The sequence below is a fragment of the Neltuma alba genome, unplaced genomic scaffold (genome assembly GCF_004799145.2).
Source record: "Neltuma alba isolate B1F8T4 unplaced genomic scaffold, ASM479914v2 tig00011485_pilon, whole genome shotgun sequence".
Taxonomy (NCBI): Eukaryota; Viridiplantae; Streptophyta; class Magnoliopsida; order Fabales; family Fabaceae; genus Neltuma; species Neltuma alba.
In genome coordinates, this window is record NW_021636154.1 from 7,713 (window position 1) to 78,689 (window position 70,977).

Sequence of the window (70,977 nt, forward strand, 5' to 3'; positions counted from 1 at the left end):
ATTCATGTAGTAACTTCATAAAAATGATGTGGACAATTTACTCTTGCATATTTGTATATTTAGATCATTCCTTTCTTGAATATATTCCGCAGGCAATTGGTGTGTGGCCAAAATATTTTTTTGCGAGTAAGATGTGCTATTATTCTGTTAAAACATGTTATATAAGAAACACAATGAGTAAATTATGGTTTGAGAAGTAGAGGAGCATATGACAGAAACTATTACTCTGTACACTTTCCCATGGCAAATTGTAGGATTTATGCCACCCTTGAAAATAAAGAAGAAGAAAAAAGATTCTAAAGAGGATAAAATTTCTAAAGGGTATCTTGATGCCCTTTATACATGTGCGATTGGTTGTTGCAAGCTCTTATTTGTGATGTTTCACCCCGATTAGTATTTATAAATCAAGACAGGATTAGTATGTTATGATTTTAACATTTTCTCCTACTTTCTGTTAGTAACTTTGAGCCATTGGTGGACCTCGTGAAGGCTGGCTCCAAGAATATGCTGCAGCAAAGTCTACCACAAAATCATGGTATCCAGTCACAAGTGCAGCCACAGCAGCAGAGTGCTCTTCGAATACCTCAGCAAGTACTTGCATCTACATCTACATTCAATTTTTTGTCCTTAATGTACTTGTTTTGAAGTATGGACAGAAATGTGGACACATCCAAGAAAAGCACATGCTGATATAGGGTGCTTTAACGAGTGCCCTTTTCAAAAATAACTACCCTTGCCAACATGTTTTTGTTTTTCTCCCTTATTATAAATTGTTTTCCAGGATTATTAGCATCCTTTCGAAAAATGATTTGCCTTAAGTTGCAGGTGTCAATAATTTATCGAGCAAGCAGTATCCCCTAGTGTCTATGAGGGAGATATCACATAATAACCTTCCTGAGTTTTTAAATTTTGGTATATCCTATTAAGAAATATGCTATCTCAAGTCTATAATATAACAGTTAGTTTGACATTCAATTTGGTCCTAAATATAAGAATCCAATCTACTTTGTCTCTCATATTTATCTTTTTTTTTTTTTAGTAGTCCTTACAATAGTTGCACATGTTAAAAATTTCATCAAATGGTAATTCTAACTAATACATATGATTAGCAAAGATAATTTAGGAAACAAAAGTTATTACAAATAACTAACGTAATTAATTTTCTTAATCTACTCAAATTAGTTAACTAGTTAAATTCAAAATCTGCATTTATTGCATCCTTTGAAGGAGAATTTGTACTGATTTAAAATGGGTTTCTGGATCCTTTCTGGACCTGAGTTTTTACTTAATTGTGCACTCAACACACATTGCATTATACATTACCATATATTTCTATATACTTATCAAGATATTCTTCTCTGCAAACATGATCTGACATGTATAATAACTTATCGGTTGTTGTTCATGTACAGATGCCAAGACTGATGCATCCGCAGATGCAGCAGATTATTCATTCAAATAATGTGGCTTTCCAACAACAGCAACAACAACAGCAGCTAGAGAGAATGCGAAGGCGCCAAGCACCTACCCCCCGCCCTGTTGTGGATATGGATAAGGACAGGCCACTGGTTCAAGTTAAGCTTGAGGCCCCATCGGACTTACCGATGGATACCAACACCTACAATGCCATTAATGCCAGACATCCTCAAATGCAGTTCAGGCAGCAGCAATTGGCTGCACTGTCAAGTTTCCATTCCCAAGCTAACAATCAGTTCAGACAAATGGGTTCCCCGCAGATTCCCTCAATGCAGTCACCGTAAGAAAACTCGTGCAGTTGTGCTGAAGGATTTCTGTCATTTGGTTAATATTTAAGTGATCTTATGTTTAAGAGTTGTGTTATTTTACCGTTTGCCTGTAGGAACATGACCATGGTTAGAGCGCCACCAGTGAAGGTGGAAGCCTTCCAGGAGTTAATGGGTGGGGATTCATCTTCAAAGCACGAGTCAGAGGAAAGCAGACTGACTTCACCCAGTGGTAAATAGCTTGCGTTATAGTAAGTTGATCTGGGCGCACAAATCCATGGAGGCCCTCAACTTGGGCTCTCTTTCATACTTCGTTTTTGGCCCTTACTGTACAACAGCTTTTGCACCAGTTCATTTTTTGTATATCATCCCACAATGCTTCAGTCAAGTATCTCGAGGATTTGTTCCTCGAAGTATTTCTCCTGTAACATGCACAAATTCTCTACAAGGTTGCTCTGTAATTATTTCAAGTTTTCAACATCAGTGCAATGGTAGTGGCACAATTTTGATGCATTTGCTTGCACTGTTCACGTGGTTCTGTACAAGTTTAAGTGGTGCATGTAGCACCGCCTCCTTCAATGTTGATTTCATGTTTTAAGATTCAAGGTAACGACATGAAAGTTATCCTTGCTAGGCGAGGCTATACTACCAGTCGTCATTAGAAGTTGCTGTATTGTGCACATCTACTATGGCATTTGATGCCAGTTTTAAGAGACGAAGTTGTCTCGCACATGTGCTGAGTTCTCTTGAGAATGAGATCATAAGCCATGCTTGCATCATCTGTCAAGCCCAGTGGCGTTTCTTTCCTAAATGATCGTCTTCACTGATGACACCGGACGAAGTGGTCTCGCACCTGCGCCTGCTGAATGATTCGCAGTGTTATTGAAAGCACTACTCGTGTTTCAGTAAACTGCATTTAAAGGAAATAGATAATCCAGCCCTTCTTTGTCTACTTGACAGAAAATCCATTTAGGTGGGCTCGCTTACATCATTTTCTCAATTCTTGTCCTTGTGTCTGTAATACTCATATTTACAATTCTTCCTTGTTATTAAAGAGGTGCTGGCGATGGTGCTTGAGCCCCTGGCTATTCTACTAAACGGAATAATCATCTTTTCCGTTGGGGAAAAAAAATAAAAATTTTAAAGCAATAAAAAAAAAACGAGCAGACTGGAAGAGATAAGAGGATCGTTGGGCACCACTACTTAGGCTTGGGAGCTTAGCGGGGTTCATGGTTGTGGGCCCCTCATCCTTGCAAGCGTCTTTCGGAGTTCCTATACCGACTTTGATGCCTCGTTTGACCAAAAAATTGGGAAAAAAAAACTAAAATACACATTTAGTCTTTTTATTTCACATTAAGTTTCAATTTGATCCTTTAACTTTAAATTTAAAAACGATATATTTGGTTCTTTAATCCTAAAACTGTTAAGTTTAAATGATGATTTTTTGTAGATCGTTTTGAAAATTAAATTTTATATATTAGTATTTGAGAATGTTTTGTCAAAATTTAATATCACAATATCATCATTTTTGTTAACAATTTAAGAGTTAAAAGGTTAAAAGTATACTTTTTAAAGTTAAGAGACTAAATTAAAATTTTTTATAAAGTTAAAGGACTAAATATATATTTTAACAAAAAAAAAATCTACGCCTCGCGGAACTACCCAACCAGTCGGACCCCCTTTTCGTGCGCTTCTGATAACTTATATGTTAAATTATGATTTAGTTACTCAAGTTTGTAGTCTATCAAATTTTAAATTATAATTTTTGATCCATTAAAAAGATAAAATAATTTAATTTTTATTAAACTAATATTTAAAAAAAACTTGAAGAATTAAAACCTATGATTTCAAACTAAAATGAGTAAAATATACTAATTTAATAGACCAAATATTGTATTTATCCTGAATTTATTCATAATTTCATATAGCATGTTCAAGTTGATTTTGTTCCGGACAATTTAGGACGTTATGTCAATATCATCCAACTTTCCAAAAAAAAGAAAAAAACCATAACATCAATGTTTCGGACATTTGAACATTTTATTTATCAACTACTACCATCCGATTTTAATTATAAAATCTTATTTAAAGATTATAAAAAGATTTTATAATTAGAACAGAAAATGATATAATTTTTAAAGTAATCTTAATTAATATTTTTTAATTCTAAATATAAGATTTATTTTGTAATTTAATTATAAATTTTAATTTAAAACCGGAGCACTAATAAAATCGTACGAATCTGGGCGGGAAGAAAGCGTGAGCCATCAGCCATCAAAATAAAAACAAAGCTTTCATCCTCGAACGGAGAGAACAGAGCTCTCCCCCATATTTTCCTCTGTGCATGTACGACAAAATAAAGGACACCCAAGAAGTAAATCAACTCATTCATCAATTTCAGTCTCATAAGTCAATCCAACTCATTTATCGGCTTTAACCGCTCTTATTCTCACCTTACATAAATGATTAATAATCAAAGATAATATATAATGATACAGCTTAATCATCTCTGTAAATAAGATTCAGGGTAAATAATAACAAGAATAAGACGAAGAAACCATAACAAACAACTCGTGATAAGCAATCCTAGGGCGTAAGGTGAATAACACTCCCATAAACTCACTAAACGCAGTTTAATATCTCCTACAACCTCCATCTTCAAGCTTAGCATTTCTGTAGTTTCTGAGGTGCTTTATTAAATCATCCACATACTCTTCCTGTCTTTCTCTATTCACAAACGAGTCCTTCATCTCTCTTATCTTTTCCCGGTAGATCCTTCCTTCTTCTTTCACCATAACCAGCCTCAGCGACTCAGCCACCGACTCACTCTTGAAAGACCCGTCTCGCTCATCTCTTGGTATCGAGTATCCCATCTTCTTCTCCTCCAACACCCTCGCGTTCAGTCCCTGGTCTGTCAAAAACGTCAGAAGCACAAGCGGCTTCTCATTCTGGATCGCCTCCACCACCGACGTCCAACCAGAATGAGTTAAGAACCCACCGACGGACTCGTGGCCCAATATCTTCAGCTGCGGCGCCCAACCTGTGCACACCACGCCGCGACCATGCGTCCGTTCCTCGAAACCTTCCGGCAGCCGCAAAATCTCCGGGTCGTACGGCCCACGTTGAGTCCTCAGCACCCAGAAAAATGGTAGCTCCGACTTCTCTACACCTAGAGCTATCTCCCTCACTTCTTCTTGGCTGGGCTTCGCTTCGCTTCCGAATGCCACGTAGACCACTGTGCCTCTGTTTTGCTTGTCCAGCCAATCTTTCATCCACCGCCATGCGTCGTTTTCGTTCCCACCGTCATAGGCCGTGCTGGGAAGTTGGCCAACGGCTAGAACTGGTTTCTGATAAAGGTTTTTGAGGACCTGAATCCATTTGGGTTCAAATTCGTAGCAACTTCTTACTATTACTATGTCGGAGTTTTGGACAGACGCGCCGATACGGTATGCATCTGAAACATCCCGGTTCCCGACGGAGAAACTGTCTGCGAATATCCTCATGATCTCAAAGTAACGAAACGCTACGGTGGTGGGGAATGGGATCCACGGTGGCGGAACTGTGAAGCTCTCGGGTTTTTTCCTCATAGGGTCGGAACTCATCAAATCCGAAGGAGGTCCCAGGAAAGCCATAACCGGCGACGGAAATATGGGGAAGAAGGCAGACATGATGCCCAGTTTGGAAGCAATGGATCCGACCCAGTAGGGAGCGAAGTCGTGAAAGATCCAATCGGGTTTGGAAGATTCAAGAAACAGGGCCATGGGTTGTTGGAGTTCATCGTAGGCTTTCTTGAGAAACGTCACCATGTTGTACGGAATATCGGTGGTGGCCTCAGCCTTATTAGGAAGGTCGTGGACTTTGGGTAGGGGAAGCTTGACGAGTTTGATGAGAGGAGCCAAGTGAGGAGGTAGTTTTGGAAGGCGATCGATGTTCCTTGGGGTAGAAACGAAGCTGACAAGGTGACCCTTCTCAGCTATGAGCTTGGCGAGCTCAAGGTTGGGAATGATGTGGCCAAAGGCCAACCATGGGAAAATGACTATGTGAAGCGTCTTGTCTTCCGCCATGGTTGCGGCTTAGCTTGGGTTGCATATGTTCGAGGAATTCACGTATAGGACAGCGGAGGGATACCTCAAATAAATATGAACCAGTTCCACTTATACTACCTCCATAACTAATTTGAGAAAATTAAACAAGTAAGTTGAGTTAGTTATTTGTCTTAAATAAGTGTTGTCTTTTCTAAAATATCCTTACTAATCAAGTGTATTAACTAGAATTATAATTATTAGAAGGACTATCTTGGAAAAAACTAAGTAAACATGAGAAATAAAATAGATTGGGGTATTATATTTAGGACCAAAATAAAAGTCAAATAGGGTCTTATATTAAGGATCAGAGGTAGTATCTTATTTGAATATTTGAGTAGTTTAGATTTAAAATTTTTAATTAATTATTTTCTAAAAAAATAATAGTTAAAAAATTATCACTGTTTTAGATTCTATAAATATTAAATTAATTGTTTTGAACAAATAAAAAAAAAAAAAATCTTTCAAATGAGATATAGATGATTAAGATTTAATGAGTTTAAGTGCTCATTAAAATGATAACTATTGAAACTCATTTTCTTTCATCTTTTATCTTATTACGAATATTTCTTACTCTTATTTACTATATATATGGTCAAATATTATGCTACCTCAAAAAGTTAATTTATTTTTAAAAATTATATATATTAATTAAAATTACTATTATTTGGTAAAACTCTTTCTAGACTCGTGAAGAGACGGGACTCTTTTGGCTTTCCCCAAAGAAAAGACCAAGCAAATCGAAAAAAACGTGTTTTTTGAGACAAAAGAAGCTTAGTCAAGAGGGTCCCGGCAAAGTCCTTATCCTTACTTAACCTCCTCTGTCCTTCCTTGATGAAATGGATGCCGTAGGAAAGGTTGGGAAAGAGGGCATTAAGTCAAATTAGGAATCTTGAACGGATAGAGGAGGGTGATCCCCCCATCAGAATAGGCATTGGAGTCTGCTTTAACCAACAGGGGAGTGTATTTCACACTTTCCAGATAAGATAGAGCGGCAATAGACAGGTTTTTAGAGTACTAAATGTATACTATAACTTAAATTTAACTAAGACCTTACATTTTACATCAAAACTAACCCCCTAGTTAGCTTTTGCATTTAAGACAGAAAAAGTATTATTTACTGTATATCCAGGTGGGGCAAATACCCTAATATTTATAAGCATATAGTATTAAAGTTTCATAATATGTCCATAAATCATGACTTTATTGGACTCAATATTTAACCAAACTAAGTCTACAAATAATTAAGAATGTACCGAAATCATACTATTTCATGTATATATATATATATTTGTTATACATAGGTATCATCCTATTAGATACAATTATATTTGAGATATTATTAGACACTAAATATAAATATATCTTTAAACAAAAATTTAAATCTTAGTTCAAATGAGGGACTAGTCTCTTCTACTATACCAAATCCCATTAGTTATTTCACAAACACGTATATTTTGAAACAGGACATGGACGCACAGAATTATTGAAAGAGTGACCCGCCACGTGTAAAAGTTCCTCAATTTATTGCATTTTCCTTCTCCTCTCCCTCGTATAGGGCTGAGCAATGGGCGGGCTGGGTTAGCTCAAGGGTTAGCCCATAACCCGCCCATTTATGAATAAACGGGTATGGGCTAGCCCATAACCCGGTAGTAGCCCGTTTTAGCCCGTATTAAATGGGTTGCGGGGCAGCCCGTTTGGGCTGACCAGGTTATGGGTAACCCATTTATTTTTCTACTCTTTTTTTTTTTTTCAATTTTTTCAGCAAAGTATAATCTTATGAAGCAGTTAATAAATTTTGCATACCAAATAGCAAATCAAATATAAAATAACATCACATAATACCAACTACATTCAATTACACAACTTCATTTAGAGTCACAAACAATCAAAGCCTAATAAAATAAAAAAAGTAGCCACCACCAATCATAATAAGTCATAAACAGAATAATAAATCCCAACATTTAAAGCGGAAGTCCAAAATGAAAGAACAATAGAAGTCAAAAACAAAGTTTAACCGAAGCTACCGAGAAGCTGCCGTGAAGGAGAACTGGAGAAGTTGAAGCCGAAGTCACAGTTTTAGTGAGCTACCAGGCACCAGTGACAGAGACCTTTCACCTTTGCTTCAATCTTCAACAGATCGAAGGACGCCACCAGCGACAGCGGCCTTTGTCTCAAACTCGAAGACAGCAAGACTCAGTACAAACAGAGCTGGGCAAAGCGACAAAGCTGAAATCTCAAAGCGAAAATCAGAGCCTCACTCTCTCACTCTCTCGCAGACGAATTGATTAAAGTCCATATATAGATCGCTGGAGCTCGAAGCAAGCTGGGCAATTGGCTCGAAGTTGATTGGCAGAGACGCAGTCACACAGAGTCGCAGAGTGACAGAGCGAAGGCGGTGGAGCCGTGGAGCTATGGAGCGGCAGTCGGCAGAGCAAGTGAGTGACACTGAGAGAGTCGTTCAGTCGAGCAATTGAGAAATGCCGTCGCTCGCGACCTCGCGTCGCGTCTCGCCGTCGCCGAAATGGAAACTGGAAATCTGGAATGAACTATGATTGAAATGGATAATGAGAGATTGAATGAAAGGCTCAAACTCAACGCAGCTACTAGGTCTATTGTAAGGAATAAAAATATTTTTTTTTAAAAATAAAACTTAAATGGGCGGGTATGGGCAGCCCGAAGCCTTACCCATAGCCCGTCCCGTTTAATGAGCTGCCCCGCCTATTTAAGTTAGCCCGTTTATTATCTTCTATTTGGACTAATTGGGCGGGCTTTAATGGGCAAAAAATTATTGGGTTATGGGCGGGCTAGCGGGTTATGGGCTATTTGCTCACCCCTACTCTCGTATGCGTATGTGATCCTCTTCTCCAAAGGTTCCGTCTTTCTGATTTGTCTCCTACGCGTACTCGACTGTCCCATTGTGACTTAACCAGACGACATGGCATGGTATGGCAACTATAAATGTAGTAAATGAAATTAGGCATAAACAAGGCAAGAGCCTTTTATTTTTAGTGGATCACTTGCCACTGGTCCGGTCTCAGCAAAACGAGGACCTCCTCTCCAGATTCGCTTCCTTTGTTTGGACCTTATTCTGTCACTTTCTATGCCCTTTCTGCCATATTTCACCGTTGCTCCCATTTCCTTGTGTTTATGAGCACTGTGACTGCATAATATTATAATTGCCCATTTGAATCTAATACCTGAGTATATGTATATTTTATTATTATCATATTTCCTAAATCTGCCCTTGAATGTTGCACTTGGTGCTTTTGTTGAAAGATTCAAATGGCAGAGAATACGATATTGAAAAAGCTGCAAAACAATTTGGTCGAGTCCGCAGAACAATTCAAGGGAAACAGTTTCGAACTCATAACTTCCCTGTCAAAAGGGTTACAGGCCATGGCACTTGGCCCACTGGCTATTCCACTGAGCGGAATAGTCAGAATAAAAAAATCGATATGGGGCTTAGTGGCGGGCTTTTAATTGTGGCCCCCACATCCATGCAGGCCTCTCTCTGAATTCCTTCATCTTATCCCTGCCAAAGGCAAATTTGTAAGGAGTCGTCGCTTTGGCAAACCACGCCTTCACTAATAAATAGGAGAACTTGGGTTCTACCCTTTAAGCGGGTAATGCGGTGGCTGTGTGTCTCCAGGCGGATCCCATGCCCTCATCCTCGAATGGAGAGAAGATAAAGACGAAGTATTAAAAATAAAATATAAGAATTAGGATTGTAATTAAAAAAATTATTAAAAAAAATCTTTAATATGGTTAATTATTTGTTACATGGGATTTGGCAAACCTATAGAAGTAGGATTGAAGAATATCACTTTTTCCTATGGTATTCTCTAATCCCACATATATGTGTTTGTTTAATTACATATAATAAGCAATCTCTGATACTGAATATTATGTTCTTAATATCAATCACAATTCTTATTCTTCATACCAAACAGTACCAAAGTTCTCCCATCTTTTTACTCTCTCCATACATCTCAAGATCCATCAAAACCAGTTTGAGTGGTTATTAGGCTGATGAGTTAACTATTTAAATTTAATATGAATGGTTAATATTTAAATTTTTCAATTTTTATTTTTTCAAATTTTTTTAATAGGTATATAATTCAAAGTAAATATAATCTCTTAGCTTTGAGTTTTTTTTTTTAAATTATTTAGAAATTATTAGTTGAAAATTTTAAATCTATACTATTAAAACTGTATTCGAATAATATATATAAATTTCATCATAGTGACAAGTATTATGATGCTAATTATTACAATAAACACCAAAACTAGTTTCATATCCATATGTTTGATTTTCTGCCCAAATTAAATATCCAAATAACTAATGAGCTTGTAGGGGGAAAAACACCCAAAGGTTAAATATTAAACAAGTCACTACATCGCATTTATCCGTTTTAACTACTGCACTTATTCTCGGTCTACCTAAACGATTAATCAATGTTAATGTATAATGGTACATTAGCTTATTAATCCCCTACTACATTTGATCTTTACTATAAAAGCTAATTTGACTAATTTAAATAGATTAAAAAAATTAGTTAAGTTAGTTATTTGTGACAAATATGTGCTATTTTTATTAAAATACCCTTGCTAATCATATTTATCAGGTAGAATTATCATTTAATGAGACTTTTAACATGATCAATTACTCAGTAAAAAAAAAAAGGTGTAATTAGGTAACTTGAAATTTTATATTTATGACTAAACTAAATATCAAATTAGCTCTTATATTAAAGATTGGAGGTAATATATTATTAAGATTGAGCATGAATAAATAACAGAAATAAAATTAAAAAAGTCATATGCATTAATAAGAGCAATAAACTCATACAACAACAGCTTAAAATAAATCCTCACAAGATCTTAACACTAATCATTGATAATAGACTATTGATAATCACTAACCAATTCTTATATGATCTTAATTAACCAACTATAATGTCAGGTTAATATCTCAAACAACCTGCATCTTCGCGCTCAGGATTTCTATGGTCTCTGAGATACTTCAGTAAGCCATCAACATACTCTTCCTGTCTTTCTCTATTTACAAACAAGTCCTTCATCTCTTTTATCTTTTCCCGGTAGATCCTTCCCTCTTCTTTCACCATAACCAGCCTCAGCGACTCAGCCACTGATTCACTCTTAAAGGACCCGTCTCGCTCATTCCTCGGTATGGAATATCCCATCTTCTTCTCCTCCAACACCCTTGCGTTAAGTCCCTGGTCCGCCAAAAACGTCAGAAGCACAAGGGGCTTCTCATTCTGGATCGCCTCTACCACCGATGTCCAACCAGAATGAGTTAAGAACCCACCGACGGACTCGTGGCCCAATATCTTCAGCTGCGGCGCCCAACCGGTGCACACCACGCCGCGACCATGCGTCCGTTCCTCGAAACCTTCCGGCAGCCGCAAAATCTCCGGGTCGTACGGCCCACGTTGAGTCCTCAGCACCCAGAAAAATGGTAGCTCCGACTTCTCTAAACCTAGAGCTATCTCCCTCGCTTCATCTTGGCTGGGCTTCGCTTCGCTCCCGAATGCCACGTAGACCACTGTGCCTCTGTTTTGCTTGTCCAGCCAATCTTTCATCCACTGCCACGTCTCGTTCTCCTTTCCATCCTCATAGGCCGTGCTGGGAAGTTGGCCCACAGGCAGCACTGGTTTCTTGTAAAGGTTTTCGAGGAGTTGAATCCATTCGCCTTCAAATTCAAAGCAGCTTCTGATCAATACTATGTCGCAGTTTTGGAGACACATACCGGCCCGAAATGTATCAGAAACGCCGGAGTCGTTGTCGGAGAAACTGTCTGCGATCCTCATGATCTCAAAGTGACGAAATGCTACGGTGGTTGGAAACGGAACCCACGGTGGCGGAACCAAATAGTCTTCAAGTGTTGTGCGGCTGTTGTCAATACCCATCAAAGTTGAAGCTGATCCCATGAAACCCAAAAACGGGGCATTGAATATACTGAAGAAGGCACTCTTGATCCCCAGTTTGGAAGCAATGGATCCGATCCAATAAGGAGCAAAGTCGTAGAGGATCCAGTCTGGCTTGGAAGATTCAAGAAACCGAGTCATGGGCTGTTGGAGTTCATCGTAGGCTTTCTTAAGGAACTGCACGACGTTGTAGGGAACATCGGTTGTGGCCTCTGCGTCTTGAGGAAGGTTCTGGACCTTGCTTAAGGGAAGCTTGACGAGTTTGATAAGAGGAGACAAGTGAGGAGGTAGTTTTGGAAGACGATGGATGTTTCTTGGGCTAGACACGAAGTTGACAAGGTGACCCTTCTCAGCTATGAGCTTGGCGAGCTCAAGGTTGGGGATGATGTGGCCAAAGGCCAGCCATGGGAACATGACTATGTGAAGCTTCTTGTCTTCTACCATGGCGCCTTGATCAAGATCAGAACACAATTCCATATTATACAAATATATATAGGAGTATATATACACACAGTCACCGACCTTATGAATAGTAATAAAAATTAAAATAAAAATCCTGTCCCCACTATCATCAATCAAAGTATGCCCACTCCGTTGTGTTTGCTGTCTTCCATTCCTCTCGAGTCTCCGTCTCCATCCATGTCAGTGCCTGCAAACGGATGACTTAAATATATCAACCTATCGTTAGGCAGTGCGCTAATATTTATAAGCATGTGGTACTAGTTCCGATCCTTAATATAAAAACTCATTTGACTTTTATTTTAGTCATAAATATAAGACTCTACATTTTATCTCTCATATTTACTCATTTTCTTCGAAGCAGTTCTTATAATAATAGTAGTTATAGTCAATATACTTAATTAGCAAGAATATTTTAGAAAAGACAACACTTACTTATTACAAGTAATGAACTTAACCAATTGTCTTAATTTACTCAAATTAGTCAACTAATTCTTATATTAAGGATTGGAAAGTATTGAAGTTTCATAATATGTCCATAAAGAATGAATTTATCCAACTCCATCCATTTCTTTTTTCATATTGTTGGCATATATGTTTCAATTTTAACCATACTAACTCCACAAATACTTAAGAATGTAACGAATCATATACTATTTCATATACTTTGAAGCAGTGCTTCTCCTGTCCGTTGCAATTTGCAAGTAAGTCGTCTTTCAAGCAGTCCAGTTAATGACTTCTCAGAGCATCCTCCATGTTGCGAGGTCTTTGGCTTGTTATTCTTATTTATATTAAGATTTTTATGATTACATAATAATAATTTCAAGTATCAAATAAGGCATAATTAACTAATCACTCCACCGCACGTATGGACGATACAATGTCGTGTTTAGCACATAATTGGACGTTTCAGTTTCACTAGCTCTCATTAATTTATTCTTCTTCCCCCCGTCTTAATTATTCCAGGAACATGGACAAAATATATTTTTACGTTCGGATTTTTACTAAGTCCGAGTATGTGTATATATTTATGTATGAATATATAATATAAAATTTTCACTCATTATTTATAAATTATGAAGAGTGTGAATAATGTTTTAAAACTTATACAAGTCATCATAACATTATATATTATGATTTCTGGTGAAAAAATTATAACAACAAACAAAAAAGTACCCCAAGCAAGACGCCAATATATAGATACACTTCTTCTCCGCTTCTTATCTTAATTGTTAAAATAAATAACACTAGTTAACATTTAATATTTTATAAAATTATTATTTGAAATTTAAATGCTAAAAATTAAACGAATAAGTCCGAAAAATGAACAATAGAGAATATGCACGCATATTTCAAAATGTTTATTTTAGATAAGATGCTAGTCTTGGCCACACATACGCGAGCTTGAAAATGACACATGTGAGTATGACTTTTATGATGAAGTGCTCGTTTGTGGTTTGGGTTGGATTATTTAAGTATCTATAACTTTGATTTATAAGTGGAAACAAAACTTTTCTCATATATTTATTTTATATTTTATAAATTATGATTAAAAAGTTACTTATAAGTTATATATTAAATAAGCTCGAAACTGATACAGTTGACGTGATTATAATTCATTTGTTTTTATATAACCGTGATATTTAATATTTTTTAAAATAACAAATCTACTGTCAGAAGGTAAACTAAATAAATATCCCTACATTTTATTGGTGGGTCATTGAGAATCACAGCATCAAAATTATTGCAATGAGCTCAGTGGAGGAATCAGTCCGCAAAGTGATTTGCCCAATGCGATGATCTAATCCCATAACTAAACAAAAGTAATCAACAAATTCCGATGATGAATAAGTCAATAAGGTTGTTATGAAAAGTGACAACAATTTGAGAAGAACTAGAGACCATGGTTTAATATTGGATCCCCCTATTGTGAGCTTACCCCAAATTGTGAAAGCTAGGTGATTTATTATTTTGGGATTTCTCATAAAACTGGAAATGCGGGTCAACCCCTCATGGCATAGGTTCAAAAAACTCGTCCAGAAAATCATCACGCCATCACACACATATTATCTTGAAAATTTGAAGAGGAATATATTATATACTACTTTTAATATTTAAGGGGTGTTTGGGTAGTACCAGAAGTGTTTCTGAAAATTACTTTTTCATAAATCAAGATAAACTCCTCTACATATTTACTTCGTATACTGTAAAAATACTTTTAAAATCATAGTTTTGATTTTATCCAAACACTCCTTAATATAAGATCTAGTTTATACTTTAGTTTAACTACAACTATTAAAGATAGCGGGCAGAATATGATATTTGATTTAGAGATCTAGGTATTGGAACAAGTCTCTATATTTACACACACCCCAACGAAGCAGATCTAGATTCTAGATATGGCCAGAGGGTAAACGGTATGGAGGAAAAGGAAATTAAATAAACTACACCTAGCTTCCCTTGACCCATCAACCACAGTTTATATATAATAATGTTAATGTATTATATATTTCCAAACAAGCTGTCCAATAATACTCGTGCTATCCTTAAGCAGGTGAAGGAATTAATACAAAACTTCAGAGTAAACCATAAGCAGTAGCAGTTGTATGCAATGATGAATTTCGATATGTTTGGTCGTAAAATCCATATGAAGTTAACTATAATAATCTACAAAATTGGCTGCAATACTTTTTTGGAAAGAAATTTTGTGAATATTTCATAAAATTTTTTGCAAAACTTATACCACAAAATACATATATGGAAAATCAATTTGTAACCATTTTTTATCTTTCAATTTCATCGCAAAAACCGTGATGGTCGAGTAGAGTGAACAGAGGTATTAAAGGATATGCAAAGAAAAACGGTAGGGAAGTTGGAGCTGGCATCGCAAATTTGACTCCTGAGCCCCCTGGAGATCCACCGGAAAGCCTTGGCTCAGCCGAAGTCAAACTTACGGATGATATTAACTTGACCGTCTTCCTTGGATTTTTCTTCTGAAACAGCGGTCTATCTTCACGGCAACGCTCAAGAACGTCGATGATGGCAGGTGACGTTGACCGGACAGACACAGCGCAGCAATGGTGACGGGTCGTGGCGGCTGAACTTTGACGGTTTCCAGTTATATTAAGACGACACAACCAGACATACGTCCATTATTTCTCCTCCTTATATAACCGGAAACTGCCAAAGTTCAACCGCCAGAGCCGGGCGACGCCGTTGGTCAATCTCCCACCGACTCCATCGCCTTCTGGGGCGACATCGTCTAACAAGGTTGTACGGCACATGGGTGATGAGGGAGAGTTTATGGACTTGGGGTAATCCTCGAGGGAAGCTTGAGATGATCGGTTTGGATGTTTGATGGATTGTTGAAGGCGATCCATACTATTGGGGCAGACACCGAACTCATAATCACAAGTTGACTCTTTTGAGCTCAAGTTTTGTGGAATTGTCATCTCCTGACCTCAAACCTTGACCAATAAAACCCAGCTTGTCAATATGTTCTTAAGTTAAATAATTGTAAAGATGAGCGTGCGAAAGACAGGGATAAATTTGACTATGAGTTGAGTTAATAATTTTGGGAATAGAACAGGGGAGAAACAACCAATGCTCTCATCTCCTATTGGGCCTAAAGTGACAGATATGAAGGGAGTTAAGCGGTTAATTAAGGGGCCCAATACGAGCCCAAGCACACTCACATCATATCTCTCACTTTAGGCCACCGACTCATCGTCAGGTTGAGGCTAACTAAGGGTATATTTGGATTGGAGTTGGACAAAATTGACTTCTAACTCAACTGACTTTTGTAACTGAAGTTAGAGTAAAAGTTAGTTAGGATATGTTTAGATAGGTACTTTTAAAAAGTCAGTTGAAAAAGTTAAAAGTTGTTTGGATGATTAATAAAAAAGTTAGTTTAGTTGTAAAATGACTAAAAAAGGCATGGACTTTATTAAATAATGGTTTTTGAAATTTTATGTTTTTAATATGATAATAGTTTAAAAAAATATATAAAATTATTATGATAAAATATAAACATGTTTATTTGTGAAATTATAAAATAAAAATATTTGTTACGGAGAAAAATTTAAAAACACATTGTAGGTAATTAATTAAATATAGATAATGGACAAATATGAATATAAATTAAAATTCATTTAGTCTCTAATTAAAGTAAATGAAATCACATAACTAATTAGATAGTAATCTTTGCACAATTCGGTCCCTAATTAAGCCACAAACACGATTCCTTTGTGCGGTAGATGTTAAACTTGACGAAGATGCCTTACCAGCTGCATGATTATTGTCTTCATCTATTACACTTCCATGTTCAGCTTCTATAAAGCGGTCATCAGTTGGAGAATTTTGCCTGATAAAATTATAGGAAGCCATTGTGGCACAAACTATGCAGACCTATGTTTGAAACTTGAATCTGGACATGTTTCTTAAGATTACAAACCTATTCTTCCACACTCCAATAGTGGATCTCAAACTTGAATGATAATAATTGAAGGCCTCATTGTGATTTGTAAATCCTGGGTGACGATTAAAGTCTAAAAGGTGATAGCGCTCACGTCTGTACGAGCCAAGGTTGAGGTGAAATATTTTCCTAAAAAATCATGACTCAATTATGTTGAGGTGAAAATAATACAAGTGAAGTTGAATTTAAAATAATTAATTTGGAAATTAAAGAAATATACCTTTAGGTGGATGAGGAAAATTCATGGATGGAGTTGATATAGTAGAATGAAAGACACAAGCATCATATGCACTACCTTCCTAGCCCGCCAACACGCCAACATGAACGTAAAGCACATATTCCAGTCACATACGACCATGACATTTTGACTAGGAAATCCCTTCCTATTGATATATTTGTCTTGCCTAGCTTGACTAACCTTACAGTTTATGTGAGTACTATCAATTGTTCCAATTGCATCCCTAAAAAATGGGAAGTATCATGGATCATTTGCTATTTTTGGGTGATAATAGGAAAATATAGGATTAGTTTGCCTGATATTTTCTCGAGATAAATTGAGGCAAGCAGCCAACACTCTATGAAAATACCGACTAACAGTTTCTCCTGAATGCTGAAACCTTTCCTGAATCATCCTATTACACTAGCCATGCGCAATTGTATTCAAGAACATGTCAACAGATTCATAGACACCTATGTACTTAGTATTTTATAGCCAATGTTCAACTAATTTAGAACATAACCGATGGAATGTCTCTGTTTGAATTCAAAACATATCCTTAGACCATCCTTCATGCCCGTCTAAAAGTTCTTGAACCCACAAATAACCAGTTTGTTCACTAGTTCTACATGGCTATTTGCACAGAAAAGGTGTCACATATTGATTCATTAACACACTTAGCTTTGATAATTGTGTTGTGTGTTCATGTAAAGCGGGAAGTAATTGAGACCATTCGTCTCCCCCATCATCCTCTCAACCCTCGCCCCAACCCTCCTTTGAATCAAACATAATAAATGTGTGTTACCTGTGAATCGATAAATACTAAATGTAAGTAAAATTTTCACAAAAAAGAAAAGAAAAGAAAAGATAATACACAAATTGTCATTAAACTTTAACATAATAATTAAACATAGTCATAAAACACACAACATTAAACTTAGTCATTAAACATAGTCACGAAACACACAACATTAAACCTTGTCATTAAATACATCATCATAACACATAACACATAATAGTACATTAAGGTAGAAAAACAGAAGTCATAACAAGTCCCCTGGCACAACTCAAGGATTCCTGGGTGTAGCATATGGCGGTGGATTTTTAGCATTCTGCTTCAACCAAGCCACTAATACCTCCCGATTTTCTCTCAGACCAGCATATATGTCCCTGAAAGTCTTGTTTGCCAGCAGATTACAACACGATACAAAGATGAGTGTCACTAACAATTTCCTCCATACTCAGCAGATAAGTGGTCAGCTCAGTAGTGTTATCACTATTGGAGATTTTGTTTACTGTCGCTGCTGTACTAATTGAAGCCTTCTTAATCAAGCTTACTGCATCTGCTATTCTTTTTGTCGCTGGCATTTTTTGCTTCTTGTGCTTATCCAACCCTCCACCTCTCTTCCTCTTCCCTTGACTCTCTGAACCACTAGGTATACTAGGTGCAGTGTTTCATGTGTTTGCAGTTAAATTGATGCTGTCCAAATCGTTTGAAACTCCTGCACGGCGTCCAGTGGTAACACCTAAAAGCCCGTCTTCACTGTCCCCTGAACCTTCTTCCCAAACCACTGTGTTCCTTTCAGGGTCCCACCTTATACCAGTCTCCTTACCAATTCGCTGCTCAAATGCCTTCCACTCTTTCCTCAAGTTATCCGACCTATTTTTCAGCTATCTTTTCTCATCTCCTTTCCCTGTGTTTTCATTGAATGTTTTGTGAATGTTGTCCTAGCCTTGCTTTGTAAATGAGGATCTTTGACGATGTTTGTTATAAATTTGGTCCATGCATATTTTGAGAAAAACACCAGTAGTGCTTACATCCCAATGCGCTTTGCCTTTATCGTTACTTATTGTTCTTGATGAAATTACATATGTATCAAATCCACAATAAGTTTAGAATCAAGCAGTAACACACAAGAACAAACCCACAATTAACAGTGTCTACTTAAACCTTTTTTTTTAGAAGCAATCAATCAATGCATTTTTAAACTAATAATGTTCATATATCTTATCCACTTTATACGCCATAGGGTAGCCCAACCACATCCCTCTTCACTGAGAGCACAAAATTCTAAATGAATTCCTTGAATAATAAGTCCCACGTATTCTAGGAATGATATATTGAAAATAACAGAGTTTACAACATGCTAAAACAAATAAGAAAAAAAAACTATTTTATATTCTGAAAAAGGAAAACAAATTCGAAGTTAAACCCCTCTGGCACAAGTCTGACATTCAAGATTGATTATATTCCTAGAATGGCTCCTAGCAGCATTTCAAGTGAAGTAGAAGTCAAACAACACAAGTCAAACGCAGAGAAGCAGTAGCACCGAGTGGAAGGAGAGTGAAGCAAATTCATCACAAACAACATGCAAGATCAAAAATAGCAAATTCATCACAAACAACATGCAAGATCAAAAAGCAAATTCATCACAAACAACATGCAAGATCAAAAATAGCAAATTCATCACAAACAACAGAACACAAAAATTAGCAAATTCATCAAATACTACAAGAGAATTAAAACCAAAAACCACTTTCAGAGGAGCAGAGGAGTTTGAAGGAGAGTGAAGCTAAATAGATAGAAGCAGTAGCAATCGAGAGGCACAAAACTTGCCCTCTGCTTTCACAATGTATCTAAAAGAAAAAGAGAATAACAATTAGAACTCAAACATGGCAAGAGTTTCTGTACCAAATCTCAGTCCATCTCAAATATATATGTATATATATATGCATCACACATAGGTGACCTTACCTGCTAGTTGAAGCTGCAAGTTGAAGACTTTCAAACAGCCCCAAGCAGAAGAGAGTGACGGAGGGAGAAGTGCCGACTTCAATGGACACGGTAAATTGAGTAAAGCAGAAGAGAGTTGAAGACTTGTGTCTAAGTTGAGGCAGCCTCTGTAAATCGAGTGAAGCAAAAATCAAATGGAGCAGAGATGGCCGGATCTACGGGAAGCATAGCTACACATCGATGAAGGATGGTGAAGCTCAATAGATCCGGTGAAACCAACTCACTGAGGATGAAATGAAGATCTGAGAGAAGACCACACCAATCTGCAACAAATCAACTCCAGCTGATCTCTGGCACATCCAACGATGAATGAAATTGCGAGCTCTGTCGAACAACCGGAGGACCACCTGAAATGGAAGAAGAAAATGGGAGCATAAGGGAGAAGAGTAGGGGAGAACACGCGGCCATGTGGGAGAAAATGGAGAGAGTGAAGGAGGGAGAAGCATCGGTGACAGTCACAGACGGAGAAGCACCGGCGAGAGCAGCCGGTGACGGTGAAGATGGAATACCTAGCGACTATAGTGAGCTCTACAGAGGGAGTGACCTAAAAGTGAAGGTGGATTCAGGGGAGGGGAAATGTAGGGAGGATTAAAACTGGCAGGTCATATTTTTATGATTCAATTAATGCTCCATAACGATAGATCTTAGTTCCAAATGCCCCAAAAGTAGCTCCGCTCAGTGTTTCCAATGTTTACCGTTTGCCTCAGAAGTTGGTTGGGTCGATTGTCCCAACCAAACAACCATTTATCTTCAGTTTAGTTGCAAACCTTGGTTTCATAATTTCTTAGGGCCCTTTAGCGTTTGTAACGGCAATCCAAACGAAGCCTAAATAATCAACGTACATCCTAACCCAACAAATAACCTGGCCACCAGCGACGACTCTGGCGGCTACTAATAAGTAAGGGGTATTTTAGTTATTTCAAATGCAAACTTATTTTCAGTTTCGTCCTTAAGCCTGCAGAATAATTTTAGAATGTTTTGCAGGTTCTTGAATGATATCCTCCCAATAAGAAACATGACCAAACAGATAAACGAAAATTTAACACACACACACACACAGACAAATCTATGAATGATGAGACCAATTGTTTGTCTAAAATCTTAAAAACAAATGCTTCGATAACAAATAGCAATTAGTGAAGCGCTAACTCCACCTGGAGAAGCAAGTTTCTGCGAAAACTTGGCCACTGAATCTTTTTTTCAGGAATTCCGGGCCCCAATATGAAACCGTGCAAGGAAAAAACAAATTAAGATAGATCAGTAACCAAAATATGCGTGCACCCGGCCACCAAGTCCTTGCAAAAAAGGTGCAGGATTTCCTAGGTTAAGTATTTACCTCACTAATTAGTGTGGTTTTCATTTGAATAAATTTACAAAGAATATGCATGTACATTTAACAAATGCTAAATGCATCAAAGCTTCTGCCATCCCGAAACACATATAAAGCGCCTCTCTGGTATTCCAATCTTCAGCCTCAGTCATGCACTAAACCAAATAACCTGAACTGCATCACTATCGCCTTTGGACCAGTCCCACTCCCCCCCCCCCCCAAATCATATGCCATGATTTATGAATACTGATTCAAGTTCAGCCTTTGTAGGATCCAAAAGACTTCACCATGGGATCCTGTAGTTTCGTTGCCAACAGTTGATGTTTCCCAGTCCTGAAAAACGATATTTCATATTAGCAACTTCAGGAGCCCGCAGTTGTCTTGCGATCAAGATGTCACAGTCCCAACTATGCAAAATATTACCATTCTTTCACATTCTTCAGAGGAAAAGATTATTGTATTACATATCCATCATCAAACAAGAAAAGTGCAAAAGCTACAAGTTACCTGAAATAATATGCTCAGGAGGAGTAAGGAAAAGTGTATAATGACCTGAAGAGCTTCCAAAATATATTGCTAAAATAGTGCCAACAGGCTCAGTGTAATGAAAATAACGAAAAACTGAAATTTTTTTAAATATGACTCTCACAGTGGGGAAAAAAATTCCAGTGTATTTCCTCTACTGCAGCATTACCCAACACACTGTCACGCAACAAAAGTTTCAGGCAAAGTGTGGTTTGCCCCACCAAAGTCCAAACAACCTCGTTTGACAACGAACGAAATAACAATGATGAGAGCGACATCAAAGCACAAATATCTACACTGTATTGATATGAAAATCGTTTGCTCTGAAGAGACAAAGGTAGATTCAAGTTCTCTCCAGTAACTACGATTTAAAATGGATTCTGCTAGTACATATTGAACTTTCACTAAAGCTAATTCTTGATCCTGCAATCATAGTCTAGGATTCAGAAAACCTCAACAAGCAAAAAGTAAGGTTTACATATGTCGATCCCAAGTTGCAATCGAAATAAAAGATCTTCACCAAGGGGAAAATTATTGTTGCTTTGGGGGGGGGGGGTGTGGTTAGAATTGGATAATTATGGGCTGCAAAGACCAAGTGCAAGTCAACAACAAGAGGTAGCCTGACCTTACTAAGCCAGGTTTGCTCCATGGATCAAATGCTACTATTGTGCTTTATTAACAACTCACTTTTTAGATGTATCATTCATCATGAGATTCCATTTGATAACTTCCTTGAGTATCGTTCTTGGAGCCCCTCCACATCTTTTCATAGGGATAAAGGTTATCTGCTCAACTCTTCTACACTTCTAGTAGCCTTTATTTTGTAAATATCCAAACCACCTTAATTAATTTTCTACCATCTTCCTTTAGTAGACGCCATACCAACTTTTCCTCGTATACAATCATTGCAGATATTGTTTTTAATTTTATGCCCACACATTCATCTTAAACACTCAACATTTACTGCCTATAGCATTGCTAGTCTCAATTTTTTATATTGAGCAGAAATGAAAAATCTTCACAATGCAGCTAAGTCAGTCAAACTCCACCTTTGAGCAAAGGCATTTGTTTATCCATTCTTCTTCCAAAGTCGACAAGCAGATGCTTCACTTTGGTAGGCCAATCACCCACCTTATGTGTTGAAAACAGTTTACATCCACCCTTTGGTCCAAAACAGTTGAATGTGAATGATGTGCTATTGACTAGGGTTTATTGTACATAATTAGGGAGATACGGTTTTGGATTTATTCTTCAATTATTCTATAAGCGTTAGGCATTATTATGTTCTCCTAGGTTCTTACTATGAAAGAAAGGTTCACAAAAGCCTGAACTCACTGGCTAATTCCTTTTTCTTCCATTCTCTCTAGCTACTGTTCTCATTCTCTATCTCTTTCTAAAATATCTCCCTTATATTCCACATCAAATTTCTTTTCCTCATATTCTATATCAAATTAAAACCCTGAACCTCACTAGCAATTACGTATATCCCGGGGGGGGGGGACTTTTCAGTCTGTTTATGACAAATTCATCGTCTTTTTTTTTTTTTTTTTAACCAGAAGACAAATTCATCCTGTTTACATCAAAGAAGGATCAATGTTCTGAGCATGTGCACTCACCCACTAAACGAAAGAGTCAGTAGCATTTCATATTAAATAGAAATTTATCATACACATACGTCAGTTCTAGCACAGAGCAAGGAAAAGGTGGAACAGCACATAAGAGAATGAGTGAATGAAATTTGAGAATTCAAATAGTCACTTGCCTCTTGATCCTTTGCAGATTCATCAAGCTGAGTGGCTGCTGCAGTAACAGTTGACTGCGAACAAGCACATAATATTGTCACTGCGTTTCAAGAATATTAGCTGCTCACTTGCTGATACAAAGTACAGCAATTTTCCATCTATACAAAATAATATGCATTACAAAAATTCAGGTGTTGCGTTCATCCGTATAACTTTAGCCAAATCACCAAGAAAGATCATAGGAAAGCCTCCTTTCCTTTATTCCATTATGGTGCAAAAATGAACAAATAATCACTACATCAAATCCTGTATAATCCCTGAGTTAGTTAACATAGAGTATGTCTCAGGATGTAACCGGCAACCATTCTTCATCATGAGGCTTAGCAGCTTTGGGCATTGATCAATATAACCCTTCTTAAGCAACCCATCAATTAGAACTTTCCAAACGACTTCATCATAGTTATACTGAAGGTGGATCAAACTACAAAACACTGCCTCGGCCTTGTCCTTGTTTCCTTGTTCAAATAGCCAACAGATAAGAAGCTTATAAGACTCCAGATGTGCTAAATGGCCACACTCAATCATAGAATCTAACAAGTTCACTGCTTCCCCATACATTTCCATCCTGCAACAACCACTTAGAAGAGTATTGTGAATAATTTCAGTTGGAGAAATCCCACTTTCTCTCATATGATTCCATAACCTGAGGGCCACAGCCAAAGACTCCACTTTGCAAAGTCCTTGAATAAGCTTGCTGTAAGTGTTGTAATTAGGCACACAGCCACACCAAATCATTTTCTCAAAAAGCACAGATGTGATTTCAAAATCAATTGCTTTCCATAAATCATCAATCTCAACTAAGAAAGCATTAAAGCTTGAAGCAAATGCCACAGTCCTGCTACCTTCCTTGTTATCCTTCTCATTTATTAGAAGCTTCAAAAGATAAAAATATGTTTGACGAGAAGGCTCACAACCAGCGTCAAACATGCACTTGAGAACACCAAATGCACTATCCAGTAGTCCCATGCATCCATATGCACCAATTAATAAATTGTAAATAAAATGGTCAGGCACTATGCTCTCTTTTTTCATCTTAACCACCATATCTTCAGCCTCTTTCATTCTTCTCTGGCAGCAATATGCCTTAATAAATGCTGTATACGTGAACAGATTGGGCTGACATCCTGATGAAATCATTTGGTTAAAAATTCTATCAGCATTGTCAAAGTCACCTTCCTTCAACACTTCTTCAATCAGCATTGTATAGGTATAAACAGTGGGCTGCAGATCAAACTTTACCATGTTAGATGCCAGACACGATGCTTCTTCCAAAGTTTTGTATTTGCGCAAACCATCTATCAGCACATTGTAAGTGATTGAATTTGGCTGACATTGCTCAGCAAGCATCCTTTCAAACAACAGATGAGCATCATCAATGTTTCCAACCTTGCAGTAACCATCAATCAAAGCAGTATAAATTACTTGATTTGCTTTGTCATCTTCATTGAGGGACTCAAAGATTTGATAAGCCTCTTCAACTCTGCCTATTTTGCACAGACTATCGATAAGAGAACCAAATGTCCACTGATCAGGCTTGAAGCCATCTTTTATCATCAATTTATACAACCGAGAAGCACTATCTACAACACCTGCCTTACATAGCCCATGAATCAATGAGTTATATGTAATAGCATCTGGGGACAACTTCCTCTCAAACATCTTGTTAAGCAGTGCCATTCCTCTATCCATACTTTTGTTCCTACTAAACCCACAAATCAGCTCATTATATGTACGTGCATCTGGACTACAGTTATTTGATACCATCCGACTCAAGATACCCATTGCATCCTCCATCATTCCCTGTTTGCAATACCCATCAATCAAAGCATTAAATGTGACAATACTGGGGGTTAAACCTTTTTCCAGCATCTTGTTCAAGAAATTCATGGCCTCTTCAAGCTTACCTTTTTTACAGAAATTATTGATTAACACAGTGTAAGTATAAACATTAGGTTTGCAACCTCTTTCTGCCATATCTTCAAAAAGCTTTAAAGCTTCCATTTCTTTACCTAATCCACACAAAGCATCGATGACAACTGTGTATGTTTGAACTGCAGGAGTACAGCCGTCCTCCTTCATCTGTGAGAAAAGCTTGAGGGCCTCATCAATTTGATCGGCTTCACAAAAGCCGTGAATAAGATTACTGTACGTAACTTCATTCCGTTTACATTCCATTTGAGGCATAAGCTGAAAAATTCTATAAGCTTCACCTGCTGCTTTGTTTCTACAATGGCCCAATATCAAGGAAGTGTAGGTGAATGTATCCGGACAGAAACCAGCACACAGCAACTTAGTTAGATACAGTTTCGCCGCCATGATATTTCCCAACTTGCAATATGCATTTAGCATTGTATTTAACGTAATTGCATTCGGATAAATTTTATCTTCAAACATCTCTTTATACAAAATTTTCATTTCATCAATCATAACAAACTGTGATAAGCATATTAGAAGCCTATTATAAGAAGTAAGCGAAAGCTTATATGACAGTTCTCCGCCGTCATTCGTATTCATTCTTCGTAACAAATCCAAAACTAGCCTTGCATCATCGATGGAATCACATGATTTAATCATCGAATTCCGAATATTCTCCGCAGCACGAAGTAACCCATGGCGGATCAGAGTTACAAGCAAAGACGAATAAGAATGAACATTGTGCTTGTACCCAGGTTTCTTCTCGATCCATCTGAAGAAGACCAGCGCGACATGTGGATTGAGGTTGAGGTTAATGACGGAAGAAACATGGGATGGGGTTATAAACGGGACTAACTTTTGAAGAGAGGAATCTTTTTCCCAATTCGGATGAGAAAGGAAGTTGAAGAGCTGGGAGGAAAGGTCAGGTGATTCGGGCTCCGCGGTAATCGGCTTGGGAAGAGAAGCAATGGAAGAAAAGGGTATGCGAAGACGACAATGAAAAAGGGACTTACCAAGACTGGTAAAGGACGTTCCTTTGCTCATCTGGTATCCATGAAATAATATGAGCTAAGCCTTCCAATGCATCGGTGAGGGTGAGGACCAAGCGTGCTGAAGGCTATGTAGTGGAGAAGTCTCAGAGAGGCCGTAGGCAGGTAAGGAGGAAGGCGGCCATGGTGGACCACTGAGATCGGCGCCTAGTCGCTTGCGATTGAAGTTGGGCCGTTCGGCCGATTGGGTGGATACTCGAGACCGGATGATCGAACCGACATTTAGTTTCGTGGTCCTGTCTCTTCCACGAGGGTGGAGGATTATTCCATTAATGTTTTGGGCCAATTTGGGCTATCGCCTGAAAAGACAGGTAAGAGGTTTTCGCGTGGGCTCTGTGGGATTAGTGTGAGCTTTTCTTTATTTAATTTTTTATTTCATAAAAATCTAAGAAACAATATCAATATATTGCATGTCATTAAAACTATTTGATATTATTTATTGGGAAAATAGTTTTAAAAAAAACCACCGAAATAAAAAAATTACACACAGGGACCGGTTTATAAAAATTATTGGCAAAGCCTATTATATTATTATCAAAACCCATACTAATGGTGTCATGGGTTCTTATTTGTAATTTTTCTATTTCGGTGAATTTTTTTTGGTTATTTTTCCTTATATATTTACTTTTTACTTACTATTATCAAAAAAAATTGTTTACTTATCATTGATGGATGCCACATGGACATAAGATCGATTCATATGTCCCTATAATTTATGAGTGTTTAGTGTAGTATTAATATAGTGAACAAAGAAAGATTAATATATCTTCAATCCCTAAAATTTGATTTCATTTTGGTTTTAATCCTCATTTTAAAGACAAAAAATCTTAAAGCAGACCAAAATGAAGTGAAGAAAACAAATTAGAGGCGTGAACGTAACCTAAGAAATGAGTGATGACTATATGTGTGATGCGGGTGTTGATTCACATGTTCAAGATTCAAGCATACATTGAAAATCATTGTGCATTTCCTGGGCACTACATCACAACTTCAAACTCCGCAAGAACTCGACGTTTGACAAAAAGACTGAAGAGAGTACTGTTGTGGTTGCAGACAAACCTTGAATCAAACCAAAGGATGATGCAAATTTTGGGTTCATTAACTATGATAAACAAATTAAAGAATGATGGTGTTGCATGAAATTAACGTGAAATTAAGATGGTAAGATTTTGAAATACTCCTCCCGTTCTTATTATAAGAGCTAATTGTTAAGTTAATTTTGATCTTAAATATAAGACATATTTTTCATATTTATCAATTTTTTTCTGAATTACCCTTATGAATACTCCCCCAACCATAATCAAATAAGTGAAGGAAGAAAGATATTAAGAAAGATGATTATGGTGTTTTATGAAAAACATGTCATATTTTTTATAATTAACTAACTTACCTAACTTTTTAAATATAATTAAATTAGTTAAATAGGTCTTATATTAAGGACTAGAGGAGTATGTTGAATGTATTTAATGATGTAATTATTTAAAAAAGCGGATTTCTTTGGACTGAATTGTGTGTGTGAACCAACTTTTTAGGATTGGTACAGTTATTTTATGAGTTTTTCCTTTTTTGGCTAATATTTGATTGACGGGTTTAATCAACCTTGCTTGAAGACAAGATCTCTAAGAATTTAGCCTCATATATACTATATTAATTCCTTAATATAAGAGAGTCAGATAACTAGTTTCATACTGCAGGAAGTTCCCTTTTTTTTATTAATGGGAGTTCTCGGTATCGGTTTATATGTTTTGAATGAACCAACATTAAAGTTTGAAATATCAGCTAATCAGTCATATCCTGTGGCACTGGGAATAATATTAAAAAAATAATTGGTTAAATTGACCCTTAATTATCTTCTTTAACCACATGCTGCATGAATGATTGGATTTATTCTTTGGTAAGAATTTCTTACAATCAATAGGGATATTTGGGGTTGGAGAGATGAGAGATAAAATGAATTAGTATCTTATATTTAGGATCAAATCTGACCTCAACTAATTTTTATATTAAAGACAGGGGATAGCACTATGTTTCTATACAATGCAAATCAATTAAGTCAAAAGCTTTTAGTCCACGTATATAATGTGAATTTCTTTTAATCATGCATGGATCACAAACTAATTTAGTTACTTGCATGAAGAAATCTTCAGTGAACTTTCAGGCCAAATGAGGAAATTTAAAACGTGCGTGTTTATTTGTTCAGAGTTTCTACTTCTAAGGTGCCTTAGCTTGAGAAATATCTAGGGAAGGTTTCTGCTATCTGGGTATCCCGAAGAAAATTAAAACCTAGCGCATGGCATGGCGAGACAAGAACAGATCACAAACCTCATGTTTTGACGAGCTAAAAGGAGTAAATAATTAATAAGATTCATTTATCTGAAACTTGCCATGAGTACTGAACTACTATTCCCAACACTGAAACGTGGTTTTGAGTGATGATGGTGAATCAACGCGTGCGTAGCGAAGAGTGGGTAATAGCAACAAATTGTAGGGTTTTGAATTCTGTGATTTTACGTGGTGGTCAGACTTGCATGATGATGTGAAGGGGAAGGAGCTAACGTCATACGTTGGACAAATGCATGCAAACAAAACTCACCCTTTTGGGGGCTTCCTTACCCACTCAAGTATGACAACTTGATATTTAGGAGCCTCTTGGGGATGTGGATATGAAGAAGATCAGCTAATGCTTAGAGTAATACTCCTCCGGTCCTTAATATAAGACCCATTTAACTAATTTGATTAGATTAAGGAAGTTAGGTAAGTTAATTAATTTTAAGAAATGTGACACGTTTTTCCTAAAATACCATAATCATCTTTTTTAATACCTCATTTTCTTATTCTACTTGATTATGGTTGAAAGAGTATCTATAGGGGTAATTTAGAGAAAATTGATAAATATGAGAAATGGGTCTTATTAGGATAAAAACCAACTCACCAATTGGGTCCTATATTAAGGACCGGAGGAGTAATATCTTTTAACCTCTTTCTGACAGTTTGTTGTTACCCACATTTTCAACTGTTATTTTCATCAATGTTTATGTTTGATCTAGCAGTAGCGGTGTAAGGCCTCTTTTAGATTCCTTTAGGTCCTAAGTCTGAGTCTTACAGCGAAAATTTTTGTGGGAAGGAAAAGTCATGAACCCCATCAATTGCTTAGATACCTGGTAATAGGATCTAAGAAAAGTATTTGATATCGGATGATACTATAAAAGTATGCTTGTTTTGTAATTTCTATGTTTCTTATTGTTCAACGTCGTATAATTTATTTTTTATTTAAAAAAAAGTAACCTTAACCATAAAACAAAATATAATCATATTACTTCTGGTTCTAATTATAAGATCTTGTTTATAGTTTATAAACAAGATCTTATAATTAGAACCGAAGATAGTATGTTTAAGTAATAAACATCGACACAACACAACATACATATTGCATCTCATCTTCCATCAAATGCTTCCTCTCACACCCTTCCATGCACTCTGTCTATATGCCTGCCTCTCTCGGATGGAATGGTACATGATCCCTAACCTGCTTAATTTGGGGCCTATCGTTATCATATTATCCGAATTGGGATTCTCATTTTAATTAATATGTATAATTAGTTTAAGTGTCTATGCATCTAATATATATATATATATATATATATATGAAATTCAGTAGAGCTAATTGTTTGAGGAACACCACACGGCATAGCTTCATAACTTGCATCAGCTTTCTGTAATTGAAACGAAACCTCAAGACAAAATAAGGCAGACAAGTTTGTTCTTTGATGGGATTAAACCTACATTTTTCTGTAATCGTTTGAGGAACATCACATGGCACAGTTTCATAACTTGCATTAGCTTTCTGTAATTGAAACGAAACCTCAAAACAAAATAAGGCAGACGAGTTTGTTTTAGATGAAATTAAACCTACATTTTTCCAATACATATTTTAAACCACCTACAATAAATATTCGTGTCGTCCTGATGTTTAATTATTTTTTTGGCCGTTAAAGTCAAGATACGCCATGAGAGAGACAGAGAGCTTTTTGAAGATGAAGATAAATAACAAGCATTGATCCTTATCTGATCTGCAATACAATTCTAAATAATGATATATTAATAAAAACACATAATTCCACTTTGTGTGCCAGAAGAAAGGGGAAAACATAAATGAACCTTGTAAATGGGTATCTTTTCAAGTCATTTTCACAACGCAAAGTGCCTTGTTTTCTTCGCCACCAGAATATATAATTAAGAAATTTCAACAAAAGTGATGCGTGCGAATTTGCGTTTATCGATAGATCCATGTATTCTGTTAAAAAGGCAATTCAGTTTTAAAAGCTCCTCATTGGAATTATACATAAATATTAGTATGTAAGTTCGGAAGAAAAGGACGTCACTGTGAATGCAGATAATAATTACAGGGTATATCCCATTTTGATAACAAAAAGATACCGTGACAACAACCGATGGATGAAGAATTTTGGATAGGACCGATGATTCAGACACCTTGGCTTAGTTTCAATTTTTCAGCTTTGAAAAATAATAATGTTTTTGGCTAATTTTAGGAAGAGGACGAGGAAGAAGAAATTAATAACTTTGCTCACACAGGCAGAATCTCAGCATGTGAACCGGCTTGTTGATGCTTCTCCCATGAGACAAACTTCGAAGGTTGCCGTCCATATATGGATGTGATTCTTTTATAATTATATTTTATATATGTTTATTTAAAATTTTTTTTATTTTTCTTGTTTCTGTCCTAGCTGTGAGGTATTAAGTCTTACTTAGCCTTAGCCATTTTATTTAATTATCTAAATTCAAATTTATCATTTTTATCTCACCGTTTTCTTTTTGGATCTTTAATGGAGATTTTTTTGGTGTAATTTAAAGCATCTTCAAATCACTTTGGATTTGAGATTAATTTTTGTCGAGCCAAGAGCATTAAGATTAAAACCCTTCCAATAAATGTGTTTTTTGATATTCGAACTTATATTCTCTTCCCTACTGAAATGAAATTGCTTACCATATCAACTAACACTTTATTGGTTAATAGAGATTTTGTTGCATTCTTTAGATTCCAAGCCAATAGTCTACCGGAACCCCAGCTTTTATAAAAAGTTAAAAAAATCTTTATTGGGAGGAAAAGTCATGAGCCCCATCAATTACTTAGATACCTAGTAATAGGATCCATGCGAACCCCAGTTCACCTTTTAAGCAAAAGTACTAAATTTTAATATAAAACATCGAGCCATTTAAGATTTGAAATGGCTGAGATGCGATATGAACGATGGGGGAAGAATATGCACGATGCACATAGCTATATGAATCCATCTTTTTGTCAATATTCCTCTTTCTTCAATCTCTTCCATATATAAGGTCCAAAAAAAAAAAACCCTTCCACATGCAATCCCCGCATTTATGAGTTTCATGTGCATGATGTCATTTCTGTGAAATAAAAGATCGGAGGATAACATGAAATATAAAATTCATAACAAAGTTATTAATATTACAATTTAAATTCCTCTTTTCTGCCATCACAACTTAAATTCCTTGTTTTAATATACGAAAAAACATGTTTAGTTATAAATTAAAAAAAAAAATCTTGCTCGCCCTTTTCATTTAAGGAGAATGACAAAAAAAAATTGAAAATTGCAAAGTTCTAAATCAAGATTTGTGACAACAATTGAATTGTAAATAACAATACATTTTTGTAAAAATACCTTATTTGAAATTTTGCAATTTTTGAGATTTTTTTTGGTCATTCTGCCTTTCATTTATTAAAATTAGTTTTGGATCTATATATTGCAGTAATTGCACGTAGTATGAGAAATGAGTCACGGCTTGTTAAAATTTAATATTCATAGAACTAAAACCTTTTCTATCTTTATGAATGGTGAAAATCTTTCTAAACTCAGATTCAATGCTCAAACGGCGGGGAAAAAGGATTCAATGCTCAAAGTCAAAACCGTATGCTGATTGTTTTAAGGGAAAATAGATTTGTCAATCCTTATAGTTTCATTGGATTTTGAATTAGGTCCCTCCAGTTTTATTTCTTTTTATTGAACCCTTATACTTTGTTCCGTTAAAGCCATAGATCCTTCCGTTAATAAATTATCAAAACACCGTTTGGTTTCTCTCCCCTGGTCAAAAGCAGGTGGCTCTCTATCATCAGCCATGACCAATTCGATGATGACGCCGAGAAGGAGAGCTCTTTCTTCAACTGGTTCTGCTTCTCTATCAATATTGGCGTGTCGCTTCTATGTGTTTTGGATGTTGATGCTAATCGATGAAGGTTATGTGCAATCCTGCACATTTGCACACGACTCTGACTTGACTATAAGAAAGCCCAGTAGCTCCCATTAGACTCTTCTATCTAATTGTAATTTATTATTTAATATCTTGTTTTGTTACTACCTTAGCACACTATTTTATGAAGGCCTTTTTCCTTAACGATGCCGAAGGAGTTTGGTAGTTTCTTTCAAACTTTTGTTCTGAGACCCTTGCATTATTCCATGAAAGAGCATTGATTTTTTAGTTTCAAATGCTCATGACCTTCGGCAATATTAATTTATGATTTTAGATTGATCAACGCCAAAAAAGTAATAATAGTTATTAAAGTTTTAGGGATGAGGCTGTTTGGAGTGGCTAGAGGCTAAGCATGATGACCACCTAGTTCGCAACACCCAGAGGCCCCGCCATTTGCCTCATTCCTCAGAGACCCTGCCTTCACGAGTTGGAACCTTCTAGCAAGAACCCACATGTACAAGCCCCACCTCCTCCTTTCTTAGCAGAAGGCTCACTGCTGCAGAAGTAGCATAGAAGCGGCATGCCGATATTGATGGAGAAGAACCAGCTAAAGAAGCAGCTCTTCTTCTCCTTCTTGGTGTCATCATCAAACTGGTCATGGCTGATAAGAGAGAGAGCCACCGGTTTTTAATGGGGGAGAGAGAGCGACTAACGGTGTTTTGAGAATTTATTAACGGAAGGACGTATGGCTTTAATCGAACAAAGTATAAGGATTCAATAAAAAGAAATAAAACTAGAGGGATCTAATTCAAAATCCAATGAAACTATAAGGACCGACAAATCTATTTTCCCTTGTTTTAATGCCTTCTTAATTAATATTCTGGACCATTCTAAAGTTGATAAACTGAATCCAACGAATGAATATAAATACATTAGAACAGGCTAGAGTGATGAACTCGTTAAACTCGTTTCCTTTTCTTTTTCTTTTTTTTGTTTACTTTCTACTTCTTTGCTTCCCTTTTGAAGTTCCTTTTTAAGAGAGATACGATCACGTGCTTCTTTCTACAATTTCCCTCTTTTTTATAAAATTTTCCCCAACATGGATTAAAGAGAGGATAAATAAAAACAAATAACCTTGAGTCTTCGTGATAAATCTTGAAGACAATATCCAATCAAAGATTATGATTTATTTAAAAAAACTGTTCGCCTAGAACACTCACAAAACACATATATAAAAAAGATTCGCTAAACTTAATGTAATTAAGGCGCACTTTTGAACATATGCATTATTTCAGAATTCTAATCTTATTTAAAATAGTTTCGTATTAGAATTAATCCTTGAATTTATTTTCTTATGCAATATCTTCATTAATAATATTTAAGATGTTGCCTCAATTTTTGGAGTCTTCAATAAAAATTTGGAGGAGCCCATTATTTAGGAACTTTATTAAGATTTTTTGGGTTAAAATATGGCGGCCGAGGAGTGTTGAAGACAAAGAAAACAAAATTAAGGCGAGAGAAATATTTTTTGAAAGAGATTTTTCCATATATATAACATTCAGATTAATTTGTTTCTTAAAAAAATAAAAAAACCAAGAACAACTGTCCAAAAGAAATGTGTACCAGATTCAGCGTACTGCCCGGCACCAGCCTTCTTTTCTAATTTATGAAAATTAAGGAGGTTCTTTATTTCTAAATCTTCCCCTCTTTTCGAGTTTATCTTTATTTAAATGTACCATTAGTTAATCATTCTATTAAGGAGTGGAAAGAAATTGTTGATTAGGGATATACTTGAAAAGAGCTTATAATACTACCTCCGGTCCTAATTATAAGAGCCAGTTGACTAATTTGAGGAGATTAAGGAAGTAAATTGAGTTAGTTATTTGTCCTAAATAAGTGTTGTCTTTCCTAAAATATCTTTGTTAATCAAGTGTATTAACTAGAACTATAATTATTAAAAGGATTATTTTGAAAAAAATTGATTAAATATGAGAGACAAAGTAGATTGGAATCTTATATTTAGAATCGAAATAAAAGTCAAACAGAATCTTATATTAAGGACCGGAGGTAGTACTTTTTATCCCAAAATTGCAAAAAAGACACTATAAAAAGATTAAAAGACAAGAAAATCACGTATTATAAAATGAGACGGAGAGAATAATATTTTTATGAGAACCACCGGTACAAAATACTCAAGAATATTTGTCAATAATGTATTTATTTTGTTTTATATTTAAATACATATTATAAAAATTTGCAAAAAATGAAGAAATGAGAAAGAATCCCATAAAACCCTATAAAATGTACAAGGATGGAAAGGAAAAAAAGGCATAGCTTGAGAAGAATGAAGCTTATTTTTTTAATTTTTTTACTTGAAAAAATTATACTATTAATAGCTTATAAATATTATGATACGACTGCTAGTAGTATTGAATTATATTATATATTGAATATTAATATATGACCATAAATGAATAGTAATTGACCATGGAGTATAATAAACAAAATCAAGACTTTTATGTAAAATGCATTAAATTGTGGGGAATGTGATTGCGTTTGCCCATGCATTGATTTTTCAGATCTCCTCAGCCTTGCTATTTAAATATTCAATTGACGTGGGTAGCGCTCTGTTCTGTGCTCCACATCATATAAACACCGGCAATTGTCTCGTCTCTTCCAACTTACATTCATCTTCCCCATTTCTCTCACACCTTGGAAAAGGGAATGACTTTTTCTGCAACTTCCCTTAAGCCTAACCGGTACTGTCTCTCTCCATGGTACAAAGCTCCAACTTCAAACCATGCTTGCAGAAAACAGGTAATCATATCACCATCTCCATCTTCCTTCTTTCTCGTTCTCTGTTTTACTTCTAATCATGGGTTTCACTTTTTGATTCCTGCCTTGATGTTTCATTGATGGATGGTGCGCAATGACGGTTGATGTTGATTGTATGTGATTCTGCACGACAGTTAGGAGTAAAAGCTTCAACTAGTGGTTCAGATGATGGAGAAAGGACGGTTATAAGGAAGACAAATGATGGGTGGAAGATCAATTATTCTGGCGAGAAGCCAGCAACGCCATTGCTGGATACAGTCAACTACCCTCTCCATATGAAGAATCTATCCACACAGGTGAACCATTTTTTATATTTAGAACTGTGAATCTCAGGCACAATGATGTTCAGTTTTTGCTGATCTGTCTTCTGTGTATGATGTGTGTCAGGATCTCGAACAACTTGCAGCAGAGCTAAGAGCAGATATTGTTTACACTATAGCAGATACTGGTGGGCACCTTAGCTCAAGCTTAGGAGTGGTCGAGTTAGCAGTGGCCCTGCATCATGTTTTCAAGACCCCAGAAGATAAGATCATATGGGATGTTGGTCACCAGGTCAGTCTTCTTTTTTCTTGTTTTCGAATAGAAATTGAACTTCAATGATGTAGAGAAATTTGCTCTCGTGGAAAGAAAAGAAGGATCCACTCTTCTCCTCTAGGGTCTAACAGAAAGAAATTGCAGGCATATCCACACAAGATTCTCACAGGTCGAAGGTCCAGGATGCACACCATCAGGAAAACTTGCGGGCTAGCGGGGTTCCCTAAAAGGGATGAAAGTGTTCATGATGCTTTTGGGGCAGGGCACAGTTCTACAAGCATATCAGCGGGCCTTGGTGAGATTCTCTAATAATAAAATCAAAGCATTTCATAGGACCAAAAGACTACAGATTGAGCCATTCTCAGTGCTCACTCTCTCTTTGGCTACAAAAATTTGCAGGCATGGCTGTTGGGAGGGATCTACTGGGAAAGAAGAATAGTGTCATCTCAGTGATCGGAGATGGAGCAATGACTGCTGGTCAAGCTTATGAGGCCATGAACAACGCAGGATTTCTTGAGGCTAACATGATAGTCATACTGAATGATAACAAGCAAGTCTCTTTACCAACTGCCACACTTGATGGCCCTGCAACCCCAGTTGGAGCACTAAGCGGTGCTTTAAGCAAAATTCAAGCAAGCACCCAATTCCGAAAACTCAGAGAAGCCGCAAAAGTATATCTTCTAAACTCTCCTCTGTAGACAATTTCACAATTTCGGCGCTTATGTCAATTTCAATGTCATGTGGCACCACACTCTTATTTGTTATAGAGCATCACAAAGCAAATAGGGGGGCAAACACATGAAGTTGCAGCGAAGGTAGATGAGTATGCAAGAGGAATGATCAGTGCGTCCGGATCTACACTTTTCGAGGAACTCGGTTTATATTACATTGGTCCTGTGGATGGTCACAACATTGGAGACCTAGTCAGCATTTTCCAGAAAGTGAAAGCGACGCCTGCCCCAGGTCCTGTTTTGATTCACGTTGTGACAGAGAAAGGGAAAGGATACCCCCCAGCAGAGGCAGCAGCTGATAAAATGCATGGTGAGATTGGAATTTGTTCGTCAGAGAGTTGTGAATTGTGATTGACAGTTATTAATGTTCCTATTTCTCATTCATTCAGGTGTTGTCAAGTTTGACCCAAAAACTGGCCAACAGTTTAAGCCGAAGTCTCCAACACTTTCATATACCCAATACTTTGCTGAATCCTTGATAAAGGAAGCTGAAATGGACAATAAGATAATAGCTATTCATGCAGCCATGGGTGGAGGAACGGGTCTAAATTATTTCCAAAAAAGGTTTCCCGAACGCTGCTTTGATGTGGGGATAGCTGAACAACACGCTATTACATTTGCAGCAGGGTTAGCCACAGAAGGTCTCAAGCCATTCTGCGCTATCTATTCATCATTCCTGCAACGTGGCTATGATCAGGTGAGACAATAACAGTAGAAATGAACACGCCAAACTAAAATGTATCTTTCTTATGTGCTGGTTCATTGCTTGTAAACTATCATCAAATAATCTCACAGCTGTGATTTATAATCGAAATGAAGGTGGTGCATGATGTAGATCTTCAGAAACTACCTGTCCGCTTTGCTATGGATAGAGCTGGTTTGGTTGGTGCAGATGGACCAACCCACTGCGGAGCATTTGATATCACATACATGGCCTGCTTGCCCAACATGGTGGTCATGGCTCCATCTGATGAAGCGGAACTGATGCACATGGTTGCAACAGCAGCGGCGATAGATGACAGACCAAGTTGCTTTAGATTCCCGAGGGGTAATGGAACTGGAGTCATTTTGCCCCCCAGTAACAAAGGAACCCCACTTGAGGTTAGCATAAATAAACAGCAAACATTTTCCTTACAGAATGTTGGATACGCAATCAAATTCAAACATGTACGGCTATGCAGATAGGAAAAGGCAGAATGCTGATAGAAGGTAGCAGGGTTGCTATATTAGGATACGGTTCTATAGTTCAACAATGCCTGCAAGCTGCAAAAGTCCTCCAAAGAGAAGGCGTTTCTGTGACTGTTGCCGATGCTAGGTTCTGCAAACCGTTGGATACTACTCTCATCAAGCAACTAGCCAAGGAACATGAAATCCTCATCACGGTCGAAGAAGGATCTATTGGAGGTTTTGGATCTCACGTGTCACAATTCCTAAGCTTAGTTGGTATCTTGGATGGACCTTTAAAGGTAAATCCTCCAATACATGAATGGTCTACCTCTTCAATAGTTTCATTGCAAGGTTTCCATTCCTGCATCTCCCTCATTCATCCTGTTCTGGTTTTCATTTGTACTTTGCCTGCAGTGGAGGTCACTGATGCTTCCCGATAGATACATCGATCACGGATCACCCCAAGATCAGATTGAAGAAGCAGGACTGTCATCAAAGCATATTGCTGCAACAGTCTTGTCTCTTCTGGACAGGCCAAAAGAAGCTCTTCTGTTCAAGTAAAATCACATGGAACGAAATTCACATCATCAGACTAAAACATAAATCCTTATAAGACTTGAAGTTAGCTCTGCAAGTGGAACCTGCAAAAAACTGCCCTTGTAAGCCACTTCATGAGTACTTCTGATCTGAATTAACACCCCCAGTGAGCCCACATCTTAATGCCCCTATAAGTTGTAACTAAAGGAACTAGTACCTTACTTTTTGTACATTAATTGAATGACAATAATCACAAATTAAGAGACCAATATGCAGTACACAGGTCACCAAAATTATGATTTTAAGTCAAGCAACAGTAGGCTAATCTCTAATAAGAAGCAAAAATACAAAAATCTTTGGTTGTGATCTGAAATCTGGGACATGTCAATCGTTATCTTGATGTCAAGTTATAGTCAGTGTAGTGATTTTATCACCAACATTGACACAAATATCAAAGGATATTGGTCTATGAATTATGATTAACCAAACTTGCTGTTGATTCAATCATTTTAAAAAAATACAACACCCACAGAAGCACGAGAAATTACAGCTCAATTCTCTAAGCATTTCTCTAAGCCAAGGCTGCAGGGACATGCTTAACAAATACAAGCCTATATCCTTTAGAGAGAGTCCATTCACATCTTCAATGATTGCATAGCTTAACCCAACTACTTCCACCAAAAGTTGGCATAACATTTACGGAATTAAGGTAAGTATGTAAGAAGAATTTTATTTTGGCTTATATGAAACGTGCTTATAAGTGTTTATGAACATGATTCCAAACAGGCCATAAATATAATAAGAGGTTGTCTTGTTAATCCATAAGAAAGTTAAAAATAAAAAACCCAAGTGACACGCAAATCAAATTCCAATTCCAATATCTCTTAACAGATTTCACATTGATTATGAAAGAAAGCATATGCATCTACATACTACCTCCGGTCCTAATTATAAGACCCAATTGATTAATTTGGGGAGATCAAAGAGCTTAGTTGAGTTAATTATTTGTAATGAATAGGTGTTGTTTTTCCTAAAATATCCTTGCTAGTCAAGTTTGTTATCTATAACTACTATTATTAGAAGGATTATCATGGAAAAAAATTGGATAAATATGAAAGACAAAGCAGATTGGGGTCTTATATTTAGGACCAAAATAAAAGTCAAACAGGGTCTTATAATAAGGACCGGAGGTAGTACTCCCCCCCTCCCCCACTTTACAGGCTAGCATACACTAAGCATAAAAAAATTGGCCACCAAGAAGGGATGCTTATAACAAATATTCATCTCTTAAAACTTTGCACGAATTTTCGCTTGTGAACATGTGAAGGAATCAGATAAAGTTCATTACATGCTCATCTAATAAAACTAGATGGAATTTGCAATCCATTAAATACCGGACTCAACTTCAATAACACGAATAAAGTGGGAATCTAAAGGGAAACAGAGATATAACAAATAGGATTCACCAATAATCTCCACAGGAACAAATCCCCCCTTTAAAATGATGGAATCTCTTAGCATCTCTGGCAATAATCTCTCTCCCACTTAGTAAAGAAACAAATTTAATCCAATTGTGACAGTCGCCACAAACTCTAAGATTCTTAAATATCCTGATGCTACTAGTCCTACCATTAGTCTTCCACAAAGTAAAAGCTATGGCCAGTTTTTCACTATGATAATATAAAGAAGTTATCTTTTTCTCTTCTTCTATATCCTGCATCACAAATTTTGTATCAGGATTGTAACCCAGCGTTTTAACCTTCTCGATCAATTCAAGCAACGTTTCACAAATTTCATGAGCTCTTGGGTGAGACAAATCTCCAGCCATAAAAGTATGAACTTCTCTATCAACGTCGACCCAACTCATTGCAGGATTTTTCTTCACTTTTAAATCCCTTATTGTGCTTTTCATCTGAATAACCTGGTTCCATTTTCCTGCTGAAGCATAAAGATTTGACAAGAGAATATGAGTGCCCTCGTCCCCAGGAGCAAGCTCAAGTACTTTCCTCGTAACTCTCTCTGCCATATCCACCTCTCCGTGATTCCTACATGCGCTTAATAGTGTCCTCCATAGGACCACATCTGGATTTCTCACTTCCTCTATTAACATTGCAGCCTCTTCAAATCTCCTGCATCGTCCTAGCAAATCAATCATAACAGCGTAGTGATCTCTGGTTAACTCAATTTTGTGATTTTTCTCAATGGACGCAAATATTTGGCAACCTTCTTCGACTAATCCTGCATTGTTGCATGCCAAGAGGATACTTAAAAACGTTACACCATTTGGCTCAAGTCCCAAATATTTCATCCTTTCGTATAGCTGAAGTGCCTCACGTCCAAAACCATTTTGAGCACAAGCGTAGATCATTGAATTAATAGCCACTATATCTTTCTCAGTTAATACATCAAAAACAGATCTTGCTATGTCCGTACTTCCACATTTTCCATACATCTTGATCAGTGCAGCACCGACATACTTATCATCATAGAATCCCTTCTTCGTGGTTAGGGCATGAATCTGTTTCCCGATCTCAAGCATTGCAAGGTTTGAGCAAGCCCCAAGAACGCTAGACAATGTGAATGAATTTGGATTTATTGAACAACGAATCATTTCTCTGAATATCAATAAAGCGACCTCTTCTCTACTATTTTGCACAAGACCCACTATCAGAGAAGTCCAAGTCACCTGGTTAGCACTAGCCACCTGATTGAAAACCTTCACGGCATCATCAACCATGCTACACCTTGAATACATAGTAAGAAGTGATGTTTGTGAAGCAACCGCAGATTCAAGACCAGACTTAATGACAAGGCTGTGAATCAACTTACCTTTAATTAAACTCCTCAGACTACCACAACTTATCAAGATGCTTGCAAGAGTATACTCATTAGCCTTAATTCCCAGTTTGACCATGTCCTCAAAAGCTTCTAAAGCCTCCCTATGGTGGTCATGCTGCACATAACCAACAATTAATGCCGTAAACAAGACAACATCCTTCTCCAAAACACGACGACACACCAAATGGGCATCCCTCATGTTATCAAACTTTGCATACATATCAACAAGAGCACTAGCAACAAATCCATTAAAAATTTCAAAACCCAATACCACTGACAACCCGTGAGCCTTCTGGCCTTCGCGCAGAAGACCTAAATCTGGAAATACCTTAAAAATATTTGAAAAAGTGTAATCATCAGGCAAAACTCCATCGACAAGCATTTTCATAAATAACTCAAGGGCTTCTTTACTCCAACCATAGCTGACATGAGAAGATATCATTAAATTCCAAATTACTATATGTCGTCTAGGCAATTCATCGAATAGCCTGCGTGCTTCAGCAAGCCCCTTGCACTTGATGTAGCCATCAATGAGCTTATTGCCTAAAGAGAGGTATGAAACACCAGATTTGATAATGTGGGTCTGAACTCCTCTGATACCCTTTAAGAATTTTGTGTCGATGTATTGTTCAATCAGAGAAGAATAGAACTGCGTGGCCTCGTTGATGCTGGAAGCACTAGTGTTCAAGAAGGCGTTAAAACAGTGATGAGCAATATGAAACGTTGAAGGATAAACGAAGTTAATAAATAGTTTCGGTCTTCCTCCTGTCCCACCTGCTTGAACGATCCAATTCAAACTCATTCGTACAGAAAATAGCGTTGTTTCTTTCCCATCAACTGCTCAAGAAAAATGAATTTTTTAAGTGCAGAAAAAAGTTCACTCTTTTGAATAAAAACTAAATAACAAATGAGAATATCAGAGCATCATGGAGTATCAAGCATATATGTAGGGGCTCCCTAGTCCATATTGACAATTTGAAAGCCCCCAGGTCCACAACGGAGTATGCGTATCAGTATGTGTAGATCTGTATATACCTTCACGCTCATTGACTTGAGAAGGGAATTGCCATATTTTTAGCGACTTTCTCCACTTTCAATTCTCCGAAATGCTTTTCCTTATGATGAATCTATAGTCTTATGCAGGGCTTCCAATTTATGCTGTCACTTTCTGCGGTCAAGAGCAGACGGAATGTCAAAAATCACTTGAAGCTCGTATACATAGTACACGCATGCGTTATGGTCTGATTCTCCAAATTATTGGAATATTAATTAATCTTATATTGGGCCCAGAGCCCATATTAACAGAACAGCGGTATCCAGTCTGAATTGGGTACAATATTTCAAAGCAGGAAAATAACGTTTTGAGACTCACCAAACGGAAGAAAAGCTTCGGACGAAGGGCGAAGACGCACAAGTTTCTAGGGGCAGAACCACGGTCAAGAAGATGGCCGGTGCCCTTTTACAGTCCTCCAGTAAATATGGTCATAGGGGTGCCGATGAAAGATAGGCAGGCGGGTTAGATGGTGAAGCAATCGTAGCTTCTTGGAAGAACTACCAAAAGTACGAATGACAATGGCATAAAACTTAAAATTTTTTAGTAATTATTATTATTTTATTTGTTGAAAGACAGAAACCTTTGTGTTTATTTATTTTTTTTCTAAATGCAAACTTTTGCATTCTTAATTTATGACCTCCGGTTTTTAATATAAAAACTCATTTGACTTTTATTTTAGTCTTAAATATAAAATCTCAATTCACTTTATCTCTCATATTTATCCATTTTTTTCTAAAATTATCCTTATGATAATGCTAATTCTAACCAATACACTTAATTAATAAGAGTATTTTAGGAAAGACAACATATATTTATTATAAATAACTAACTTAACTAATTTTTTTAATTTGTTCTAATTAGTTAACTAATTTTTATATTAAGGATAGGAGTTAGTATATATATTGTCTTTTAAATTTATATCAAGTTTTATTTAATTTTTTAAATTTATAAAAATATATTTTCAGTTTCCCACTTTTATTATTGTTGACCTCACTAATAAAAATAGTTTGCAATAACAAACTTAGTTTGCGTGTACTTAAATGCTAACAAAATACTATATTAATTTTTAATTTAATAAAGTGTTAAAATTTAAGAATGTTTATAAATTTAAAAGATTAAATTGAAATTTGATATAAATTTACGGTTTAGAAAACATATTCTAATTGTTTCTTTTCAAAAGTGAGAATTCCATATTAATTCCCAGAACCATTCTTATTTTAATACCAACAAAAATTACGGTCTTATGCTTCAATAAATCTGATTCAACAGTTTTATGCCATTTGAGAAAAATACGTAGTGTCTAGAAAATTGATTTCATGAGCAGAAAGTATTTTAGAATATACAAATAATCAATGAAATTTAAATGAACTGAAAAATGAATAAGTATGTGAAAAACATATATTAATACGTGAAGCTAAAGCAATGCAATCCTCACAAGTTTCTTTTTTTTCTTTTCTTTTTTTGCCAACAACTCACAAAGTTTCATATTTTGTGAATAATTCGACTTATTTTAAATTTTATATAAATATAACATGCAGGCAATTTAAATGAGCTGAATATTGATATGACTGAGCATATTCTGTAAAGTTAACATTCTTCTTTTTGCACTCATTCAAATTTCTTTCGATGAATGAATTAATAAAAAAAATTACACCGACATCTAAGGTATCACATCTCATCATCTTATCCATTCATCTGACTGTGGAGATAACTTAAGGCTTCTAGAAATTCAACGTAAATAAAGTTGAGAATACTAACTGATCTATGAAGGAATTAAACCAAATCTTAGAGGCGAGAGCACAAAAGAATTCGAGCATGTAATGAACAAGAAACCTCATAAAATAGCTATTAATTTAATCCTCATCTTTCTTTTATAACTTAAAAAGAGAAGGGGGGATAAGTTAGACCAAAACTATTTTAGCAGGGAAACACTTCACAACAAAGCACTATCTAAATGAGAAGTAGTACTGAATGATTCGGTACTCACAAGGTAGTGGTGTAATATATTTAAAAACACGCACTGCTTGTGTCACCTACGAAGTTGAAACCCCAGAACTGGTGATCATCTAGCAGCCTTTTCTTCCATGAGCTGCTTTGAGAGACAGAGACTAACTTGCCGGTGTTCTTTCTCCGGCTTGGATGAAGGCCTGAAGCAAGCTCTGTGCTGCAAAGGTTTGATCAGGTGTCCCAGATATGACAACCTTTCCTCCAGTTTCACCAACACAAGGATCAAAGACAGTAACATTCGCACCAGAAATCTGGTCCCCCTCATAGAGAAGAGAAAAAATGGAGCAACTGGTTAACCATATGAGGGTCATTTTAAGGATGCAGTTGAATTAATACATGCATAAGTTCAAGGTCCACATCTGGATATACGCATGCATTTTCAACGTTCCAGCGTAAATATTTGATAATATCATATGGTTCTCTTTGGTTGAGAGAGATGTTCATGCCGAAGCAAAGCAGAGAGGACCGCCAGCTTGCACTGGTCCATAATGCAGCTGAAGTCCTAGCATATTGTGGTTTTAATTTTTCAAAGCTTTTTCTAATGGAAGTATGGACTATGAACGTAACAATATCAAAGGAATTTTTGTGTGTGTGTGTGTCTTTGTTTTTGGTTTTTTTTTTGTTTTTTTTTTGGGGGGGGGGGTACTCCCTGTGCTCCTAAATACAAAGTTTTATAAACTAATTCGTAGAATCCCAAGAAAAATAGAAGCAAGTAGGCAGGCTGGTTGTTTGTAATTAACATGTAGAAAATCTGTTATACTTTTCCAAGCCCTGCCGTTTGATGATTTAAAAAAAAAAAAACTTAATACAGAGAAATAAAAATGCCCAAATAAATATGAATATTATGGGAAAGAAAATTTAATGAGAGACGATAGAGTATGACCTTGTACTTCGGACCAAACAAAAACTCTAAAGTGGATAGGACCGGAGGGAGTATTTATTTTATTTATGTTGGCGGTTACATATAAATAAGCATGAGAACAACTTTCTAAATTTAAATTAGAAGAAATAAGTGATAAGACAGAATATGTGATTATATAAATCCTTATTAAATAACCAATGATGAGATGATAATTAATGTAAATAACTAAGTAAATACTTATGAAACATTCTAACAGTAGCACGAGACCAAGCTTCTCATGAGTAGCACTAGTTAAGTCTTAACTCCCTTTTTCACTTGAATGACAGATTCCTTTTCTTTGTTATCCAATTGAAATTAATAGATAACATATTTTCTTTAATTATCAAATTGACCGAATTACAACAGTCAGTATGAGTGTTCGGCTTCACCTTGAAAACCTCCAAAACCATGATTTTGGCGGAAGCAATTTTTGGTGGTTTTCAATGTAAAACCAAACATGCATTTGTATACAAGACAGGAAAACTGAAGTACTAATTAACATGAAATAGCAATAAATATCTTTGGGACCAATCAAGTACCTGTCTGATTCGATCTACATTACCACCATCTTCACCATAAACAGAGCCAAAAACATGTTCAGAAACTGCAATTTCCACCGTAGTATTTGTTACAGTAGCAAGTTTGTTCCCTCTGCTAAAACAAATTCATCATGAAAAAGTTCAAAGAGTAAAATGTCAGAAGCTTATAGGTTCGTGGGGAAAAAAAAACTTGTTTATTTCACTACAGGTAACAGATTTCAATGACTCCAAACACATCAAGAAAATCAGGATAAGTTCGGCTTGGCATCAAAGAGCTTGGAATATAGTTGCAAAGCACTGATTTAGTCTTTAATTTCGGCTGTTGGCAAAATAATAATAATAATAATAATAATTTGGGCTATTTTCAAAATTACTTTTGTTCACTCTAAAATATGAGCCTTCTAATTTATCATATAGTCCCCATCAATCCATTTCTATGAACATTGTTGACGACAAACTTCAGACTCATCCCCGTTTGCATCCTTCATGATATCAACTCAAATAACATAGTTACATAAAAAGCAAGCTCTCTGTAGCAGAACATTCGAGCAAAAAGCAAAGTGACTGCATAGTGGAGGTGAGCACAATGTTCATTGCCCAGCTTTTCTGAGATGAAATAAAAAGGACAGGACGAACGCCTGTGCACTCTGTTTGCATTATACTGACCTCCCAACTTCCAAATTGTCATATAAACGCATGAGGGTTTTTTCATTCTCTGAGATTGACCCAGCTCCTTCATTCTGCAATAAATAATAACTACTGCTAAACATTCTGGTCTTGTAGCCTTGAAGGGACAATGCAAAGGGGTGATGAAATTATGGAAATCAGTTAAGATTTGAGTAACTACAAAAGAAGGGAGAGAATACCTGTGGCAGCAGTCTCCCTGATGAAAGAGCTAATTTCCCATTGGCAAAGAGATCATCCCTAAGAATACCAGTTACTTTATAGAGAGCATTTATTACACATCTGTACTCACCAGCGATCTGCAAAAATTCAGCATAAACTTCACTAGGAGACAGCAATAAAAGACTGTTGAGGTCATAATAAGAAATTCAGTATTTCCAGGCTGCTTGAATGCCCTATTTGTTAAACAATTTAGCAAAATAATATGTTTGATACCAAATAAAGTCAAACCTTGTCACCCAGGAAAAAAGTCAAACCTACCCTGAAAGGAAAGAAGTTGATCTATTCCAGACAAAAAGCTAATAAAACAGGATTGGAAGACACCAAAAGTCAGGTGTATAAACATGTTCAGAAGTACCCTTGAAACACACCTTATAGACATTTGGTCTTAATTATACGTAAATTTTATCTTCTTTGCGTATGTTCATGAGAGGCAATATATCTGTCCATTTCTTTCCCTATCAAATAGTTCAATCTATACTTCGTCAATGCAAAGTTATTGATTCGCCATAAAATCAGACCCAATAGTTTCCATTTTCCATCTCACGGAAAATGCCTTCTTCCCGATTTCCATTATCCCTCTCTAGGTAAACAAGCGCTGGACCCGAACTTGTGGTTAATAGCTATACAATTATTTACAAGCATGGTAACTTGAATTGGATAAATAAGTAACTGTACCTGTACAACCATATCATCATCTGAAACACCGCATGAAACCTCCTCTCCACGCAGTATTTGTATATCTGCACCAGTTAATTCTCTCAATTCTGAAATCACCTGACCTTCATTGCCATTCAAGCAAGTAACCATGCTGGGTGCAATTAAAAGCCTCATAGCTACAGGTGATTCCATGGTACCAACTGAGACAATACCCTTTCCAATGTGATCTTCAATCATTCTAGCGAAGACAAGAATAACTGCCTCTTGTGCAGGAGAGTTACTAGATCCAAGGCTCTAGATTTTTTTTTTTTAAAGAAAAAAAACCACGTCAGTAATTGAGTACAGAGATCACAGCAGTAAAAGTTTGTGTCTAGATCCGTCAATGCATGCATAATAGATCCTCTGGATATACTATGAGCATAAAATCATTAGTGCCTTTCTTGCATGACTAACCTCTATCGCAGAAATGGTGACAATGCGATCAGCAAACTTGCTTAAAGGAGGTGCAAAGATAATGGAAGCACCTGTTTTGCTTTCAAGTGCTCTTACTATGGCCCCTTTCTTGCCGATTATACTTCCGGCTATTCTATTAGAGCAGAGTAATCGGAACACAACTTTAAGTTCTCCACCTTCTGGAGCAGGGCTAGACTCTCCGTTAGCGTTTGCTGTTTGATCCGATGTGTCATATTGCGATCTCCCTTGCATAGGGAGTAACCATGAATTAAGGTGAGGAAAAAGTTCAGTCTCTGGAACATGGGATGCCTTCTCAGGAGGGCTTATGGTCGGCGTGCTGGATGCTGTTAGAACTTTGTCTAGGGGCGGACAATCTTGAAGACAGTGTGACACAGCGATTAGTGCCTTCTTTACAGCCAAAGTTCTACCAGTTATCTGCCAGTTGAGCAACATCCCAAACGAGGAAAAATATATCTTTTTTCAGTGAAGCATCGGCACTATTTATAAAGTTTCTAAAGGGGACACATGAAATTCAATCTACACAAATCCTCAAAGTTCTAAAAAATCAATAATTAGGCCCTTTCTTTTCTTTTTTTTCTTTCAAAATATTCACTCTTCAACAAGCTCGAATCAAATTTAGCTTAAAAATGGTGCATGTGTTAACCTCAAACTTTCTCTCATCTGTCACCATTAGCGTTCATAAAAAATCTAGGAAAGACGGAATGTTGAGGTATGAAGTACAAAATGGAGATAACCATAAAGTACCTAAGCATAAGCGCACACACATGAACAAAAATATACGAATTTAATGTTTTTTTCTCCATTTTAATATATACTATGAGAAGTTCCGCTTATTCGTTTCCGATTCAAAATTCTCCGTAAATAATAACCCGAAAAAAAGAAGAAAAAAACTCACTTGAATCATTTCCTCGTTTATAGCAGCACATTGTGGAGGACGCAAAATCCTTATTTTAGCGCCGCTATTATTTCTCATCGTCGTTATGTGTTTTCCCCCTTTCCCCACAACCGCGCCAATCTGAGATGTGTGCGCCAGCAGCTTACACCATACCTCCTCATTCACTGCCTTGCTAACACCACCAGAACCTTTCTCGGCCTCCAATTCCCAAACCCTCTCAAAAACCCTAAGAATAGCTTCTTGAGCATTCGAAACCTCAAGTTCTGTTTCACAGCCATCATCCTCACGAGTATTACCGACCAATTTTATAATTTTACATGGCGCCGCCGAGCCTATCACGAGAATGACCCGATCATCCGTAGAGGGAACCGAGTCTATGCAATGAATTTTGCAGGAAGTCTCTCGCCGGAGCTGGGACACGATGGCGCCAGAGTTTCCGATCAAACCGCCGACGACGGAGGCGTAACAAACAAGGCGAAAAGCTGTCTGCCCTGCTTGTACTTTGAATACGGGTCGTTTCGTATGGTTATTGCGCTTGGTTTTTGGTGAGTTGAAATGGGTTTGATGGTCGTGATCACCACCGGATTTGGGCTTTTGCATGGTGGAAACGGCGTCGATGGAAATCGGCGAACGCGGCGGAGGGAAGCTCGCAAATTTCATCTGTATGAGAGACCAAGCGGAACAAAACTTCGAGTCGAAGAAAAGGGGAATGGAGACAAGCGCGCACCTTTCATCTCAGCGGGTATTTATTAGAGCAGAAATGGAATTTGGGTAGGGAATATCAGAGGCGTGAGTATCGCAGTGATGTACAATTGATCGCAAACAGCGTAAACCACAACGTTACTGTGAGTAGCGCTCAGACGGAGTGAGTGAGAGAGAGAGAGTGGACGACGGAAAGAAGTCGGAGTTAAAAATTAGTGGCTTGCTTATTGTTGAAGATGCTTCCGGCTTCTAAAGCGCGCGAGTGGAAGAGTGGGAGTGGCTGATGCGACGGTACGACCAAAAACCCGCCAATTATTAATTAATCTTTCATATTAATTACTAGTATTTTATTTTGACCAGTAATTACTACTATTTTCTTAAAGCATCATTAGGTAGTATAGCGACTCGTGATTAATTCTCCCTCTGAATTGACTTAAAAGAAATATTTTTGTAAAATATGTGAAAAGAATTTTGTTAGGGAAAATATAAAAATACTACTTTCAGTTCTTGATATAAAATCCCATTTGACTTTTATTTTGATCTTATATAACCACTTTATCTCTTATATTTATGTATTTTTTTCCAAGGTAGTTTTTTAACAATGATAATTTTAGCCAATACACTTGATTAGTAAGGATATTTTGGGAAAGAACAACACATATTTATTACAAATAACTAATTTAACTTCTTTTCTTAATCTCCTCAAATTAATCAACTAGTTTTTATAATTAAGATCGGAGATAGTAGTTAAAATCCAAAAAGCGAGTATCCGTGTGATAACAAACAATGTGTGTTTTTTTCTCCACTTAAACATTGTCTTCAATCTTCATAGTTGACTAATAAATTGTTCTGTTCTCACGTGCTATGTATTAGTCATTCGATTATTTAATGTATTTAGTGGTATTAAACACCTTCACTGGAGTGTTACCAGATAACCCTCGCCTTCCCACGCTTTCTGGCTCGTGATCCGAACAAAAAATATAAAATGCTGCTAATATTTGCTCTCAGCACAGTGTGTCTCTTGGGATTAAGAAGTTGATGATTTTCAATTAGGGGGAGCGAGACTTTTAATTAGCGAGGCGTGGATTGATATTTGATGATTGGTCCTTCTCGTCTTTATGAGTTTTATATCAAACTCAACTATAATTAACGAAGTGGATGTTTGTTTATTATTTATAGTCAAGTCCAAAATTTAATCATTGTAGGGGCCAAATAAAAAAAATGCCATTTACTTTATTCCTTCAATATTTTATTGAGGTAATCTTTTTAATAATAAGGCCAAAGTATCACGCCTTATATACTCCTGTTCTAAGAACTATTTAGTAGATTAAAAATATAAATTAATTAATTAATTTAGTAAAAATGGACATGATCTCTCTAAATAAAATACTCCTACGTAACATTATTATATATCAGTTTATAGTTTAGATAAATTAGCTTAGAGGGAAATTATAATTTTCAAAGATAAAATAGATTAAAGTTTGTCAAGTTTATAAGGTAAGGAGAGAGAAAATTTTGGTCCCATTGATAAGGTAGAGAGAAATTTTTTATATGAATATATAATCATGTCATTCATTTATTATTGTGTTAACTTTATTCTTATAGAATACTCTCTTATTTAATATAAAACATATTTAACTAATTTGATTAAATTAAAAAAGTTATGTAAATTAGTTAATTATAAGAAATATGACGTGTTTTTTTTAAAATATCATAATCATTTTTTAATATCCTCCCTCCGTCACCTACTTAATTATAGTTAAGAGAATATCCATAGAGGTAATTTAGAAAAAATTGATAAATATGATAAATAAATTTTATATCTATGATCAAAATTAACTTAATAATTACGTCTAAAAAAAGTATAGTGTATCTATATAAAATATGTTGAAAATGACTTGTCAATATCAACCAAAAAAATATCAAAGACTAAAATCGATTTTCTAATTATCTCCTATGCCTAGATTTATCAATTTTCTAACTATTTCCTATTTTATATCCATATCCATTCCCATTTCTATCAAAATCAATTTCACCGTACCAACCGGGGCATTATTCCTCCAGTCTGAGGAATTCTGAGGGGGTTGGCAACAAAAAAAAAAAGAGTTTTGTGAGGGGGGAAGAAAAACAAAGAGGGGGTGACGTGTGAGGCGGGGCAGGACCCATTGATTGAAGTCAAACGTGTAAAGTCAATAATGGGGTCCCAGCTCTCCCACTTGTATTGACCTTTTTCGTCATCCAAACGTCAATTACACAAATATCTTTTTCTTAACTTGCTTATTCCTGTCATCACTGCTGTAGAATTTTCAATCACGTGTCCTGTATAATTTACGCACTTTTAATCCTTAGAAGTTAGCGAGAAAAAAATGTCAAATTTTAAGTAAATTACATCATCACATTAACTTTATGCAGTAAAATTGGCATGATTAACATGCAATAGAACGTAATCCTCAGTCTACTATAAGTGCGGAAAACAAATGCTGAAATTTAAATAATTCAGCATAAGAATGATGAACCTTGAAGAAATGATTATGGGGGCCGAACCAATAAAATTTTCACATGCATGGTTGAACTGGAACCCGTAATCGTGCGAATGAAGAGGCAGATTTTTACCAATTGAATTAATTTTAGTTGGCGACAACCAGCTACAATGACGTGATTTACTTTGACTTGACCTCGCTTTAGGTCTCAGCTCAATAACATGAGTTCCTTAGTGAAAAATTTTATAAGTATTGTGAGGTTTATAAGTATAAAGGGTTTTTATTCCTAATAAACTAATTTTTTGATATTAAATTCTCTCTTTGAATTTATGCTCATCACATTGATACTTTTATTAAAAGTTTAATATTCAAGGAGAGAGTTATTTGCAAAGAATTCTGGCCAGCAGGAGGTCAACTATTCATTTTTTGACCGTTCAAGTGCAGCGGGGGGCACAGCTTGACTCCTTGAGGTTGGATTGGGCTAGGCAATGGGAACCCACTAAGTTTTATGCAATTCGGTCAAGCCCAAGAAGAAAAAAACAGATGGAGAAAAAGTGAAAAGCAGGGTTTCGTTTATGGGTATGATACAGTGATATGCTGGTTGCATAACAAGGAAAAAGGGAAAAAAGAGAGGCTTTTCTTTGTCAATAGCAACTTTTTTTATCATAACTTATCTAAAAAGGCTTCTGCACTTATCACATGCAGATACATACAAGCCCTTATACGATTGGGCCAATCATATGTACGGGTACGGTAGGTGCCACAAATGTCATCCTAAGATACTTTCAACACGCTCTGTATATATTCAAAAAAGTTTTAGACTGTATTAATTTTTTATTAAGATATAATAATTTTTTTAATTTTATTTTTACTTTATATCTACATTTTTGAAAAAAAAACTATCTATAATATAATAAATAAAAGACAAAATAATGTATTCATACTAAAATTAATAAAATGACTTATGAATAAGAACAATAGAAATATTCTCTCTACTATCTGTATTTAGGTTAATAGGAATAATTGGGATTGTAATTGCAATTGAGAAAATATATTAAAAGAGTGTTTAGTATAAGAGATTGTTTGTTATATAGGATTAGTCAAACTCATGTATATGGGATTGGAGAATACTATGGGGGAAGTAGTATTCCTTAATCCCACCTCTATGGGTTTGCCTGATCCCATATACTCCTCTAGTCCTATTTATAGGGCAGAGAGATAAGGTATTTTTTGGTCCTATTTATAGGACACTGAGAGAAATTTTTTGTATAGATGTACAATTTTACCCCTCATTTATTATTGTATTGACTTTGTTTATATGAGGTATAATGTACATTAAATAAGAATAAAGTTGAAAAGCCATTAAATTTTAAATAAGAGTTAATGAAGTTTAAGGTTTTTCTTGGTCTGTGTGAAACATGTTGAAAATGCCTTATAAATAGGACTAGAAGAGTAATAAGCAACTACTCATACTAAATACTACCTCTGGCCCTTAATATAAGATCTCGTTTGACTTTTATTTTAGTTCTATATATAAGACCCCAATCCACTTTTTCTCTTATATTTATATTTTTTTTCAAGATAGTCCTCCTAACAATGGTAGTCATAACCAGTATACTTAATTAGTAAGGATATTTTAAAAAAGACAACATATATTTATTACAAATAACTAATTTAACTTCTTTTCTTAATCTCCTCAAATTAGTCAATTAGCTCTCATAATTAGGACCAAAAGTAGTATTATTTTAATGATTTTTTAATTGTAATCATAATTTTAATCCCACATTTTTAATGCTTCACACCAAACAGAACCTTAGGATATTTATGAAGGATTACTGTCATGCTGGGAGCTGGGGTTCAAGAAGCTGGGAGTTGAATTAATGAAGAGAGATTGGTTAGTTTATGTCACACATGTGCACAGAGAACCCAACCGATACGCCGACATGCTCGCTGCTCTAAGCATGGGGCAAAATCATACAAGAAGTAGATTGGGAACGTCCCGCCTAGAGCTGCTGAGATGATTTTGAAGGTTGCTCCAGTGGTGGCAGTTTTTATCCCCTGTAGTTTTGCTAGTTTGTTGGGCTTGGCTCTTCTTTAGGAAAAAACATATATATGAAACACATATTGGGCTGGTAGGATGTAGGGAATGGGCCACTGTCAGGCCCATAAAGGCCTCAACGTGTGGCCGAGCTACTGGGGGAAACGGCTTCAATATCGCCGCGCCGCTTCAGTGAAGGATCGAAACATGCATTTTTAAGAAGATTAAAGGAATAACGATTAGAGTCTTTAAAGGCAATATTTTAATCATATATTATAGAATACGATGAAAATATGTAAAAACGAGTTTTATTTAAACATGCTTATATTAAGCTGCTAAAAATGATTTTTTTTGTTTGCTATTTTTTACCCAATGAAAAATAATTACATTCATATATTCACATACGGGCGGAACCTCATCTCAGAGATAATTTTTTACATTGACGATGGTCCAAACACGAAATTAAAGCCAAGGCAAATCATTAAAAACCAAATTCACGACAAGAAAAGACAGCGCAAATTTGGACATGCATTACCTGATAATGAATTCTGCCGCCCCCTTCTCTTAATATATTACGTGTTTTAGATTTCATCAAAAGACTACACATTTTAAAATTTTGAACAATATAATTATATATTAAACATCAAAATTATTCCATCTTTTAAGAGATTGATTGTTACATAAAGTTATATTCACGTTTAAGAATTACTACCTCCGTTCCTTAATACTACCTCCGGTCCTTATTATAAGACCCTATTTGACTTTTATTTTGGTCCTAAATATAAGACTTTAATCTACTTTGTCTATCATATTTATCCACTTTTTTCCATGATAATTCTTCTAATAATAGTAGTTATAGATAACAAACTTGACTAGCAAGGATATTTTAGGAAAAACAACACCTATTCATTACAAATAACTAACTTAACTAAGTTCCTTAATCTCCCCAAATTAGTCAACTGGGTCTTATAATTAGGACCGGAGGTAGTATAAGAGCTAGTTGACTAATTTGAATAGATTAAAAAAATTAGTTAAGTTAGTTATTTGTAATAAACAGGTACTGTCTTTCCTAAAATATTCTTATTAATCAAGTGAATTGGCCAGAACTACTATTATTACAAGAAATATTTTGAAAAAAAATAGATAAATACTAAAAATAAATTAAATTGTGGTATTATATTTAGGACTAAAATAAAAATCTAACGAGCTCTTATATTAAGTACTAGAGGTAGTATAACTTATTGGAATTTAGAAATAATTAAGTTTCTTAACAATCCTAGCCTCTGGAAACGATTACAGGTTTCAAGGTACTCCAATATAAAATTTTCAATATTTAGATCCTTACACTAAGCATTACTCAGAAGTAAAATAAATATAATTTTGAGCTCGTATGTAAAGTTTATCCAGTGTTTTACATATATATAACTTGATCAAGTTGTCCCATTCATCACAATATATATTAATCACATTTTTCTTTGGAAACGAGACCGATAAATTGAATCAAGAGATCGGTTATATATAACTTAAACCAAAAAAAGAAATGGATAGGAATAATTAACAAGTAATGTTCTTTATATAGTGAGCACCAAAACTGCGTGCATTTAAAATATATATGAACAGATGATGATGATGATGAAAGTTTGAAATGAGGGGCTTTATAAATATGTTGGTGTTTCACATATATGATTACTTACAGGTGGGTAGTGGATGAAGCTATCGAGTGGTGAAGAAGATGGTGGCCTGGTGGGGCCAGAGGTTTCGGTGCAGGATAAGATGGGAATGATGAGAAGTAGAGAATCGAGGGAGTCTCAAAATGTCATGAGCTTCTCGCTTCATAACGTTAGTCGCAAAATGACAGTTCAGCAGCCACAATACCACACAACCACACTTCCTCAACTAAAAGACAAGTTTCTCTTTCACACTGATCCCTTAGCTTTCACGTTCATCACGCAGCCTCATCTTCTTCGTAATCCTATATCCCTCAATATTAACTTATCCTCACACAGCCTCTTAAAAACCCAAAAGAAACTGATTAACTTTATCAATATTGCACAGAAGTTTTACTACATAGTGATTCTATTCACAGGTTCGTGTACGTGATGTTTTAGATCGATGGAAAGCAGAGAGCTTTCTTTATATATAAGAAAAAGGCAGGGTTTTGCACGTACAGAAGCAAGAGGGGGAAAGCAGAAAATGTGGCTTAATGTATAAAGTTTTTCTTAGAGTAGTATAAAGCTAGCTAGAGCCTCTAAAAGCTTGTTTTGATGAGGCAAAGTGTTCGCAAGCAAAGCTGGCCTTTAATTTTCTACTTGAGTGAATATGAACCAAAGAATGCTGCTGCTATTTATAACATAACATGCATAGAGAATTCAAAAAGAACAGCCTCGCAGCTTTTCGTTGCTTTTGTAGAATGTGTTCTTAATTGTTGAACAGAACTTTTTACATTATTTGGCAATATGTAATGAGACGAGTTAAGTATACATTACGCAAGATTGCAAATTAACTTTTTCACTTTTTGTATGTAGCCCTATTCTCATTATATATAATCCTTTCTTTAGGCTAGTCAAATCAATTATGAGTTTGATGCTAATCATTTCATGATTGCGGGGTCAGTGTCGTTCTTACCAATAGTGAAAGTGAGGAATAATATAAGATAACAAACGCAAAGCAAAGCAAGGAAAAGTAAACCCTCTCTCTCTCTCTCTCTATCACTGTACATTACGCAGAAATGCAACGAGTGGATGATGCTCAGTGGGAAATTAGCACGGATGTGAGGGCTCACTCTCCAACACTCCAGAAAGCTAAACGCAACATATTTTTTGGCTGCACAAAAAATCGAACCCCAAGTGAGCTTTAGATGCCATGTCACTCTCTCTCTCTCTCTCATTCAAATGTTGACAGTGTTTCATTCAATTCATTTTCAAACTACCACTTTTTCAGACACCACCAAATCACACCTCACTGCAACTAATTATTACGAAGAGGGCCTCATGGCCTTACCATCACAGAGAGAGAGAGAGAGAAGGTCTATAATGTAGGGCTGCTAGGCCTTGATAGTGCAGGGCTAAGGAGAGGCCAAACAGCGAAAGCTACGCCCAGTGGTGTGTGTTTTGCGCATTGCATCGATCAGTACCTTAGGAGCCTGAGGCTCAGTGTTCTGATAGATCACAGAACGACACGCTGATGAGTCTGATGACACTAGTGCCTATGTATCTATCTATGACTTGCGGATATCAACTGAACATAAAACAAATCAAAGATATCGGCGTTGAAAAAGTTTTCTCATCCCAGATAACAACGAACTCTCTCCTGAAACCCCATCACAGATCCCAAAGTTGTATTGAAAGAGATGGCTAAGATTTTCACCAATCCCTTTCAACTTACCACTTACGACTTATACCAGTAATGAAGCCTGCGATTAATTGCAGTAGAGAGAATACAGACAAATTAAAATTACCCCAGCTCATCAGATCCTGACTCATCATCAACATTTATAAACAATCTGAAGTCAACCCATTTTCTACAGTACCTGAGGGCATATATATTCATTGATTTGAAGGAAGCCATTCAATACTGGGAATTTATGCAATTGATTAAACATCTAACTAGCCGAAGTTCATGAGTAACCATCTGTTACATATATATGTTCATTTGAACCAACATAAAAGATGAAAGATTGCATGTACTAGCATATTCCTAAAAGGAGTACCTTTTGATAATTTTGATAATTATAGAGAAATAAATTTGGCTATTCCTTCGACCTCCCCTAGCTAGGGCATAGCATTATATTGCTGCTGCACATCACCCCAAGCATGAACAGAACTCCAGTTATTGGCTGCATTATCATAGCCATTATTCCCACCGCTGCTGGTGCTTGGGGGCGTAGGAGTCACAGAAGCAAAAGAATTCCCAAAGAACCACTCCGTAGGGGTATCACCAGTGGCTAGGCCTTCTTTTCTGGAATTACCAGCAGCCACGCAATTAATCTCAGGCTTTGAAATCTCAAGATTCTGAAACAAAATGGGTTGCGGTCTCTGGATTTGGTTCTCAAGAGTAACCGCTGAAACACCATCGTCTTTCTGGCCATTATCGTCACCGCCAAACAGCATCGCTAACCTCTGCTGCTGTAGCTTCCAGTGCAAGTCTTGATTAACAGAACTCAATGATTCAATTGAAGAAGCAAGGTTACAGTTAACGTTCATAGAGCTCATACCCTGGATTACACTGCTGAATCCTCCTCCGGTTGTTGGGTAATTGAAACTAATCATAGAATTTGAGCTTCCAGACGGATCAAAGGTGGCTGCTTGGACATCCCCAAAGGAAGAGACTGGGTTATATATGGTTGGAGGTTGAAGATGATTGAGTTTAGGTAAGGGTAGGGACCCTCCAAGATGAAAATCCAGTGAGGGTGAAAGGCCATGGAAAAACTTGAAGCCACTAAGTTCCCCCGGGAATCCGGGGTCCTTGGGGTCGCCGGAGAGCCGTGAAGACGACGACTTCACCTTCTTGTTCTTCCTGCAGCCTCCACCAATCGGAACGTTGCGTAGGGCTCCACCCTTGGTCCAGTACCTGCGGCATGTCTTGCAGAAGTGCCTTGGCTGCGTCAGACTGTAATTGTTGTAGTAACAGAATTTGGTGTTGGGCGAGTCACACCTCGGACACTTGAGACCTTGCTCTGGTGGCCTCGCAGATGCGTTTTTCCGGCCGCCGGAGCTTGGGCTACCATCTTCTTTCGCTGCTGCCTCCTTTGAAGGAGAATTATTTTCCTGTGACATCATAGAGAGAGAGTGAGATGGGGGGGGGAGCCAGATGGTAAAGTTCGAGACTTTGATATATATCAGTTTCCTTTTGCAGAGGCAAAGATACTCATGAATTGAATGATTTCATGCATGAAGGAGGGAAGAGACGGTCATGTCTAGAAGAGAGCCTGTGAGATTCATCAAGGAGGGTGATTGAGAACTATGAAAAATGATATATAAGAAGTGGGGGTTCCAGCCCTTTTCAGATCTAGTGGAATAAAGAAGGCTGTATGGAGAAATTATGGAGAGTGGAAAGAGAAAGAGAGAGGAGTGGGTTTTATATAAGACTAGAGAGAGAGGATGATGGAACATTAAAAAAAAAAAAAAAAGGCAAGTGATCCAACACTGTTATGGCAGTATAAAGAATCTAGATCCATCCACGGCTACTACTCCAACAAAACTATTAGACAGAGAGCATGGTTTTTATTTTTACTTCTTTTTTTTTTGTGTGGGAAAAAAGGGGTTGATAATGATGGGAGATGAGCATTGGAGCTTGATGAAGGACAATTATAATTAAGTCAGTCATGGAGGACGTACTACTGTTAAACTGAGATATAGATTAGATTACGTAATTAGGAATCCCATCTTTCTTTTCTCATCAGCTGGGGGTATGTTCAACAAACTTTTTCGTCACTATGCAGGCTTTGTTTTTTTTGCCCTTGGAAGTTTATGTAAGTAAATTCGTGGATGTTGACACTTATGTCTGTATATAAATAGGAAATTCTCCACTAGCTCCTACTGGTTTATCTTTTCTCTTTTTCATCCGCCAAAAAATAAAAAATAAAAGGTGAAGTTTCACCATGTTTGCTTTTCCTCACTTGCATGGCCTCAGTCAAATCAGCGGACTTTATTCAATTGTCCCTTTTCTTAAGGTTGATAAGGTGCACAATATAAAACGTATTCATAATGTGATTATTTTGAAATCACGTACTATCAATTGATTAATTAAGATTTAACGTACACTAGATATATTTCTTTAATTTACTTTCCATCAAATATAGTTACTAAATTATTTGCTTTTATTTCCGTATATCCTAGCTAAGTATAGGCGAAATCGATCGAGTTTCAAAAAAAGTCTTGAGTTTAAAATTTATGGATTTAAAAACTCTATGAAGTTATTCCTTTCATTCGAAATATAACCCAACATGTTTCGAATACAAACTAATCAATAATATTGAACACGGGATAATCTTAAAGAAGAAAGGATAGAAGTAAAATCTCACAGGTTGATTTTAATGTCATCTTAACCATTTTGATTATCAGTACAAGAAAAAAACTTTTAAAGTCAAAGTCAAAGTACATGTAAGAAACCAAACAATAAGAGAAGTTCTTTCAATAGTGAATAGTGAGGTACTGTTTGGTATGAAGTATTAAAAATAAGAGATAGGAATTGGAATTAAAATCGAGAAAAAAATATTTAGCATAAGAGATTGCCTATTATATGGGATTAGACAAATCTATATATGTAGGATTGGGAAATATCATTAGAGGAAGTGGTATTCCCCAATCCTGCTTCCATGGGTTTGCTTAATCCCACGTAACAAATAATAATTACTCATGCTAAATACTTTTTTAATGATTTTTTAAAATTACAGTTATAATTCATATTCCTCATTTTCAAACGGGATCGAAATGTAAACAAAAATATACTCCATATACTATTCATGAGAAATAGCATAATTTAATTACTTAAAACTATTGAAAACCCATGCATGTTGGCTGTGGAGTAGGTAGTGTGCAGTAGAGTCCAGAGCCACCCTGCATTTGTAATTGCAGGATAATAATAAGAGGGGCGCAGTAGGAGGCAAGTGAATAATACATAAAGATATAAAGATGAAAGCTAAGGGTTGTGATATGTCCTAAATGGCACGGTACAAGTAAACATATACAAAAGAATATAGGCTGCAAGCAGAAGGAGAGCAAGAAAATGATAGAGAGGATAGTACGTATATAGTTGTAGGGCCATCAGAGAGAGGTTAGTAAGCGAAGATGTTGTGAGTCAGTAAAGGGAACAGCAGGCAGTACACCACACACAGCACTGCCTCCTCTCTCTGTCACTGCCAACACCTTGTCTCTTTCTTTCCTTGATACGTCCCTTTTGAATCCAATGCTTCACAGAATCATACTGATATATATACATATATTATATAACATGTACGTACTTCACATTCATCTTTACCTGCTTCTGTGCATTTTGAACATATACACACCCCATATATATGAAATCTCTCACGTGTTATATTCACTCTACTACCTAATCTCATATCATTAACTCTTTGTTAATTGCAGTGAACTGTTGGTGGTGCATTTTGGGCGCTGTGCTCCATTATTATATGGCCATGTATGGCCCCTATCTATCACAGACCCCTTTTTTTACTTTGTCACTTAGTTAAGTAATTGAAGCATCAGTTTGGGAGAGAGAGAGAGTACAAGTCCTTTCTTTGCAAAGTGGGGTTGCTCAGCTAGAACAATAAGAAGGTGAATAATTATTGAGGAAGCTCATATACCAAGATTATAAGTTTCGTTAAGTGGTCAATCATTCATGCAAGTTAGCATAATACAGTTGGAGAGGTCTGAGAGAGATCAGAGATGATATGAAATTGACCTAACCCAACACACCTCCGAAGAATATATATATATATTTACCTCATCTCAATCTATCTCTCTGTCTTTCTTCCTGACCTTTTGTGTCTATATTTGAGTCTGACAGTATAGAAGAAAGTACAATATGGTGAAGACCCCTTATAACTGCAAGGATATATACCTCATTTTATAACAGCAGGCCACTTTAACGGTCATGATGAACCATTCAAACATTGTTTGTCTTGTTTCGGCTTAGCTGATGGAAAACCTTTAAGGGGCTTAGCTTGTATGTATAACGTGTAAGATCAGAAAAACAGATTTACTGTGAGAGATTATTACCATGCATCATATATACTGATACAACAGAGGTCAAAACAATACCCGGAGAAAGGCCATCTTGTTCTCTTGGCCGATTCTTATAAAGTTTAGAGATTAAGACAACAAAAAAAAAAGTGTAATAATTTGGGGTTGGGGTTGGGGTGGGAGATTAGAGCACCGACGAAGGGGGGTGATGAGAAACGTGGGAGCGCCGTAAAATTGCAGGATCAGTGGCTGAAAACAAGAAGGAAGAGTCAAGAGAGAAGGGAGGGAACACGTGAGAGAGGAGGGGATGGAGGGAGGCTGGGATTCCCGTGAGACCCAACTGGAGGCCACAACCATACAAATTTTACAAAACAGATCACACAGGTTTGCTAGCTCTTCAACGTTACATCTCACGAGCAAACACGTTGCTCTCTCTGTAACCACTTTTATCGGTTACTTCTCATCTTCTTCAACCTCCCCGCCGGCCCAAGCCAGTTGTATCGTGACTCGGCACAACCCTGTTTCCGCAATCCCTCCTTATTTCAAGGACCAAAAGAAAACCTTAGTTAGAAGGTTTGTTTGGGGTTGAACTTGAGTTAGGTTTTACATTTGATTTTTGAGTTCTTTTATAAATCTATTCGGTTCCCCTCCATTTATATTTTTTATTATGACATCTGTTGTTAAATCTTCTGTCCAAAACAAAAATCTGTTACTAAATCTCGTTTTTATTATCAAATCATAATACTACCTTCGTTCCTAAGTATAAGAGCTAGTTGACTAATTTTAAAAGATTAAGAAAATAAGTTAAGTTAGTTATTTGTCATAAATAACTAGTGTCTTTTCTAAAATATCCTTACTAATCAAATGTGTTGGCTTAAACTACTATTATTAAAAGGATTATATTGAAATAAATAAATAAATATGATAGACAAAGTGGATTGGGATCTTATATTAGGACCAAAATAAAAATCAAACGAGATCTTATATTAAGGATCGGAAGTAGTATTTAACTGGTATGGAGTATAAAGAAATAAAATAAAATAATTCTGGGGAAAATCATTTTAATACCCAAATAAGAAATTCATCGTTTTATTCTTAATCTGGATGGTTTTTTTTTTATTTTAAAAATTGTGAGTTGAAATTAAAATCTTACACAAGGACCACTGAAATTGTATTTAAAAAGTACAGTTCTCACCATAATGATGAGCAGTCGAACCAATTCCTTTTAGAGGGAAAATTAGGTTCTTCTTTGTTTTCACACGTAAAATGAAGATGTTAAGAATAAGAAAAACAAAATATGGGCATAGAATTAGAGATTTGGAGGTTGAGTTCAACATGCGATATATGAAGAGATGGGGACCAATCCAACTTCCTACGTGTCCATATGTATATGTGGAGTATCTTTCATTCATGTTATAATCCAATGGGTAAATTTATTTGATTGAGAGGAGGAGGGGAAAAGTTGGTTAAATTATCATTTCACCAAAAAAAAAAAAAAAAAAAAAGAAAGGGGAGGTACAGAAGCGGCCGGGTTCAGAAGGAGCAGACAGGAAGGCAAAGATGGGAAGGAGCAGGGAAAGCAAGCATGAAAATGAGCCGACGACATGCAAGCCCACTGCTCCACCAACTCACCCCCTTCCATTATTAATTAATTAATGCTCCCTCTAATATATACCCCCCCCCCCCAAAAAAAATAATTCCTACTCTTTTCAAATATATTGTTTCCTAAGCTTTTAATTTCTATATATACTAATATTATTTCAACAATATCTCACTTCATTTAATACCATCTTTTTAAAGTAACACCACTGCGATTTTTCATCATTAAACTATACTACTCTATGTTACGTTACAACACATTAATTTCACACATATAAATTTCCTTGCATCAGGTATCGGACACAGTGAGATCTCCTCCATTATGCTTATGTTGATGCGCGGTATATTTATTTAATTTAATACACACAAATTAATTTATCACACAAACGTATTGCTAGACGTTTCATATTTTATGTTGTTTCATTTTTTTTATGGTTGTTTCTTATAAAAAGGAAAAAAAACTATATATTTTGAGGATAGATGCATTTGAATGTCCGTGGGAATGCAAGTCATGCGACAAAGATCAAGGGTGGTCAAATGAAGGGTCGCTTTCAAGACTGAAGGAGGAAGCTGCGTGCCCAGGAAACGGGTTGAAATTATTAAAGACTCATCAAAGAATCATTTAAAAAAAATGACAAATCAATGTGAATATCATCATCAATATAAATCATGCCTATATAAAACTAAGTTTATTACGTTAACATGCATATACAGAAACAATAACAACTCGAAGATAATATAAAACTGTAATGTGGTTTAATATTGGCAGTCGATTAAAACAGAGTAATTTAGATGGCAATTATTGGAGTGTTTCGCTTTTCAATTATTATTTACATAATAGAAGGTAAGTATATGATTACAGTTTTGTTTCTATTTACATAAAAAGTCTTTACATAAGTGCTTATATCAAGTGATTAAAGTAGATCCAAACAAACACTTGTAAAATATTGTTCTGGTTTTTATTATAAGTCACGTGTAACTTATTTAATTTTCCCATGACAAGATTGTTATCCTAAATTATTTTTTATTTCTGTATTTACAAATTATTTTCACATATTTTTCTTCTCTCTCTTTTTAATAATAATTAAATAAAAATAAAATTTAAAAATAATTGATAAATATTTTATAAGTGACTTATATTTGGGTTACAAATTTTTTCGTACAAATAACTTAGAGAGAGAGAGAGAGAGAGGGAGGAAGAGAGATACGTAACGGACAGAGTGAAGTGTGAAGGACAGCCAGCGACGGAGGGACTGATCTGATCTGATTCTCTGTCCGCCTCTCCTCCAACCGGCTTTTCTTTCCCATTTCTCAGTCTTACAAATCCATTTAATTCTCATTCTATAATTTATGAATATCAACTACTCAATTTATAATTCGTGTGAAATTATTATTTTTAATGTCTCTCTCATAGCTTTTTAATAATATTCATGTTTGCATCAAAATTATAATTTTTGAGATTCCATCTTAAGAGACGTTTCAAGATAACAAAAAAAAAATAAAATCGATAATAATGTTATACTCTCTTTAACCGCCAAGCCAGAGACTACGTTAGAGCCATAAACTTCATGCTCCACCCAGAATGCTCAAAACGCAGGAGTGGGAAAATGGTCCAAATAAAAAAATGTGCCTCCGAAATTTATTCTTATATTTTAATCTATAGATTATATATAATACAAAATTTATTCTTCGCAGCCGTACCTCGATACCATGTAATAAGAAGTATCCCCGATCTTAATATAAGACCTATTTAGCTAATTTAATTAGATTAAGAAAGTTAGGTAAGTTAGTTAATTATAAAAAATACGACATGTTTTTTCTACAACACTATAATTATCTTTATTAATATCCTGCCTCCTTCACTTACTCGATTATGATTGATGGAGTATTTATAGGAATAATTTATAAAAAATTGATAAATATGATAATTATGTCTCATATTTAGGACTAAAATTAACTTATCAATTAGGTTCTACATTAAGGACAGGAGACGTATTATTCATAACTTATGAAATATAATACTCATCATATAAGACCTATTTTATAATGAAAATTATACTATAAAATGTGTTATATTTAGGACCGGATTGGTACTTCATATTTATTTATATTGTTACATCAAATATTAACAAATTATAAAATATCCCACCAATTTATTTTATTACATTTTAATATTTAACTCTGCTGAAGGTGGTCGTTCTCTCCACAGTCACACACACACACACAAAACACACACACAATTTTTGTGAAAAGCGACATGATCTAATAATGATCAACAAAGAGTGTGAGTAAAGATTTTAAATTTAAATTCCTTTTATGTAATAAAAAATAGTATATATAAGAAAATTTATGATAAACTGAATTATTTATATGGGTCAGTTATGAGTTAAAATCCGGCATAATTCAGAAGAAAAATTGGGTGATTGAATTGAAATGATTATTTGGTTTGGGTGAACAGTGTTTTTCCTGGTGATACCATTCTAATGAGATCCCATATTGTACGGGCAAGCAGGTGGCTACCCCATCGAAGGCCCGGCCTAGCTTGATCCTCTGGTGGGCTCCCTGCTTTTATGCAGGCCCTAAAATCATGACTACGTCAGTCATTAAATGAAGGAACAAAATCTTGTGAAGCACGCAGGCTTAAAACTTGAAATTTAAAATGTTCAGATGTAATAATAATCTAATCTAACCAAGTCGAAAAGAGATGAATAATGTTATCCAATAATTAAGTACTATCTTCAGTCCTAATTATAAGAGCTAGTTGATTAATTGGGGGAGATTAAAAAAAGAAGTTAAGTTAGTTATTTGTCATAAATAAGTGTTGTCTTTCCTAAAATATCCTTATGAATCAAGTGTATTAGCTAGAACTACCATTGTTAGAAGGACTATCTTAGAAAAAATACATAAATATTAGAGACAAAGTGGATTGGGGTCTTATATTTAGGACTAAAATAAAAATTAAACGAGATCTTATATTAAGGACCGGAGGTAATATAATGTAATAACCCAATGGGGGGATATGACTAAAAATAATCACATGCCAAGTACTACCTCTAATCTTTAATGCAAGAATTTGTTGGCTAATTTAAATAGATTAGAAAAATTAGTTAAGTTAGTTATTTGTAATAAATAAGTGTTATATTTCCTAATATCCCTGCTAATCAAATATATTAATTAAAACTACTATTACTATAAGGACTACTTTAAAAAACTGATAAATAAGAGAGACATAGTGGATTAAGATATTATATTTAGAATTAAATTAAACGTTAAACTAGTTTTTATATTAAGTATATGAAGGTAATAAACGAAGAAGAGAATCATGAAGTCATTGTATGATCCTCTCTCTCTCTGGTGCATTCTTGTCCTATTCTTCTTTATCTCTTCTTTTCATTTTTTTTTTTTCCTGTTACTGTCAAAGATTATCTGAACATATTTTAATTACATCCACTGAATACGCCTCCCTCATTGGGGGGGTAAAATCTAGTTTGGACCGGGAGGGGAAAAGAACACAAACCCCTTCTATTAATTCTGTTAGTTCTTCGTATCCTATTATCGACGAAACCAAATAAGGATATAACCATAAAAAATTAAATATAATTAATGGTTCGCAGAAATTCTTAAGCAGCAACTATACCGGGATAAAATGTATCTATGTGCTTTGTGTCTGAGTTAATATAATAATGAAGTCTCACATGCAAAAACATTAAATAAGAGTTAATTAAAGAAAACTTTTATTAATATTATGGGCAACCAATGATTATTGATTAAAATGCAACAGGAACATGACCATACATCTAAGTTTGGATTCTTATTGACTGGGTCATCTATCAGATCGCAATTCTTAATTAACTAGTAATAGCACAGACGACCTTAATTGTGTTGGCCACATCGGTGACAAATCGATATTTAACATCATTTTTGGCTACTCACTCTAATGCTGTGTTCACGTAATCCATTGAAATAAATAACCTCAACATCTGCTGTTATATTATGCTTCGCTGCAAAATCAATCATCTCTTGGCTATCTTTTGTTTATTCCTATGTATACATTTCAATCACCGTATTATCAATCAGAACATGTGTTTTAAAATATATAACACATACTTAAAATAAAGAGACTGAGAAATCAACTTACGTACCCATTATTAAAGGCAAAGTTGGTACCTCAGGATTTTTCTTTGATAGTCCAACCAGAACCAGTTTTTCTCCTGTCTTCAACAGATCAACCAATGGATGGAGAGAGTGAGGTCCAGCAACTGTGTCTATAATTCCATCCATGCTGTTCTTTGCATCCTATATTCAGAATCCCAATGATCATTAAGCAGGATCTGGTTTATTGACAAAACTATTGGTATGAAACGTTATGACCTGACAGAACAAGAGACATTTAGATACCTGCCATTGTTGTTGGTCGGTACTAAGTAAGAAAACATCAGCACCGTGGCTTTTCTTTGCTTCTTTCTTCTTCCCAGGAGAAGTACTTATCACAGTGACCTTCATGTTCATAGCTTTAGCAAACTTGACAACCAAGTGACCAAGTCCACCTAACCCTACCACACCCAAAAGCTGACCAGCCTCACACAGTCCATAGTATTTCATGGGACTGTACACTGTGAGTCCAGCACATAATAATGGCGCTGCTCCATCAAGGGACAAGCTATTGGGCATTTTGACAGCAAAATGTTCATCAATCACAGTTTTGTCAGAATACCCACCAGAGCTCCCTGATCCATCTCCATCAAGTGAATTATAAGTCCCAATTTTGTTGGGGCAATAGACAACCCTGGTTGCAGCTAGAACAGGAGCAACACGAACCAAAAAGTGGACCTATACCTGCTATATGACCGATTTTGAATTTCTTTGCACTACGACCCACCTTCATCACTTCGCCCACAATCTCGTGCCTAAGGAATTAATCAAGTCATTCGAGTCAGACGCGGGGGGAAGAATAACTAGTATGGGAAAGGAAAATGCAAATGAAAGGCTTAATTTGGAGGATGAAATCTAGCAAAGAAGGAGACCCGGGAACCATACGATAGAAGGCGTGGCCTCCCAGTTTATTCCTGAGGCAACTAACATCAGCGTGGCAAATCCCACAGTACAGTATCTTGACGGTGATATCATGGTCACCGTTGGCCCTGTACATGCAGACTTATATTCAAGAACGCATAAAATGGTTATGCGCGCGCGCGCGCGCGCACATATATATTTCCATTTGTAACTATACAGTAGGCAACATGTGCATGTGCTATGTATATATACACATTCTGAAAAGTGAAAAGGCGAGACAATTCCTGAAGAGTCTCTGGCGGCTAATCCAAAGGCTGGTATTCTCTCATTTTCTTGTGCTGAGATAGTGTTTGCCATATTAGTTGCTGGGAATGGCTGTGTAGCCGTGGGATGTTTAGAGACTCACAAGTTGGGAGTATTTATAGAGTCTGTTGAAAAATAAATTTTTTTGACTGTCTCAAACCCACAACCCATTGCTATCATTTGGTATTAGATGATGACAAACGCAGTCTATATATATAGCCAATCCCGTGCGTCACTACTTTAACCTGCTCGTTTTAATATGAGTTTAAAATAATAAACCACATTTGGCTGAATAAATCGAACTAGATCATCACAAAACTCATCTGTGCTTAGCAGGGAAGGTTAATTATTGGGGAAATCATCAACCATAAATCTTAGGTGAAAATACTTAAATACATGGTTGAATTCTCAGGGAATTCAGCAAATGAAAGGAATTATATTGAAGGTAAATAATTATCTGTACAATCGCATAGCTTCTCTATGGGCACTAGAAAGTCAAGAAGGGCAAAAATATAATCAAGATATCAGAGACAACAAACTTGGCCCAACAAGCAATCGGCTCAATACACGCTAATATTCTCTGCGTATATGTAGGTCCCTCCGATTTTATTTAACACTAATACGTCTCAAGCAATTTAATATTTATGAATTTAAGTTATAAATGACATAACTCAATTTATGAATATTAAATACTCATTTATGGCAAAAAAAATATATAAATATTAAAGTTTGAAATTAAATCTTGAATTGTTAAGTTTTACTTATTGTAAGGGCTCCCAAGTTGGGGAGCTTCACAAGTGTAGTGCAGTTTACAAGCTTGAAAGACTTTTCCTCTCAGCAGGTTAATCTTTTAGGATTATGCTCAATCAAGCAAGAAACAACTAATATAAACTCAGAGAGAGGCCATTTTCGTACAATCCCATATCAGAAAAACCGCTTTCACCCAAAAAAAACAGAGAAAACCCCTCACACACACACACACACACACAGAGTGATCCGAAGAGGAAGAGGAAGGCCGTTTTCCAGCTTAATTAGCTATGCCTAGAGAGCTGAAGGCCATAAACACTTGGACCAAGTCAAGTGAGGAAGCATGCACGCAGCGCGCAGAGCCATTAATGTTAGTGACTGTAACATGAGGTACAATGCAAGCTTAAGTGGGTGGTCGGCTTAATCAGGCGAGAGGTCGCTTTTGAATTGATTTTTAATTAGGGACAGTTGTAGATAGACATAGATGTATATCCCTCCGCTTTTAAATGTATGAACTAGTTAGGAAACTTGTTTTGATCCTAAATGAAAGACTTTAAATCCATTTTATCTCTTATATATTTTAACTTTTCTCAAATTAATTTATACAACTTATGAGCTGATATATATAATATAATATTACATAAAAGTATTTTAGAGAGATCATGTTAATCTTATTAAAATTAGATAATTTATTTAGCTTTCTTTGTCTATCCAAATCAATTTAGTAATTATTATATTAACAACCTCTCGGCATGAGTTATCAAACACTCATGTGCTCCAAATGGACAATTCAAAACACTTCGTGGGGAAAATGAAATTGAAACGCTAATTTGATTTATTTGTTTCATTAGAACCAGCTCGGTGAAACATGATCTTAACTGGGGAAGGGGCAAAAAGTGTAGAACACGTTATTGTATATGTTTGGTGTCTTCTTGTCACTTTGCGTAGGGGAACAAGCAATTAATGCCGACTCTCTAGGTCCATTCGGCCTTTCGCTCGCCAACTTCATTTCTCTTATCGTCCACCGTCGACCCAGTCAATTTGCGTTAACGCTGGTAAAAAAAAAAAAAAAAAAAGAAAAAAAAAGGCAATTTGCTTTAACGTACTCCCAAAATCTGACACTGGGACATGATTTGACTTGCAATATACTCCTGCGGTTATTAATATAAGATTCATTTAACTATTTTGATTAGATTAAAAAATTTATATAAGTTAGTTAATTATAAGAAATGTGCACGATACGTTTTTCTTAAAACACTATAATCATCTTTCTTAATACTCCTTCTCCCTTTTCTACTTGATTATGATTGAGGGAGTATCTATATGGGTAATTTAGAGAAAAATGATAAATATGAGAAATGGATCTTATATTTAGAATAAAAACCAACTCAACAATTGGGTTTATATTAAGGATTTGAGGAGTATTTAAAAAAACTTATTTAGTTAGATAAATTGCCTTCTCAATTTCGACCCTAAGGTGAGAGAATTCACAATTCATGATCCCAATATTTTCATGAAAGATTAATAGAGGTTATTATATTGCAATTTTGATATGTCTTGGTCTAAAAAATAAGTTAATTGATCCGTATACTTATTGGTCTTCTGTTACCCATGATAATGCACTCCCATATATTATCGCAGTAGGCCAAGTTGTTGCCTTATGTGATAGGCCAAACAAAAGGTCGATCGCTATCTTGTGTGACAAATTTTTTTTTTCCTTTGTGGTTGTGATTAGCAGATGATTAATCTTCTTATCGGCCAAGAAACT

The 70,977-nt window shown here is 35.9% G+C and overlaps 8 protein-coding genes, 1 long non-coding RNA gene and 2 pseudogenes across 11 annotated transcripts; 3 read left to right on the plus strand and 8 right to left on the minus strand.

Annotated features, from left to right (window-relative positions):
• Window positions 1-2,325, plus strand: part of LOC114714031 (uncharacterized) — a 4,446-nt pseudogene extending 2,121 nt beyond the window's left edge.
• Window positions 2,326-4,375: 2,050 nt separating this feature from the next.
• On the minus strand, window positions 4,376-5,806 carry LOC114714038 (UDP-glycosyltransferase 91A1-like). The gene has a single exon (XM_028898733.1). It carries the CDS (start codon window positions 5,804-5,806, stop codon window positions 4,376-4,378), a length of 1,431 nt encoding a protein of 476 aa, XP_028754566.1.
• A 4,985-nt stretch (window positions 5,807-10,791) lies between these two features.
• Window positions 10,792-12,219, minus strand: LOC114714048 (UDP-glycosyltransferase 91A1-like). The gene has a single exon (XM_028898742.1). The coding sequence runs from the start codon at window positions 12,217-12,219 to the stop codon at window positions 10,792-10,794; it is 1,428 nt and encodes a 475-aa protein (XP_028754575.1).
• An 8,578-nt stretch (window positions 12,220-20,797) lies between these two features.
• LOC114714080 (uncharacterized) lies at window positions 20,798-21,688 on the minus strand. Its single transcript, XR_003737405.1, has 2 exons — window positions 21,473-21,688; window positions 20,798-21,382 (listed from the first exon to the last, which is right to left on the minus strand). It is a non-coding gene; the product is annotated as an uncharacterized LOC114714080 (long non-coding RNA).
• A 1,650-nt stretch (window positions 21,689-23,338) lies between these two features.
• Window positions 23,339-26,521, minus strand: LOC114714073 (pentatricopeptide repeat-containing protein At5g65560). Its single transcript, XM_028898763.1, has one exon. It carries the CDS (start codon window positions 26,332-26,334, stop codon window positions 23,611-23,613), a length of 2,724 nt encoding a protein of 907 aa, XP_028754596.1. The 5' UTR covers window positions 26,335-26,521; the 3' UTR covers window positions 23,339-23,610.
• An 8,770-nt stretch (window positions 26,522-35,291) lies between these two features.
• Window positions 35,292-36,002, plus strand: LOC114714049 (probable 1-deoxy-D-xylulose-5-phosphate synthase 2, chloroplastic). The gene is made up of 3 exons (XM_028898743.1): window positions 35,292-35,384; window positions 35,537-35,698; window positions 35,790-36,002. Exons 1-3 carry the CDS (start codon window positions 35,292-35,294, stop codon window positions 36,000-36,002), a joined length of 468 nt encoding a protein of 155 aa, XP_028754576.1.
• Window positions 36,003-36,080: 78 nt separating this feature from the next.
• Window positions 36,081-39,342, plus strand: LOC114714079 (probable 1-deoxy-D-xylulose-5-phosphate synthase 2, chloroplastic). Its single transcript, XM_028898770.1, has 7 exons — window positions 36,081-36,231; window positions 36,336-36,607; window positions 36,704-36,977; window positions 37,057-37,364; window positions 37,487-37,768; window positions 37,849-38,133; window positions 38,249-39,342. Exons 1-7 carry the CDS (start codon window positions 36,120-36,122, stop codon window positions 38,393-38,395), a joined length of 1,680 nt encoding a protein of 559 aa, XP_028754603.1. The 5' UTR covers window positions 36,081-36,119; the 3' UTR covers window positions 38,396-39,342.
• A 240-nt stretch (window positions 39,343-39,582) lies between these two features.
• Window positions 39,583-42,728, minus strand: LOC114714074 (pentatricopeptide repeat-containing protein At5g65570). Of its 2 annotated transcripts, XM_028898765.1 has the most exons (3): window positions 42,582-42,728; window positions 42,245-42,377; window positions 39,583-42,046 (listed from the first exon to the last, which is right to left on the minus strand). In XM_028898765.1, the coding sequence occupies exon 3, from the start codon at window positions 42,009-42,011 to the stop codon at window positions 39,834-39,836; it is 2,178 nt and encodes a 725-aa protein (XP_028754598.1). In that variant the 5' UTR covers window positions 42,012-42,046; window positions 42,245-42,377; window positions 42,582-42,728; the 3' UTR covers window positions 39,583-39,833. The 2 variants fall into 2 exon arrangements, with proteins under 2 accessions (XP_028754598.1, XP_028754597.1); XM_028898764.1 differs by having other exon boundaries at window positions 42,245-42,728.
• A 1,353-nt stretch (window positions 42,729-44,081) lies between these two features.
• LOC114714075 (KH domain-containing protein HEN4) lies at window positions 44,082-49,542 on the minus strand. 2 transcript variants are annotated; one of them, XM_028898767.1, is made up of 7 exons: window positions 48,643-49,542; window positions 47,727-48,161; window positions 47,292-47,567; window positions 46,577-46,693; window positions 46,377-46,450; window positions 45,711-45,822; window positions 44,082-44,521 (listed from the first exon to the last, which is right to left on the minus strand). In XM_028898767.1, exons 1-7 carry the CDS (start codon window positions 49,300-49,302, stop codon window positions 44,372-44,374), a joined length of 1,824 nt encoding a protein of 607 aa, XP_028754600.1. In that variant the 5' UTR covers window positions 49,303-49,542; the 3' UTR covers window positions 44,082-44,371. The 2 variants fall into 2 exon arrangements, with proteins under 2 accessions (XP_028754600.1, XP_028754599.1); XM_028898766.1 differs by having other exon boundaries at window positions 45,711-45,825.
• An 8,005-nt stretch (window positions 49,543-57,547) lies between these two features.
• On the minus strand, window positions 57,548-58,848 carry LOC114714077 (dof zinc finger protein DOF5.7-like). The gene has a single exon (XM_028898769.1). It carries the CDS (start codon window positions 58,638-58,640, stop codon window positions 57,633-57,635), a length of 1,008 nt encoding a protein of 335 aa, XP_028754602.1. The 5' UTR covers window positions 58,641-58,848; the 3' UTR covers window positions 57,548-57,632.
• Window positions 58,849-66,994: 8,146 nt separating this feature from the next.
• LOC114714050 (probable mannitol dehydrogenase) lies at window positions 66,995-68,516 on the minus strand (annotated as a pseudogene).
• Between the last annotated feature and the right edge of the window lie 2,461 nt (window positions 68,517-70,977).

What these genes read in the sequence shown, in the direction of transcription:
- LOC114714049 (XM_028898743.1), top strand. Translation starts at nt 35,292, where the DNA reads ATGACTTTTTCTGCAACTTCCCTTAAGCCTAACCGGTACTGTCTCTCT. An exon ending in ACCATGCTTGCAGAAAACAG is followed by an intron (nt 35,385 to 35,536) that starts GTAATCATATCA and finishes TCTGCACGACAG; the next exon opens with TTAGGAGTAAAAGCTTCAAC. An exon ending in TGAAGAATCTATCCACACAG is followed by an intron (nt 35,699 to 35,789) that starts GTGAACCATTTT and finishes GATGTGTGTCAG; the next exon opens with GATCTCGAACAACTTGCAGC.
- LOC114714038 (XM_028898733.1), bottom strand. Translation starts at nt 5,806, where the DNA reads ATGGCGGAAGACAAGACGCTTCACATAGTCATTTTCCCATGGTTGGCC.
- LOC114714077 (XM_028898769.1), bottom strand. Translation starts at nt 58,640, where the DNA reads ATGATGTCACAGGAAAATAATTCTCCTTCAAAGGAGGCAGCAGCGAAA.
- LOC114714048 (XM_028898742.1), bottom strand. Translation starts at nt 12,219, where the DNA reads ATGGTAGAAGACAAGAAGCTTCACATAGTCATGTTCCCATGGCTGGCC.
- LOC114714079 (XM_028898770.1), top strand. Translation starts at nt 36,120, where the DNA reads ATGCACACCATCAGGAAAACTTGCGGGCTAGCGGGGTTCCCTAAAAGG. An exon ending in AACTCAGAGAAGCCGCAAAA is followed by an intron (nt 36,608 to 36,703) that starts GTATATCTTCTA and finishes TATTTGTTATAG; the next exon opens with AGCATCACAAAGCAAATAGG. An exon ending in AGCAGCTGATAAAATGCATG is followed by an intron (nt 36,978 to 37,056) that starts GTGAGATTGGAA and finishes TCATTCATTCAG; the next exon opens with GTGTTGTCAAGTTTGACCCA.
- LOC114714075 (XM_028898766.1), bottom strand. Translation starts at nt 49,302, where the DNA reads ATGAAATTTGCGAGCTTCCCTCCGCCGCGTTCGCCGATTTCCATCGAC. An exon ending in ATGATGATATGGTTGTACAG is followed by an intron (nt 46,694 to 47,291) that starts GTACAGTTACTT and finishes GAATTTTTGCAG; the next exon opens with ATCGCTGGTGAGTACAGATG. An exon ending in CAGGGAGACTGCTGCCACAG is followed by an intron (nt 46,451 to 46,576) that starts GTATTCTCTCCC and finishes TATTTATTGCAG; the next exon opens with AATGAAGGAGCTGGGTCAAT.
- LOC114714074 (XM_028898765.1), bottom strand. Translation starts at nt 42,011, where the DNA reads ATGAGTTTGAATTGGATCGTTCAAGCAGGTGGGACAGGAGGAAGACCG.
- LOC114714073 (XM_028898763.1), bottom strand. Translation starts at nt 26,334, where the DNA reads ATGAGCAAAGGAACGTCCTTTACCAGTCTTGGTAAGTCCCTTTTTCAT.